Consider the following 64,791-nt stretch of genomic DNA (forward strand, 5'->3'; position numbering starts at 1 on the left):
ACCTTACCGGTATCTTTTCATCCCCTGATGCTTGGATCAAGTATGGGACTTACCTTACCCACGCAAATAAGAAAGTCATTGTTTCAGAGAGGTAGATTTAAATTAGCTGATATCTTGCGAGTAGGCTATAAGCTATAGCGATATCTAGTAACTTTAGTTGAGACATTTTTGCTGAAACTTCATTTGATTAACCACTACTATAGGGCATAGGCTTAATGTTAATTACGAAACGCCATTTAACAACTGTCTTGTTATTTTGCTGAGATTGTAGTTGAAACTTTTTTTGCTGAGATTTTATTTGATTATGATTTATTTTATTTGCACAGTAACCTAATCTCTTAACATCATTCATTGAAAAATTGATTTTGCAAGAATAATTGTATTTTCTGCACACTCAAAAGCCTAAGCTTGTTGAATTAAAATTAAACCAGAAAACCACAGGACATAACTTATGAAGCAAATAGAACAGTTGCAAAACTTGCAATTAACTCTGCCACTGCATTTTGTGCATATCATCTTTTGGGAGCTGGTATACGTACAAGTCCCCCCCCCCTGGTTACTCATGACAAAGACAGGACTCGACCAAACATATAGGGTGAAACTACTTTACCTTTGCTTTACTGTTCACACACTTCAATCCACATGTTTTGGTCAATTCCTCTTTGTCATGAGTTACCAAGGGGGTGACTTGTATACCAGCTCCATCTTTTGTTACTTCTTTACATTTTTTTGTTTATCTACAATTATGTAATGTTGGAGCAAATTGCAATTTTTGGCTGATAATTTGACTTCTGTGGTTTGTGCAATAATTTTAACTGAATGAGAACCAAAAAGCCTCTTAAGACAAAGATTTACCGTAAGTTAACAGATGCTGCGGTCTTTTGCAAAAATACTATAAAACCACAAAACAATAAACAACTTTCCAGTTCCACCAAAGTCTGTCGGTGAAATCTTCTTCAAAGATATTGGCGGAAAGCGTTTGAAAGGCAATTGACCAATCAAACAGCAGCGATCTTACGCTTAAGTGACGTCATTACTACATTTCGACTGCTGGCAATGCCCTGCTTCATTTGCTTTTCTCTTTGCAAATTGTTATTGTCAAACGATTAATCTTCTTTCGATAGCCAAAATTGACTGCTCTGACTGATCAATGACATATGAAACACATTGTCATCCCAATCCTTCATTGAAGGATTATTATGTCGTTATCAAATCTTTGACGAACAGCAATGGCGGATTTAGCGTAGATTTGATTAAGTTGGCACTGCGACATTAAAACCTTTGTTAAATTGTGTCAGTTCGTCACGGTTTGAAAACCACGACAAGATTGACATTCGTTTTGTGTAAGTTTGTTGATGTTCAAATGATGTTGGTGTTTTGAGTATGAGACAATTTTAAAGCGAGGGGCTATTATGGGCTTGTTTTCTTTGCTACTTTGTTCGCTATACTGTAGGATATTAATGGCCTATTTGCAGTAGTTTTTATTTTATTTATTTTTTATTATTTATTTGCATCAGACCAATAAGTCCATATTAATTACCTCCTTCTTTTATTGTCGCACTTGATTCCAAGCATTGACTGCCTCTTTTATGAAAAGTTTCCAAGATTCTCTGTTGTTTACTTTGTGTATTAGGTGTATGTTGGTGTTAGTTTTGTCGGTTTGTTGGTTTAAGTAGGTTAATCTTTGTCTGCCTTGGGCACTCCTCAGTGGCGTAGCTAGGGGGGCGGGGGGGGGAGGGGCGGACCGTTCCGGGCGGCACTTTCAGACTACGATTTTTGATTATAATCTGATAAAAAAACGCATTTCATTTTCACATGCTTTTTCTTGAAGGGGCGGCAAAATCTGAATCCGCCCTGGGCGGCACATTCCCTTGCTACGCCACTGGCACGCCTATCCCTAGGCACGCCTCGCTTCAATTTTTCCTGTGAGAGAGAGATGTTCTAACTTTCCTTTTCGCAGCACCATAGATATCTTCATCAGAAAATATTAGCATGGCTCCTGCGCAAGGATGACACGCAAAATCGTGAAGCGTTCCATGTTTCTAAAAAGAAAAAAAAACGTTTAGCAGTACTAAGCTAAATATTTTCATAATACAATAAGAAAAAGTCTTTAAATTTATATGTAATATTTTGTCAATTTATTATAAATTGAGTTGGCACACCGACCCATTTTGCCAACAAAAACTTGCATAAAGAGAACACTGCTTGTAAAACACAATAACGGTGAAACTTGCACTAGTGTTTATATGACATTTGCAAACTTAAAATAAGCAACCCTATGCTTATTGCTCACAGACAATTTTGAAATTCGAAAACAGACGTTTTAATTAACCACTGGGACAGTGTGGCTGAACATCGCATTGGAATGACTTTAAGCAACCCCCACCTAGAACTATAACTGGTTGGTCGGTCGGTCGGTGGAATCGTATGCAATGCGAAAATATGCTTCCCGGAAAGTATTTTTGCCTTCGTGCTCTGTAACTCCTCAAGAAGGTATTTTTGGTTATACTTGTACGCTGATACCTTCCGCGGGCCGCAGCGATACAGCGTGGATGCGGCCCGCGGGCCGCCATTTGGTGACCCCTGCTGTAGAGTGTAGACTTATGTAGCCTATACACAGTTACACACTTACACAGTGGTGGGCGCTGCTAACGTAAAAGTTAGCTTTCAACAAAGAAATCAGGGGATTTTCAATAAATTTACTTTCGCTAACGAGTCCGCTAAAATTTCTAAATATTAGGGAAAATGCTAATCCGCTAACCAAAGCGTTTTCGCTAATTCGCGAAACTGTGCCCTCTACTAGACCTATGTATAACTTATGAACCCAACATGTTGCGTAAAATAAATACCACATTCCAGTTTCTGCATTGTAAAGGGCCACGGACTTAGCCTATGTTCGGAGAGGGCCACATAGGCTACTGTGCTGCTACGGCCCTGCCTCAGGTTATTAAATTTAGTTCCTCCAACATTTACGCCAGCTTCATCGTCAAGACATTGGATGATGATCTCATCATCTCACTGTATAATGAAAAAAGGCTTGGAGAGAGCACGCATCCCTGTCTAACGCCTCTCTGGATTGATATCCAATCGCTGATGTTGTGATTGATCTTTGTTGCTGCAATTTGATCAAAGTAAATGTATTGAAGAAATACGTAGATCCTTATCGTCAATTCCAATGTTACCTAGGACCTAGCATCTCCAGTAATTTGGTATGTTTTACTTGGTCGAAAGCTTTCTTATAATCAATGAAAGCGATGTACAAATCTTTCTTCATTTCAATTGATCTTTGAGCGATATTTTTTAATACAAATAGGCTACAGCATTTCTTGAGCCGCGGTATGGCATGAATCCGTACTGTTCTTCAGCAATTTCATCGTTGATTTTGTTCTTGATTCGGTTCATGATAATGCGTAGTACAATTTTTGTGATATGTGAAGTCAAGCTGATGGTGCGGTGGTTTTTGATAGAAATTGAGCATTTTGAGAAGTTGACCCTTAACTCGTTTCCATTCCATCACAGTAAATACGTCTTGTTTGCCTGTTTATGTCATTGTTATCTTTTAAAGCAGAGTTGATATGAACACCAAGGTATTAGATATTTTCTTTAAAAGCAACAAGTTGATTTGAAATCATGAGTTTAAGTGGAGATGATAACTTAAAATTGCGAGGAGAGAAAAGCGTTCCAGCAGACTTTGTCGCATTAAACACCATTTTATGCTTGACAGCAAAATCAAAATCACTTCAACCAAGCACATTAATATATTCTAAGTGCCTCACTTTGCACTTCATATAACACTTTCTGGGTTGTAGCGCTCTCCTGCAGCGTATTTCATATTTTTTGCGTTTAGGGAAACCAATTGCTATGATTTCGAAATGACAGATAAAAATATTTCGTTGTTCAAATCAAACGAAATTTTGTGTAAAAGCTTTTCAGCATTAATCCAATAACCAACTCACAAAAATCAAATCTTATTGAAAAGCAAAGTTGGCCTGTTACACTAGTGACTAAAGCAAGTAGTCGCAACATTTAAAGAAAAAGAGTAGGCTAACCTCAACATACTTTGCAAATTGAAGCCTACTAAAAATAAAAGTCTCAGATTTGAGCTAAATTGAAACCGGGGGTAGGAGAGGTCTCTGTAGCAATCTAACATCATGCTAATTATCTTTTCCTTCCTAACAAGTGAATGTAGGCTATTTCTCCACCTAAACTGCTTCAAATAGACAAAAAGGGGGAACAGAAATAAAACGTATTCGCTTTTTGACGATAGAGAAGTTGACGACAGCGACACGAAAGAGAATAAAAATTAGAATGTATGCAATTTGGATTAGCCTGTATTGTTAAAATGTGATAATTCGCAATCTTTTATTATTTCGTTATTCCTTAATATTTAAATTCATTTTTATTATAGACCTACAATATTATATGAACACTTTCTGATAACTAAAAATTACGGTAGCCTATAGTTCGAGCTTCGAGTAGTAATTGTATGGGAATAGTTTAATGGAGTCAGGTAGTCAAATCAGTTAGTAGGCTATATCTGTCAGGCATATGATTTTGGATTGCTACAGTATAAGAAGCAGTATGTCTGCATTTTATTATATTTCTATTTTTATTTACTTTTTTTTAACAATCCGCACGGTCACACCAGAGGTTACACGGTTGAGCCAGTTTCCTATAATTTTTATCAGGCTGAGTCTTTTATGACATCACAACATGGTTTTTGAATTGGAGACTCTCAAGGTTAAAACTTGATGAAACTTGTTACTTTTTAAATTTCTTTTGTAAGCTATATTGTAAAATTTAAAATTCCCTTTTACACTTGCAAGTGTTGATTGTATGCCTATTTTTACAAATTAGGCTACAACCTACGAAGCAAAATTTTTGTTTTTTCTAGATTTGATGGCTGTGCATTTTTAAGATAGTGTTTTCCAAACAAAGTTTTTTATCGTTTATCGAGTAGCTTTTTTATCGATGCATATTTTGAAACCTTTTGGTTTTGTCATAGTTTTCCTTTTGTTGGTGCGAAATTCGTGTATTTAATCGTTTTCTACAGGTACCGTACATATTTGCGCCAGCAATGAAAAAAATTGAATTGAATAAAAGATTAAAAAAGTTCAGATATCAAATACAATCGGTAGGCTATGGTTGACCACCAAACCAACGAGGAAAAAAGATTTTAGTGATGCAGAAACTGATAAAAATACCTTTCTCCACAAAATTAGAAAAGTCTTCACGTCGACAAACAGCAAACTTTTATTCCGCTGATTTTGAAACTAAATTTCGCTGAAAACAAAAAATAAAAAAACAAACAAAACTAATGTGACCGAAAGGCAATAATGCACTACAGGCTTGCCATATGTCCTGGTTTAGCCGGGACAGTCCCGATTTTAACGCCTTGTCCCCATAGGCGTAGCCAGGGGGCGAAAGGGACCATGGCCCCCTAAAAAATTTCAAAGTTTGGATTCCGAAGTTGAGCCCTTTGTTGAAAATATAATAAAATTTTTAGAAATTTATAAAGTTTTCCAAGACAACTGGCTATTAACAACCCCAAGGACTTGTTTTAGACACGCCGAAAGACACCAATAAACTTTGCAAATCGTAAGTTAAGCTACATCGCGCAAAATTTACGCGATTTACGTTTCTTTTATCTAATTTGTGGAAGCAATTTCAGAATGGCTCACCCTGTTGGGTTTTTGTGTAGCTGAGTTTTTGGTGTTCTCTAATTTTAGTCGCAGATTTTGCCCGTTCGTGTGTAAGAGCTACCGTTAATAAGTTAATAGCTGTTTATCTGCTAATAAATTTCATACAAATATTACCCTAAAAGTGCTTCCAGAAAGCGCTATAATCCATTATTTAAGTGTAATTTTGCAAAAATTTTCCGGGGGAACATGCCCACGGACCCTCTTAGAATACGCGTGCCTTCGGCACGCTCTAATCCCCATCAGTTTTATTGCTTCCCTTGCTCAAGCCACCAGGATACGCCACTCACAGGATAGGATAAGCCATCGCACATCAGGTGGTGATAGCTTAAATCAAACACTTTGTCGTTCTCTTCAATTCATCAAATATTTGATCCCTCCAAAATTGTTTCTCTGGCTACGCCACTGCTTGTCTCGTTGACCCTCCCGAATGTCAAACAATGCTAGAATAGAATGTCAAAGAAAGCTCTCCTCACTTGAAAAAGTAATGTTGATTTGACATGTAACTTAGTGAATTTTATGAAAAAATAAAATCAAACACTGTAGGCTACTTTTGTAAAAGGTGCTTAGCACAGAAAAATAATATTATGCCTTCTTCTTCGTCGTATGAGCTGTTCTTCCGGACTATATGTTTGAGCATGATGTCATCAGCCACTCGACAGTCTCGTTATCCAGGGCCTTCAGTCTTAGCGTTCCATGTGGTGGTTGATGAATTGGGCAGTCATGGACAACATGGTCTACTGTCTGGTCTGTGGCGCCACACTCGCATCCCGGTGAGGGAGCCAGACCCCATCTGCACATGTCTGAACGAAAGCGACCGACGCCGGTTCGTAGGCGGTTAAGCCGGACCCACGAAAGTCTTGCGAGGGACATTCCCGGAGGGTGGGCATCGACGTCGGGTAGGAAATCACGGAGTCGGGAGGTGTTGTTTTGCCACTCCATGTGGTGGGTTTTTTCCTGAAAAAACAGGACAAATTCTCTTAAAAGAGGACGTATGGTAGCCCTACCCAACGTGCGCCGACGTTGAATCAACAACGAAAACGACGGTGACTGATTGCATCTATTATGCAATGTAAGAGCAAAGTCTGTGTGAGATATGGAAATAAGGTTTTCAGAACACCTTATCAAAAGGACAGTCCAAAGATCCTCGCATGTAATTAAAGTTTCCAAAGTTCAAAATAATTAGCGATTACGATTTATCAGCAGTTTAGTAAGTAAAAAGCTGCTATGTTGATCGACCTTGTGCGTTATCAAAACTGCTGATGGAGTTGAGGGTGTAAAGATCTAATGCTAATTCTCCATTGTTTTCTACTTATATAATTTTTTAAAAACAATTTCACTTGTTTTTTTTTCTTCGATTTTTTTTTAATTATTAAAATTTTACTAAGGTGTTGCAACTGTGCCATATTTTACAATAATTATTCTGCTTTAGTATCATACACGCTATAACACCCAGGTTTTGCTGTTTCTATCTTTTTCAAGACCTTTGCTATGGTTGGTATATAGGTTATTGTTTTTTGTTGTGATAATCAGAAATAAACACAAACTTAACTGAACTTATGTCCAGAATCGGAGTCGTTGAAAAAAGGCAGACTCCGAGTCTCCGACTTGACACAAAACGATGAACAATAAAATTTTTGTTTGCAATTTTTACAAACTAGAAGTGCTTTTTCAAGTCAGTTTTTGTGAATGTCGTCTTTTCAATGGCGATCGCAACTTAATCCGCCCCGTTTCCCGTTAGCTCTGGGATTACGCGCCCGGCTCAAAATCACGCTGCGCTGGTTCGACTCTCGGGGGTGTGCGCTTAAGCAATGCATTTCAGGACTGCTCTCCATTCAGCCAGTGGCTCTGATTCAGCGGCACCTAGCGAATGGAATAATTCCCCAGCAACAACACTTCAACCAGTGGCGGATTTAGGGCAAAATTTTAGGGGGCGCCAAAGAAGTATGAAACAACCTCACCGCAACTGGCTTGGGAAAATTTTTTCGTTTTTTTCTATAAAATTGCCTATCTAAGTCAGATAGGCTACCAGTCATTCCCACATCACAAATCAACACCACAAGTGACAATCAGTTGTAAAGTTGAGGCAATGCCATAATGCCGCTCGTGGCAATTAAAAGCAATAACAAACGTGAAATGATAATTTAGGTATTTTCCACTAAAACTTTTGGCTATACAACAGTGATTGCTCCAAGTGAATGAAAAGGGGTAACTACTAAAATCCATTTTAATAAATCACCAACCTAGAGTGCCTGAAGCTCACTGGTGCATAGCCCAAAAAAATTCATCATAAAAAACATTCAAACGGTGAGGCCTAGGTGTAGCCTACTTAGTACAAGTGAGCAGGCCCGGATTTAGGAGGGGCAGAAGGGGCAGGTGCCCCGGGCCCCCCGACTTTTGAAGGGCCCCCTTACGTGGAAAAAATGTTGTGTTATGTGTTATTTTTTTTTCCTTTCAGCCTTTGAAGTTTCTGCAAAATGCTGTGCAGTGCTGGATTGATGCTACTTTAGACGCAGAGGCGGTTTTTGCATGGGGGCCCCCCGATCTAAAAGTGCCCCGAGCCCCCCATCAGCTAAATCCGGCCCTGCAAGTGAGTGGTACTCAGTTAAGATATTGCGAATAAAAAAATAATTCAAATATGAACAAAGCGCTTGCAGCAATAAGAGTCTACTACTTCTATTTTGTAGAATGGCCTAAGCGAAATCGGGCCTATATGCACTATCAGCAAACAAAAGAACAATACGATTAAACTGCTCATGCTGATAATGTTGCAAAAACGTCTCAATACGTAATTGTAATTTGTAACAACGTATAAAAATGACATTAGATTTCCTCAAACAAGTAATTCGATCACAAACATGTTTTGAATATAATACAGTAGGCTACGTAATAAATTTAGCAGAGATGTGTTCAAGACCAGATCCAGCTTTACTGTCCAAAAAATTGATGTATGGCATTCCATCCTATCTCTCTGCCTAAACTGCCATAAAATCTGGATTGGTGCCATGCATTATATTATCTAAACTTGAGTTAAAAAAAGTTTCTTTATTAGTTATTAGTATTTTATATAATGTCCATTGTCTCTTGTATCGTTATCAGCGGTTGTTAGCGGTTAGTAGGTCTACTTGCCGAGACTAAACATCACGCATTGTTTTACGTCAGTAAAATGGAAATTTACAAGTTAAAGTAGGCTATAGCATAAAAAGGAAATTTGCATGCAGACATAAAAAAAATAAATTGGAATTTTAGAGGGGCTGCTGCGCCACGGCGCCATAGGTAAATCCGCCCCTGACTTCAACAATTGAAAAACTTCACTCTGCCAATCTCGGTAACCGGCCCTGCATCAAGAGTCTCTACACGTATGCGAAACTACCAAGAATAACTTATCAAGGCTTTGTCAGTCCGAGGATAAAGATTTAAAACCAACTGAATTGAGAACAAATTTTTAAAAAAATCAAAAAGGACATAAACTAAAAAATATCTGGCAACCCAGAAAAATCTGATAACATAGAAGATAGAAGCCGGTGTAACGGTCCAGGAGTTACTGCGGTCTGAAAGTTACCGTAACTTCTGGACCGCGTATACGCGGTCTGAAAGTTACTGCCAGTCCAGAAGTTACTAAAACAGGGTTTTCAGATTTGACGCTTGCAGCAGATTTGTATAAATGATTTCAACATTGGAAACATGTTGAACTTGAAGACTTATCCACCATTGCATCTTAACAACATGATTTAGGCTACAGCAGAAACGTAATTGGGAATGAAGCGAAAATAAGATGAAAGTTAAAAGATGAGTTTTGTACCAGAAATTTTTGCTGTATTGGAATGAAATTTGAATTTGTAACCTAACAATTTACGTAGGCTATCATTTTAACCTGATTTGTTTGTATTATACCATTTGAAGTTGTGTCCGTGCCTTACGTGCGTTGGCAAATAAATTTGCATGGGGAGGTGATTGACTAGATGACCACTTAGCCTATAGTCTTTTGCTGTCATCCTGATTGTGCTATAATGCAACCTACGATTCACAATGTAGTAATATGAGTGTTTTATTGACTCATTGTAGGCTATATGGCTCTGTTGAAACAAATAATTTAATTGATCATCGCTACAAACATTTCAAAGTTTAAATCGTGGCTATAGGCCTACGTGAATCGGTGGCATTTAATAAGCTATACAGGCCTTAATATATCGTGCAAAGTTTGCATTTGAAGGCTGACTTGTTAGCCGCTGGTCTTGAGTCGTAGTAGACGAACATAGTCTTTGACTATATTTTATGTAGGCCTATTTCATGAAAATTAAAACCAAAGTTTTCTAGTGAATGAAGCACTGAGCCTATTTTTGGTCCGGCTTTTCATAACTACCGTTTTGAAGAAATATAAAGTTAACTTAGGCTACATGTAGGCCAACCGGTAGTCAAAACGCCATCAACCTTCAGTGAGTAGGCTATCACAGTGTCACACGCGGGAAGGCTTTAGCTTTTACGAAAGTGTTGAACACTTTGAGATTCCAATGAATTTCCGTTGGACTCCCATCGAAAACACGTGGCACGAAACTTAAAAGTCTAGGATTATGGTTTCGTGGTGAGAATATTTATCCTTGGGATTCATCTTTCGCACACTTGCAGAGGGTTTAATCTACTGACCAAGCGAAGTTTCAGTCCATTTACAAGTTTTCCCAAAAGAATTTCGAAAATGCACACCCACTTACAATAGCAGTAACTTTTGGACTGCTTCTGCGGTGTTGCAGTCTGGAAGTTACTGTCAGTCCAAAAGTTACCAGCGGTGCCAGGCGTTTTCACAATCGATAGAAAAGCGAAAATTGTTTTAACTAAGTGTAATGAATTCATTGCTCTCAAACTAATGCAAACTTTTCAGTTAACATTACAAAATACTTATAATTATTAATCTGATCTTTTGAGAGGTTAAAAATTTAATTATTTTTTAAAACAAAATTAAATAAAATTTAAATGAAATATTTGGCAACTCTTGTAACTTTTGGCATGCAGTAACTCTTGGACTGCTACACCGGAGTTGGATAGAAATTGGAAAAAAGAGAGATTATGATGTGCAGAAATATTGATTGATTGAATCTTTATCCTCGGACTGGGAAAGCTTCTTGCAGAGCTTAATCCTGGCAGTTTCGCATACTTGTAGAGGCTTTGAATCACTGACGCAGACCCGGTCACCAAGACTGACAGAGTTTCCGATTGTTGAAGTCTTTTTGCCAGGGAACAATCCATCCATTAGATGCCGCTGAATGGAGAGCAGTCCTTAATGTGCGTTGCTCAAGCGCACACCCCAAGAGTCGAACCAACGCCGCTTGATCTTGAAGCTTCTTCGTTCCAGAAGTGACGCGCTAACCAATTGAGCTAGTTGTGAATCAAAGGGTGGGAGTCGCATATTTTTTGCCCGACTCACAGTCCTGACATTGAGGACTGATATCCATTTAGCGGCACCTTGTAGATATATAGAATAATTCAATGGCAATCCTGTCCAACACTTTGTTTACTTTGCCAACCTCTGTAAAATAGAATAGCTTACACGCAGAAACTTCACTTTGTCAATCTGATTAGTGGTTCACAGACTCTAGTCTAGTAATGTTAACAAGCATACCGTAGCTGATAATGTATTGTACAGTACTCTAGAAACAGGTTTTGCCGCAGTCTTTCGGTTGAGGTTAGCTGACCTCTCACTATTACAGTCATTGGTAAAGATTACCGTATTTAGAATATAGTCCATGTGCGTATTTGCAACCATTTGTATTTGTTAACTTAAACAGTTATTATTTTTTATATTAGAAAGATATGTTCATACTCTTAAGCGTGTAATAATTTGGTGGTATTACTGGTATGTGTTTTAAAGTTGCAATAGCGCATTGTGTGATTGCTGTTTTAATTCTAAAATGCATTCAAACACCACTGTCATTCTGGTAGAGTAATTCTGCGCTGTTCGCTTAACAAAACAATTCATAAAAATGTGCAGTAAACAACTTAATGACAGCAACAACACGTAGACCCTGATAAAAGCACTTCTTGTTGATATATTTATTTTTATGCCACTTGAAAGTCAGGATGCTATTTTTTATTTTATCAAAAACAAAGTTTTCTGAAAATGTAATTTGAAAACCAAAAGACAAGTCACATAGTTAGCGTAAACGGATAAAACTTTTACAAGTTGTGACAATATTATTGATAAACAATTAAATATATACGTATACTATTAATTTTTTTCCTGTCAAAATATTTTCAATTGCAAAATATTTACAAATTAGTAAGTAGATGCAATTACATCGATGATCATTGGTCGCAATTACGGACATGGACCCTAATAGATTGTTTCAGTCAGTGAAATTTGTTCCTAGTTATCAGCACAAAGGGAAAGCAACTTTTTTGATCAGACTCAAACAAAAAAAATTGTAAATAAATAAAGGTCATTTCCAAAACAGTCATTTATTAGCTTATTTCTTGGAGGATTTCTTCACAGCTTTATTACTAGGTTAAATAATTAATTCAGCTGAGTGGTTTTTCCATTTTATGCAAGGTACCACATTTTGATACTTTCACCCACCTTGTCAGAGAGGGTGAAAGTGCTCAAACTGCTGGAGCAGTGAGCTATGCACAATGCAACAACAAGGTGTCTGATAGAAGAGTGCTCAATTGGCGAACTAAGAGCATTAACATAACTGCAGACAGGATGTCATTGTTTTCCACCTTAAGGTCTCATCAGTGCAGTAAACATACACTGGACTTAAACGCCTTATTTTATTACTATAATTTAAAGTGATTCAGCTTGGTGATTTTGGCATTTGTGGTACGCAAGGAACCACATTTGTGTACTTTCACCCACCTTGCCACAGTGGGTGAAAATGCTTAAATAATAGGTAATCATAGCCTCAGAGGCAATGATTAATATTCATGGTAACTTTTGTAAAATAGAAGGCAAGGCATTTACAAGTTTTAGTGCGGATGGTGGCGAGTGAACTCAGGAGAGCTTTATTTATGGCAGGTAGATATGCATCCAGTTTGGTATCATAGGCTGGGTAGTCAGCATACCACAGTCATCAGCGTGTTGTTTAATCATGTCATATGTATTACGTATTGCATTAAAAATTAGGTTTGTAAATTATTTGGTTAATCAGTGTGTATTTTGTATATTTCTGCAGTCTGTGAATGTATAACATAGTTGTCTTTTCCAAAGGTAATGGAAAAGCAATCCACTGCTCCGACAGCTGAACAAAGGCGCATTTGTTGGCAGGCGAGAGATAATTTTTTAGCTTGTGCTAAATTGCATAAATCTGAAGAAGAACAAAATAAAAGTTGTGCCAAGTCAAAAGCAGCATTTGAGGCTTCTTGCTCTCAGGCTTGGGTACGTTTCATGTACTATATATAATTATATATTAATTATCATATACATGTATAATATTATATCAGTTACTCAAACTTTTAATTGTGCTTTATGCTAAAATGACACAAACCCTTGTTAGGTCAAGCACTTTATGAGAAGACAGGCGTGGGACGAATACAAGAAAGAAGTTTACACCAAAAACACAGACACCTCAGAAAAGTAATTATGTATGAGAAGAGTCATACTTATGTTTTGGACCAAAGTGTTTCAAGTTTATTCAGCAACCTTGATGTTTTAGTAGAAGATGATGAAATGAATGATGGTAAGTGGAGCTGTTTTCATATTTATTTTCTATATATTTGCATGGTATATACTTGTTCAATTTTCAAGTAAATTATGTAGTAGCCATACAGCTACACAAGTGTATTTCATAATTTAAGTATGATAGAAATTATTGCTAATTTATCTTTATCTTCCCCCACCTTTTGTAGGTACAAGTGATAGATACCAAAGGTTTTCATTTTTAACTGTTTCAAAATCACATGTATATATCCAACACCAATACCAGGATGGAAAACATTTGACACTTCAGGTTGGTGTTGGTGTATTTTAGTGTATAAGGATGTACTGCAACTAAAGAATAAGTTCTGGTGCATTACATCCTAGGTTCGTTGTATACACTTGTTGCCTTAAGTGTTACAGGATGCTGCTCTGTTTGCAAGCATGTGTATTTTGTCGGAATGGCCCGTTTCGGTGAGTCCGATTCGGTAAGTCCGATCCCTTAACGGGAGATTTTTTCAATTTTTTTTAAAATTATCGGGTACCGTAGCCTAATTATCATTGCCGTTTTAAGGTTAGAGGTTAGGAACTCACCGAATCGGACTCACCGAATAGTAGCAGACCCGTATTTTGTAGAGCGACCGAATGCAATCGCATAATTTCTATTGAAATTGAGCACTTTTTGTAGTATTACTGTAATATGTATAGTATTTATTGTTTAATTTCTATGTAAATATTTATTATATTATTCAATTCATTTGGTAAAAGTTAAGTTAAAGTATCTTCTTTACTTATAAAGACCCTGTATATAATTCATAAAACGCATTGAAATGATGGGCACATTTCATAAGTAAAGAAGATACTTTAAAATGTAATGTAACTTCATGTATTTAATTTTACGCATAAAATACTCTGGAAGTATTGAAGTGACTGAGGTAACAACATATTCAGTTTCAAAATTATGAAGTTTTATACTAAAATCCCTAAACAATTTATGCATGCATCAACTGTGCATACTACCATTTTGTATTATACCTATTTGAATTCTATAGATCAAAAACGCTTTATGCAGGTGACTAAGGAGAGTAAAGTGAAAAACTACCAAGTTCTGCAAGCAAAGTGGTGTCATTTGTTGAATCAAATTGTTATTGTCATCACTACCTACAAAAGCCTTTTGGTAAGTATGATAAACAACATGATTTGAAGTGAAAAAGTCATAACCCACACACCGAAATCTGTCGTTGTCACATCAGCTTCGTATTCGAGTGTTATAAGCACTTCGCTCAGTAGGATGCCAGTCCAGCCACCAAAGGCATCTGGCTGTATCTTGGCAATCACATACTTCAAGGTGGGCACAAAGATTGGCTTTGTTGTCTTTCTACGCAACTTATTCCAGATTTTAACCTCCAGTCCAGGCGTCAGCTTGGATAAGCTCAATATGCTTACGAACATAAAAAATGATCAGTGGTCTAGCACACCAACAGGGATCATGCTAATTTGTTGTGAATAGATCTTTGACGGGGAAGGAAAGCTCCTTTTGTTCTGGCACAACCCTGAAAATGATGATACTGAAGAAGTATGTTTCTACAGGTAACTTTTTAGTTGGCCTGCTGCTTTTTCTCCAACTAAATTTGAGCGGAGTTATATAAAAATAGCTGTAGGTGAATAAAACATTTTGGGGGTGCAAACAAAGTTTGCCCAAATTTTATCTTTGCAAATAGCCTAAATTTCAAAAACGTAGCAATTTAGGCTACAGTGTATCACAATTTATCCAAATAAGTCGATGTTTTTTCCCAAATTTGTGATGATTTTCGTGTAGCTGATGAGGGACTCCCCCTCCTGAATACCTAATTACCCATCTGCTACGGCTATGTATATATCTGATGGAAAAGTGTATTTATAATATCGCATGTTCAAGTGAAAACTGAAGTACAGTGAAGAAAACATCGTGGTAGGAAAGAATTAACTGTAAAGCACTTTGTTTTCTCACCGCACTGACGTTTTTTTAAACAAGGTAAATATTTTTGTTTCACCTGTGATGTCACAAGTAACCAACCATGATGCACCTTGCATAAGAAAGCCTGATATGTTTCAGGGGCATCGCATGCGTTGGACGGAAGTACATATGCGTGGGTTCCAACAGCGGTGGAGTGCTGGTAATAACCGCTGAAAAGAACTCTTTCATCATAAAAGAAACGCTGCAAGAGCACAGTGCTGCCCTGTGTGCCTTGAGTGGCTTGGAATCCAAGTCGCCAGAAAGTGATGTGAGTTTTTGGTAACTTGCCATTCATTGTGTCACGTAACTCCAAAATCCAGCGCTTAAATTCCTTAAAGTAAGATGAAGTTTCTAAAGTTTTCACTTTGAATTACTCTGAGGGACTAGGAATCCGTAAGCTTGTTAATTCCACAATGTTGGAAACCGCTATGATGAAGATTGGAAGACACAGATGATGACGTCATTAATTTTCTCAGGTTGACTTTGTCAGCGCCGATGACAAAGGGACGCTCTGCACCTTCAAGAGCGGCGGCAAGTTTGAATTGGTATCCCGCTTTGAAGCTCAAGGTGAAAAGTAAGTCGTTGTTCAATTCCATAACATTATGTAACAAAAACGTCTAAACCAGGGGTTCCCAACCTTTTTTGCTGCTCGTACCCCTTTGTCAGGTCAGAGCACTCTTCGTACCCCCAAAAAAGTCTGATTGAATTTTTCAGATATACATTGCTAAATTAAATTGCTTTTATAGCTCAATTAAACGTTAAATCGGTATTTCATGCAAAAATTAAAAAAAAAATTAAAAGTAGTTATTTTGTTTGTCACTTCTCATTGAAATATTTGTGGCTGCTTCATTGATAAAATTCGCTTTAATGATGGTTCGATTTTACTCAAAGCAACACGTAAATCATCTTCCAGTTGCAAACGATATATATCTGTACTTATTCTTGATATACATCATGGTCGAAAAGCCACTTTTACAGCAATAAGTTGTTGAGAAGAGAATTAACACTGTCATGGCTTCCAAAGCAATGGGAAGGCTTTCATAGTAATACACCAAAAAATCTTTTAACTTTGATTTGTCAAATAGCAGTTTCAATTTTTGGCAGCTTTTCATTTCGATGATGTTCTTTTTCAAATTATCATCATCCGACATTTTTGTTAAATCAAAAAGAAGTGGATTTATAATCCAATGCTGGAGATAATTCAATTCAACAGCACAAAAGTAACCATCGAAAGAATCAACCAGCATCTTTAAATGGGAAATAACTTCATTTTTGACATTTTGTACCAAAGAGTAATTTACAATTTGATCAAGAGAAGGAAAATTAGCAAGGTTTACATTTTCAATTCATCGAGACCACAGGGATAGTTTTAGCTTGAAAGCTTGAATTTTTTCACAAGCTGTAACCGCATTTATCTGTTGACCTTGAAGCAACAGGTTTAGCTTGTGTAGGCGATGCATGATATCAGAAATATAAGCCACGCTTTGAACGAATTCATCACTTTCAAGTGAGGCAGCTAGAATAGAATTTCGCCGTTGTAAATACAACTTGATTGTTTCTTGAAGTTTAAAAAATCGTGACATCACTCGACCTCGAGATAGCCACCTCGTGTCCCTGTGACATCTGTTTGAAAAGCTGCCTTGTAGCCCAAGGATCTTCGTACCCCTTGATGTTTAATCTCGTACCCCCAAGGGGTACGAGTACCCCCGGTTGGGAACCCCTGGTCTAAACTGTTATCAGTCTCGAAGAGTTCTTTTCCTCTCTTGATCTCTGAAATAACATCAACTTTGTGGATTAAATTAGCATTTATAACATTATAATTTATTTTGCACGCTATAAGAAATGCTTCTCAAAAACGTTTTTGCTATAGTTCCAGAAAGGTTATAGCCACAGCGATCTATTATACACAGGCCTTGACAGCGTGCGAACTAGAGGCTAATGTAATTATGATTTTTAAAATCTTAGCTAAATTTACTTTATATCTCTTTGAAATGATAGTTTTGAGAATTCAAATTGCCAAAGTGTGATCACTGAATCTCAAAACACTGCAAAACTCATAATATTACGTTAAAAAATGACAAGATCTTACCCGTATTGCCAGACTCTTTTTTGATTTCCAGCACAAGTGACAAAATCTACTACGTTATTTGAATGGCAGCAATAGTACAAAAGTAGCTAAAAATTTACACAAGGACTATATTTATTAACTAATACTCAAAGTATCAACTGATGCTAGCAATTTGGCTACCAACAGATCTGTCTTCACTTCAGGTAAGTTTGAAACTGCACGTTGTTATGGCCTGTTTATAAAGGTCGCCATGGTTATGGTCTACGCCAGGGCTACTCAACTGGCTGACCGCGATCCGAATCTGGACCTTCTGGGTGTTGACTGTTGATGGTGGACCTTGAGCTTTTAGAAGAATAACCTCATTGCCACTTTTCAGGACTTCTTTAAACAGATTTATATTGGGAGGAAGCAATTTTTACTGTGATCATCCAAGTTGCTGGGGGGCTTCGACTTCCAGACTCCCCGACACTTTCTCAAAAATCCGATTCGAGTTACATTTTATTTTAAAAAGTGGTTTGGTTCAGATAGTTCAACTTTTGTGGTAGCGTGTGAAATAATTTATTCACCGGACCGCTAAAAATATTCAATTTGTCAAACCGGACCTTTGTTAACATTGGTTGAGTATTCCTGGTCTACGCCAATGGTTAGATTATTATTATTTAATCTAGTTAGTAACCGGTTCGCTTTGACTAAAATTTGTCACGCCGGGCAACCCTGCGCACGGTGATTTTATTAGATCCACTCGAAAAAAAAGTCGGCCATGAATCGGTTCTGCAAACTTTTTTATTTTTAAGAAGTGGTTCGCGCAAACGGTCCGAATCCCACCACTGGCTCTTACGTCACAGAAGGTCACCTTAGACTGCTTAGAGTTACCGAGCTATTGCTCTTTTTCAGCTTGCCGTGTACCTCTGTACAACTTTTAACTAACGGGCTTGTAGTCGTCGGGTTGTCGAACGGACACATACAAGTATTTGACGTCACCACTTCAACGATGCTTGCCGACGTGTTTGCCCACGTGAGGGCAGTATCGTGCTTGGATATGTCGACCACTACAGAAGACAACTCCTACACCGTAAGTGCAGGCCTCTAAACTCTTATATTTTTATTTGACCAGTAACTTCAAGAAAGTACTATAATGTTACGTCATGAGAACTCATTGTTCTGATCAAGTTTTACTATCTGTAAGCATATTTGTGACGTCATAACAACCCACTACTTGACTAATTGCTCGATCTAGCCGAAGAACCTTCTAGTCTTTCACGTATGCAAATTCTTCAAGAAGTACATCTAAATTATATAATAAGAATTTCACAATCAAAGCCCACTATAGGACAGTAACCGATAATAACATTTCGTCAGAATTATTCAATTGTTCAAGACACATAATGTAGCCTGCCGTGTGGGCTATACCAGTATACCTACTGATTGTGACAGAGGGACTTTGCCTTCTTTGTGAAAAAAAAAGGTTGCGCATGAAAAAAAATAGTTTGAAATACCAACAGAGTGGAGAAATGCTGGTTTATGGAAGCCGGCAACCAAACGTGACGTACCGGCGGGAAAGTTTCGGAGGCCATTTGACGACTTCTCGGCTGCTTAGAGGTCTGAAGTGTGCAGCAGTTGGAATATGATCACTGCGATAAGATTATTTTAAGTTGTTCAATTATTATCCAACATAGCGAGATGAGAAAATATGGTTCTAATTATATCAAGGCTGTAGTGTGTAGTAGTCAGGCGAAAAATATACTACTCCGACTTCAGTGTTGCCTTTTTTTGATCCTTGTCCTTTTTCATCTTTTAATTTAATTTCACTCAAGTTGTGATCGAAATTGAAACGGCATCTTTCACTAAAACTGACAAGGACAAACACTTATTTTCTGGTAAAACTTTAGAGCGCAATACAGAGAAGAAACAATATTTAAAAAAAGAATTTGGAAGAGAGTTTTTGTTGTTCATCGTTTTGTATCAAGTCGGAATCGGCCTTTTTTGACGACTTCGGCAGTCAAAATCTTTCCGACTTCGCACCCCTGAAATATTCTAGGCATTTAACGAAAGTAAGGTGGCCTGGTTCTCTCGATCGACTTTCCTTTAGCAACTACGCCCGCTCAACTTATTTCACCCCGGTAAATGTAAGCGATGTTTTTCAACATCTTCCTGAGCTGGCTGTCGAACCGGGTTTATTGGAACGGAAGTCAACCATCTTACCTGATATACTCACTTGACTATCATGGACGTTCAATACTGAACGAATTTTATAACGTGGCTGTCACTTGGTCGTGAAAAGCGGTGCTTTCATTTCAAATTGGTTGTATTTTTAACATTTTTTTTTAGGTCATCTCTGGCAGCGAAGACAGTTTTGTTCGGGTTTGGAAAATATCCCGCGATGACACAATATCGGTAATATGCATTTGCCTATGACGTAACACTAGTATAAGTTATCTCTTAATGTTGTACCAACAGGGTCAGAGTATCTCACAAACCACTTCACTTTTCTTCTGCACTAAGATGCATGGTTCGTTAAGTGAAGGATCCATAAAAAATTTACCACAATTCTCTTCCATTTAAACCGTAGGAAAAATATGCGTATCCGGATTAAACCGCCTGCCAAACTTGCATGTTTCATCGACCATCCCTGCCATGAAAAGAAAGCAATCCAGAAAATATTTATTTGTCAGAATATATAGTTCTCAATTTTGGCGAAAGTTACGCCACCTCCCTAGAACCAATATTAAGCGCCCACTTCCTTGTGGAGGATTTTACTGTGGGATTTAATTAAATGGCGGTTCGTGATCTATCTTATTGCAGCATGTGGAGTGTGATGTATAACGGTAATTTGCTTTTGTAAATCTCCCAGTGAACACCTCACAATATCCTAAACGATTTTTCTGCTTGTAATATTTTGACATGGTAGAATGTTACATGCCACATTGCCCGCCCCCATAGCTCAGTTGGTTGAGCGCCTGGCTTTATAAGCGACGCTAGTACAACTTTTGGGGTGTGCGTGCATTTCAAGACTGCTCTCCATTCAGCGGCAGCTGATGGATGGAATAATTTACAGACAACTGTCCGAAACTCCGATCTGTCAATCTCGGCGGCCGGGCCCAAGTGAATGGTTCAAAGCCTATACAAGTGTGCGCAACTGCCAGCATTAAGCTTTCTCGGATGTCGAGTCTCTGAATTCAATTATTAAACGTGTTTTGCAGATCAGCCAAGAGTGGTATACGATCATGAAAGACCTCCAAGTATGCGGTGCTCGATTCTGCGACCCCAAAGGACAATCATTTGTTGTGACTGGTTACGATGTTAGGAAAATTACCAAGTTTTCTAAAATCTATTAACGACTTTGTTCAAGTAGTAGGCTGTGATTCGTGTTTTCAATAAAAATTGTTGCACAAAATCTTTGTCTTCCGAGAAGCCAATTGTTCAACCTGTAGCGCTTGGTTACACTTGTTAATTAGGGTGGTAGCTGTGCAAAGGATTTAATATTAATGATCCTTTGTATTCTGAGATTTTTTTTCATTGTAGCCTATCTCAAAAATTCCTTCCATCTGCCATCATGTAAAACTTCAACAATTATTGTTGGTTTAATACGAACCGAAAATCGAATTGTTTTAGAAACGGAATTATACGGAAACTTATCTCTAATTAATTCACAAATGTTGTATGTCTTGATAAAGTGCTGGAAAGTTCATGATGAAATGTATTGTCTTCTATCTCAAAATCTGTCTTTCATACTAGAAAGTGTTGTCTTAAATACTAGAAAGTTCATACTAGAAATATGTGGCAAGAGAGTGATGAGAAATTCAATGCAATGCAAGGAATGTGGAAAGTGGGTACATGCAAGATGTGCTAATGTCAAGAGAGCCGCAACAAGATTGGCGAAGTGTTTTGTTTGTGGGAAATGCAGTAAAGGAAGGAATGAAGTGGAAGGCCATGATGATGAGTTCTGCCATGGCATCGAAACAGTGACAGACTTCTGTTATCTGGGTGATCGGATAAATGGAAGTGGTGGATGTGAAGCAGCGGTGACAACAAGGGCAAGATTGGGCTGGGCAAAGTTCAGGGAATGTGGGGAAATGTTGTATGGCAGAAAATTCTCACTAAGGATGAAAGGGAAAGTATATCGGAGCTGTGTGCGGCCTGCAATGCTATATGGTAGCGAGACGTGGATATTGAGAGAGAGTGAACTGGCAATCCTGAGAAGAACGGAAAGGTCAATGGTGAGAGCAATGTGTGGGGTGAAAACGAGAAGGGAAAAAAGGACTGAAGAATTGTTGGATATGCTAGAGATGAGAGAGACCATAGACCAACTGGCAAGGGCAAATGGAGTAAGATGGTATGGACATGTGATAAGGAGGGAGGAAGGAAGTTTTCTTAGAAAGGCACTAGATCTAAAGGTGGATGGGAAGAGGAAACGCGGTCGTCCAAGAAGAACGTGGAAACAACAAGTGAAGGATGAATTTAAAAAAGTCGGACTGAAGGAGGAAGATGCAAGGGACAGGGTGAAATGGAGAAAAGGGATTAAAACAATTGCTGCGCGGAAACAATCGGCCACCCCCACTAGTGGGGAACAAACCGACGATGGATTATGATGATACTCTGCCTATGAGTCGGGCTGTTTGTCATATTTAGCGAGAGTATGACCCGCAGAACAGCAATCGCTCCAATGGCGCGGTTCGTTGAGCGCTAAGGTCCGTCTAACAAGAAGTGAACAGTGTGGTAGGTTATTGATTAGTTCAGATATTGTGAAAATAGCTTGGCTTTGTGCAGTGAGGATATCTTAGGTCGACTCAAAGAGAATGATAATGTGCATATTGAGAACCTGAAGGGAATATAAAAGTCTACGTACTTTAGTGCATAAATTAGGTCCACAATTGTCTGTTAACTGCGTTATTGTGATTATTAAGAGTTTTTAAATGTATTGTTTTTCATTTTGCGTGTTTAGTTGTGATTATGTCCCTATGACAAATGAAATAATAACAGTGTTTGGGTGGGGCGATGTGAAAATAAAACTTTTGTTGGACATGAGACTGGCACACTCCTTCATCCTGACTGCACTCGTGGCACACATTCTGTAAGCAAAGTAGCATATTTCTAAGGACAAGCGATGTCTACCACAACAAACCCAATACGAACACACTAGGATCGCCCGATAGAGCTTCACAGTATCACAAGAATAGTGAGGCATTTCAAATAAACCTTTAAGTTGTAACAATTTCAAACTGAAATAATTGTATTGTCAAGGTGCTGGAGGTTGTTGCAGTCAGCGAATGATAATTACAGTGCGACAATACAGCATTTGATGTTGCATCATAGGGCTGAAGTTATCTACCAAAAGTTCATACCAGTATGCAGAAGCTTGCATGCAAGAGAAGCTATAACATCTTATAACAAATCCACGAGCAGACATCCTACAAGAGAAACGAATCAATAAATAACGATCTAGAGTCTCATAGAATATAGGCTTGATAAGGTAATCAAACTAATCTCAATGAACATGCACGAACATTTTTGCCAAAAATGAATAGGTGCGGGTTTTGATAGATGCTGTAGATAAATTATGGAAAAGGTACGAATCAAATGAAAGCAATTCAACAAATCGTGTACAAAACATTGACTAGTACAACCTTGCAACGCAGTAACAGAGGGTACACAAACGAGTTTCTGGTCAAATTTTTAAACGCTGCGGAACTATGTACCGAAAGCATGTTAACACTGAATGTGCTGCACAGATCATACAACTATGTACACTGGAGGTGTCAATAAAACCTGAGTTGTGTATGTAGAGCAAGGAATTATAGTGGCGTTATGCACAGTACATACGATGGTTCTTTAATATAAAGACGTTTCCTATCTCAACCAAACCAACAAATTTAGATTCCAGTTGGCAGCTGGATCGTGCACATTGCTTCAGCTAATTCGTCGCTCATTTTGCAATGCTGGTAAAAAGTTAAGCTACTACAAAACACACACTAACCTATTTTGCACGTTGCATGCAGGCAAGATACAAGCATATACTGAAATGTAGAAGCTCCAAGTTTGGGCACTTGGGCAGCCATCAAACTCGTTCAAGAATTATTCAGGTAATTAACAAATTTAAAAAAAAAATATTTGCGCCCTTTAAAGAAGCATGCTGGAGTTGACTACATTAATCTAGCTACAAAAAACAAAAAGGGCCTTTCGAATTTTTCTCTAGTGCGAGGCCTTAACTTTATCCAAATGAAGAAAACTGTTGTTTAAAATTGTCCAATGTCCATCATGGCTGTGTGAGACAGAGTTGTGATTGTGAAGCACAGTTTAACTAGGGCAGGTAAAACGGCAAAAGTGCAAGAAGTATCAAAGGCTGACGTAATATGTGTGGCATCTGTGCCTTGTCCCATCTGTGTGGCAAGGCATAGGCTGAATGTAAGGTGCGCGGGAGATTAAACCGGGAAGTGTATGATTTTACTAATACTAATAATTTTAATGTTTCAAAATGTTTTTATCAACAATTAAATACTCAGGTACGTGGAATGACTATTGGAAAAAAAAGTTCTGCTTTACATGACAAACTTATGCGTTTTAGTCACCACACAACTGACAGTTAGTGTGTAAGTTCATGAAGTTACAGTGTTGGAACCTGCGCCATGGCTTCATAATAAATCAATCAAGCATATCTTGAAAACAAAAATGGAATAAAAGCATAACACGAGCAAGCAATGTAAAGTTGATAATGTGTAGTTACGTTAGAGGCAAGTAAAGCAAGATGATGCCACAGCTTGTCTGTTATGCACAGCGCGGTCTGGTCAGTCGAGGAATCGAACACTCATCTTGTGATCGATCTCAGCCTTGTTCATCACCTAAAAACACGAAGTCGCTCTAGTCTATACTGTCGCCTGGATTTTTCACACGGAATAACAAATAACGCCAGCAGTCCACCGCACCGCAAGTAAGAAACTGTTTAGTTTAACACTTATGATGATTAGAAACCAGCACCCGTGGCTCAGTGGTTATCACCTTCGGCTCTGGTGCTGATAGCCCTGGGTTCGATTCCAGGTCGGGTCATACCAAAGACTTTAAAAAGGGTACCGATTGTGTTCTTTCTTGCATAACACAGTGAGGATAAATCGGGTAATAATCTGGTGACATATCACCCTCTTCCAATCTGCCTTGAGCCAGCATGGAAGCAGTACGGCTCATAAAATCACATGGAACCCTGTCAAGTAACCCATGTTGATGCGCAATCTGCTGCAAGCGGAGATAGCTAATGATTATTATGATCAGAAAGCAAGTAGAAAATCTGCATCCATAAAGTCGCTTTAGATTGTGCACCTGGCGATATATACTTTTTAGAAGATATTTGCTGTTTTTAAATACAAAGTAGGCTAGCTATTTTTACCCACTTGTTGCTTTGATTACAATCAGGTGTTTCCAGAGTTAGGATTAAAGTTAGAAAGGGTTAAGGAAAGGGTTAGAGTTAGAAATAAGGTTAGGGTTTTAATCTATGTCCACGACTAAAAAAATTTCCAAAATACAAGTTTTTGTTTTCAACAGCTTTAAACTTTTGTCAAATTAGGGAAGAATTCCTTATCTGGCAACGCTATTGAGGCTCCAAAGCCTTTTTAATAACGCCGGTAGGTCGCAGTTGCCACAGTGAAGGCCTTATGACCAAGTTGGTTCAAGAAGGTCGCTCTTACATACATAAAACTAATTTTATTCCATTGCAAGGTCGGATTAATGTAGACCTTACACATCATTGCTTTACTGAAATCCTCCCACCCCTAAGGCTATTTACTGGATTCGCCCCTGTCACGACTAGAGTGAAAACTACACGGATACGGTCAGCAAATGATTGCTTGCTTAGCTTCAGATGCTTCGCTCACTCAATGCTCAGCCTAACCTTGGTCGTCATTGAGAAATATGTACGTACTTTGCTGTAGTTGTTTGCAAAGAAGAAAATATCTTGCATTACCATATTTAAACCGGCATGAGACGTAATCAGTCATGCACTTAGACACTTTTACATTACAAAAACTCCACGTTCGACAGTCGAGCGTGTACTGTCGAATAAATGGCTGCTAACAAGCACTCGGTGGCCAGACTGCTTTTTATCGTTTAGTTAAAGATTTCGATTAAGAGGACAGAAAGGCGAGAAATCCACCGTCAAGCAGCACATTGACAAAAACATAGCAGCGTGCTCTTGAGGCTTGAGCGGTGTCGACTGTCGAACTGACATCTTGATGACCTATAAAGGCTCTCACAACATCGGTCACTGCTTATATTACTTGATCGCGTCCTTATGTTTGTAGCTCGAAAACAATTACCTCATTGAAGTCAAGGGCACCAAATGGAAAGCGAGAGGAAGGGGGGAGGGGGCAATTACATTATTGTCTAGAATGGACGTGAACATGAGGCCATTTGCAGCGCGAAAGTGATGGCTTAGGTTGTTTCACTCAACAGTTACCAACCTACCATTTTGAACTCTTCGAAGGTGATATGTCGGTCGTTACTTTTGTCCGACTCCAGCAAAGTCCGCTCCGCTATGTGGGAAAGTTGATCCTGGTTGATGTTGGACCCAACGAGCAGTCGGAGAATCTATCCCAAATAAAACAACAGTGAATTATAAACTTCTCCACCACAGAGCTACAGGGTGCGATCATCAATTTATCGTAAGGTAAACGTCCCAAACTTCGTCACATCAAACTGTTATTTCACTCCAGTTTATTGTTGTTTCTGATGACAAATACTACTTGCCATAACACAGCAGGAGTCCAGAAAATGGAGAAAAGATAAAACGCAAACGTTGGAACAAACTCAAGACCAAAGGATAAAACTATACAGAAAGGTAAAAGAAATATCACTGTCACTCTCTTTTGTGAGGGAGATCCTAAAGTAGGATCTTCTTTTTCAGTAACGGCATCTCCCTTGTTTCAAGGAAAGTTATCTCGCATGGTTGCTGGGTGATGCACAAAGGTTTGCGGTGCTCAGAGCATGCAGACATTCAGAAGAACAGTAACAAAAGTTGTACAGTACAACGATCCTGCACCACCTACCTGAAGAAGTTCGGTCTTTGATATCTTCTGGTTATGGTCATAGTCGTAAATGGAAAACACAACTGCAAGAGAGTTAGGTCAAACTTCAATCTTAAATTTTAAAGAGCATGTTTAATTGTTTATCATGCAGATTATACTTATAACTGCAGTGTAAGAATGTTGAAAGCATCCCAAGTACATGGGTTGATTTAATAAGTCATTTCGTTGAACTAAAAATGAAGATCAACCAGTGTTGAACATAATCGCTGAACATATTTTCAAACTCAGATGATGGACCTCAAAGCGCACAACATAACTTACATTTTAAGTATATAACTCGATTTCCGCCAAACAATTTTAAATAACAAAGAATCAATATTTCGATGAAAGTCATGACCAATTGACAGAGTGAGTGATAGACAAATACCCATATGTCGGTAAGTAGTAGTAGTCCAGTTTTAATCCGGTGATGTCCCCGTTACCGAGGGTGGCCGGATTCACCTCCAAGTGCCGCAATGGTCTTCACACCCTGCCTCCACATCGATCTGTCTAGCGCGTCCTCTCTTGTCAAGCCCACCTTGCTGCTTTCTTCCTCAACTTGCTTTTTCCATGTTTTCTTTGGTCTTCCTTGTTTTCTACGACCCTCCACTCGCAACTCCAGCGCTCTTCTCAAAACATCATCTTCATCCCTTCTCAAAACATGCCCATACCACCTCACTCCATTCGCTTTTGCCAACTTATCAACACTCTCATTCAACCCAAGCAAGCTCATAAGTTCTTCGGTATTCCTTTTGTCCATCAGCTTTACACCACACATTGCTCTCACCATCGCTCTCTCAGTTCTTCTTAAAATCGCCATTTCGTTTTCCCGTAAGCACCATGTCTCACTTCCGTACAGCATTGCAGATCTCACACAACTAGTATAAATTCTTCCTCTCATTTTCAACGGAAATCTTCTACCACATAACAACTCTCGACACTCTCTGAATTTCACCCAACCAAACCTTCCCCTTGCAGTCACTGCCGCTTCACAACCACCACTGGCATTCAATCTATCTCCTAGATAGCAAAAGGCAGTTACTGATTCAACTTCGTCATTCAGCTTTTCAACAGGACCAATCATTCCTTCTTCAATCTTCTTGCATCTTTCACATTCAAAACCATCTCCAGATCTGCATGTCACTCTCTTCATCTTTGCACATCTTCCATGCACCCATTTCTTGCATTTCGTACATGTAACAGAATTTGCCATCACTCTTCTTCCGCAGACGCCACATGGGTCAATTTTGCTCAATTAAGCTGACTGAAATTATCGTGTGATAAAAATTAACTTCTCAAAATTCATATGCAAAAGCATCTGAAGCAAAATGTTAAAAACATGACATTATCTAAACACACAACTACTGTACCCACATTTAAGTTTGTTTTCTCTGCTGTTCAAGGCTTGGGCAGGGGTCTTGGAATTGCATGGGCGAAAATGAGCTAAAGTTCGCATGAACTGAGGAAAATTGACATGATCTTCCCTGAATAAAAAAATGAGAGCAGGTTCACCCCTACACTACAGTCTTACAAAAGATTAAAATTATTGATTAAAAGACTTCATGGCTGACAGATACCGGAAATGGAACATGACTTGATGGAGCAATTAAAACCATGATGCCAAAATTATAAGTTCAATTTTAACAGAAAAATACACTTGCAAATAAAGTCATCATCATCATCAATCAATTTTTATGATATACATAATTATACAGGCCATAAAATAATCCTCATGTTGCGTGCTGGTGCTAAAACTGCCCTTCTTAAGTCACTACACAAATAAAGAGTCAAACTTTGAACTTTGGCATAACATTAACAAACAATTAAAATTGATGGGTTTTTACACATGATATATTAACTTTTATGAAAAAAAATGGGATTTTTCATATAGCAATATAATTCAAATCACGATATATGTAGTTGTTTAAAGGTTTTTAAGTTATATAAATGTATGACCTCACCCTTCAGCTAAGAAAGAATGAACAATTCGATTTGCAAGTGGATTGATGGCGAGTTCAGGAATTCGTAGAAAGTCTTCTGTTCTGCAGGAGGAACAATTTGATGCAGCTCAATATTTCTTTTTGTAAACTTACCGTATATCTGATTAAAATGAGCGCCTTTAAATGTCGCAAACCTTGTACAGTTGAACCGATAGCTATGACGTTTTTTTTCAAGCTAAGACCTAAGGTCTCAAGCATAACCTTAGCTTAAAAAAAGATTATTTGCCCCAATGGGTCTGCTACTATTCGGCGAGTTCCCTACTCGGCGATTTTTTGAAAATCCAACGATTGAATATTATTCAATATTCAGACATTGAATCAATGTATACTAATATACTTGTTCACAGAACCTTATAACTCTCTGTTACTTTGTTGTGTAGATTTATTTGGCAAGAGTACTTCAACAATGAAGCTGTAGGCCTATCACTCTCCAGAAGTTTGGTTGGAAATTCATTTCAAGAAACTCCATCCCGCTCCGATACCGAAGTCACCCGCATGCCATCTAGACCATTTTCATAATTATCATCTTCACTACATTTTTCATCATTCATGATCATCAGTGTAATATCATGCTCAAATAATAAGTTAATTAATCTAAATTCCTGTACCCATCAGTTATCAATTCCTATTCAATATCACACCACTGTCGTTGCTGCGAACACTCCATTTTACTTAAAACGATGTACTGTACATAGTATTTTGTATATGTAATATGTCTAATATGTAAATAATATGTAATATGTTTAATATGTAATAATATGCCGTATGTTCATTGTTTATTCTTGAATGCTCGTGTTGTTGATTTTTCTTTTTTATATTGGTTGTAAGGTTCAGTCGTCCCCGCATGGTTTCACCAACTGGCACACCTCCAGTTGCTTTAGGTATGTGGAGCCAACTGGTTCTTCCAACTAATTCATCTACTTTAAACTGTTAGGTTTGGTGGCCGTGCTTAATTTACTTTCGTGTACGTAACCTTTAAATTTGCATCGCATGCACGTTTTAAACTTTTGTAGTTTTGCCACCTTTTCCTTTTGTTGGTTTTGTTCCCGTTCACTATTTGTAACTTTATCATTGCTGTTGTTTTCCGACAAAGAAAAATAAATTGAATTGAATTGAATGTAAATACGAACTGTTAGGCTAATTGGGTTCTTCGAATCCTACGTCACTGTCTGTATGCAAACTTAGAATATATTAGTTATTTTTGTCATCAAATTACCTCGCCTAACTATATTTTTACAAGTAGTGCTGCCAGACCTTTTTATTTTTGTACTAAAATTCGTATCATCAAAACTACTTTATTTCTGTAGCTTTAATGTTTTATACAAATTGTTGCAACTATAATCTTTCTCCTTAATTTGCTTTTGACTGCATTTTTTTTGCATTTTTATCACTACCCTTTTTGGTGAAAATACAGTATAATTGCATTTAAATCGCCATAAAATTATTTCACTTGTAACTTTTGAAAAGTGAAATTGATGGAACAAAGTTTATTTGAACAGAAGTAGTATGTCTGTATTTTATTACATTTAGTTATATCTCTATTGTTATTTACTTTTTTTTGAATCCGCATGGTCACACTGAGCTGGTTTCCTGCAATGTTTATTTTTCTGAGTCTTTTATGACATCACAACCAAGTTTTTGAATGCGAGACTCTCAAAGTAAAAACTTCGGGAAACTTGTCACTTTTTGAATTTCTTTTGTGTTAAATCGCCCTTGTTGCTCTTGCAAGTGTTAATTGTAGGTCTATTTTACAATCGACGAAATAAAAGTTTTATTTTTTCGCTTTCTTTTCTAGGTTTGGTGGCTGTGCATTTTCTACACGATTTCAACGTTTAGCGACGTTAAAACGATGTAAAAACGGTAATTTCTGCTGGTCGGGATAACTAGGCTACGATACCTGATAATTTCCTTTCAATCCAAGCTGTAGGCCACACATTTGGTTAGCTTTTTCATTCTGTTACTACAATGTAAAAATGAACTGTTAGGCTAACTGGGTTCTTGGAACAAATTTTTGCTGGTCGGGATAACTAGGCTACGGTACCCGATAATTTCCTTTCAATCACATTGGCCACACATTTGTTGATCTATTCTAAACTAATCATTTTAACTATTGAAAAGTACTAACTTATGGACATAAACATGACAAATTTTAATGTAATAGTTCAAACATTCTATTTTTATTTTTTTCTGCACAATTTCAACGTTTAGCGACGTTAAAACGATGTAAAAACGGCAATGATAATTAGGCTACGGTACCCGATAATTTCCTTTCAAAAAACCGCCGAATAGGAAACTCGCCGAAACGGGCCATTCCGTGTTCCAATAGGAGCCTTGTATAATCATAACTGCAGGCTAGTTTATCTATTCTATGCAGGCTGAGAAACACCCAGTTAAAATAGCAAAATTGTTGAAAAATACAGGACCAATATTTTACATAAAAAACTGTAATTATTTATGCAAGTACAAGGTAAAACTATAGCAGTAGAGTATTGAAAATAAGGAAACAAAAAACACTCTATTTAAGCACTGGACCAAGAATTATTCAACTATGCACTTTAAGATCTATATCATACATTTATATACAATATAAACTTACGTTAAAAATCCATTTTGTTCTTTATCTAAACTTGTAAAACGACAAAACAATCGCATAATCTGATTTGGTTGAACTAAAAAAGAAAACATAATAATATAGCTAAAAATTTTCATATTCCATAAGACATATTTTTTTTATTTTAAACCAACTGTAATTTTTCTTCCAATTTCAAATCATAATAAAAAAACATGTAGTAACTCATTAATATTTTACTACAAAGGCATTTGTGTTTTGTAGGCTGTTTAATTATTCAAAACTCAAACATAACCAACATACTGAAAAAGTAAATCCAAAAAGACATTTAGCAACAAAATCTATTGCAGCATCTAATAGACCAAGCTTGCGACATGAAATTACATAACTTTAGTCTAAGATCACATTTTTAAAAAACAAACTTGATTGTAGGCTACTTACACCCTGTTTCCTGTTGAATGGCTTCAATTTCGTCTTCACGCAAGAGCAATGATGATCGAGAACCCATTACCATGCAATCACTGAAAATTTTATGGGTTCTTAGCTAAACAAAGTAACGTATGGTATATATAAGTTGTAACTCTCAAAATTTGCTTTTTTGGCTATTTATTACTAACCAATAATAAAATCTACAATATATCAGAGGCAGATCCAGCAAGTTAAGTCAGGTATATAAATTTATTGTGTCTCAACAGCATCACATATAAACAAAGAAGTATCATATAGTTAACAAAAAGTAAAAACAATGCAGTGTAAATAAGTTATACAATACATACAGCTGTTGGTTAGATTATGGCAGTAATCAGGATGGTAGCAAAAGATCATAATCGTTCATCTAAACAGCCACCAACCAAAACTGGCCCAATCTCTTCAAGATAAAAATAAAAAATGAATATTTGCTGATTTATGCAAATTTAGAAATAAAAATAACAGCTCACTTGAACTGACCATTCCTTTGCCAAAACTCTTTCTTTTTTCAAAACCAAGACTATTCTAAGATTGTTTATTTCTAGTTTTTACTATTCTAAGCCCAGTTAAATCAGTGGTTACGTGCCTGACTCAAAATCAAGCGACACTGGTTTGGCTCTCGGAGTGTGCGCTTGAACACCGCATTTGAGGATTGCTCTCCATTCAGCAACACCAAATGGATGGAATAATTTCCCGACAACACACTTCAACAACTATCGGAAACTTCACTATCAATCTTGGTAGCCATTATAACATAACAACTTATGTAAGAGCCAGTAAAGCGTTGAAACAATCAACCAATCAAAAGTGCAGGTAGAATAATGTTTCAACCAAGCGGACGTTATAAGTAGAACAGAGAGAAAAAATGCAAACAGTTCTGATAGAAAATAAATTAAGTAAACGTTTTGATGTAGCCAGCGTGGCCTAGAGATTTAAGATAACATTTTGATGGCGTATGTTCGATTTCCAACCGTCATAACTCTTTGTTTTGTATAATATTATATATATAATAATTACCAAACAAATTTCAAAGCATGGATCAACTCTCTGGCTATTGGTTGACCTTATTATTGGGTCTTACGGAGAATTGACTTGTTAAAGTGGCTAGCCTACTGTCAAGCTTTCCCAGTCCGAGCATAAAAATCAAATCAATCAATCAAACTAGGTATACTACCAGTACTCGAAGAAATGCAAAATTAAACTACGGGAAAGATTTTAAATTTGTAAAGCTTCTTCTGCACACCTTTAGCTTAAAAAGTTTTTAAAAACATTATTCGCCCTAACAAAACTCATAAATATGAGCCACAATTTCACTTGCTCTTTGTAAAATCTGGTGGAGACTTAAACTGTAAAAGTGATTGAGTATTGTAAGTAAGGTGGAATTTTTGTCGTCATGCGCATGATTACGAGCAGGAGCAATGCCAAAAAAATTTATCATATATATATACAGAAAGCTTTGCACGAAATTAGCTTTACCGATAACACCGTGAAATGTAAACTGACGACTTTCAATGAAAGAATAACCAAAGCTTAGATGACAAACTAAGTCATTAGTGTAGTGATTCCCCTAAACACCAATTTTTTGTAAAATAACCCGAAACACGAATTTCAAATAAAACAGGCTAATGTTTGTTTAACCTCAAAAACTGAAATGGCACAGGTAAGAAGATTGCTATCTCTATTTTTGCACTAAAAATTAGACCAAAACCGCTTTTCAGATTTCAGCAAATATTTCACTTAGGCCCAAAACCCTGTCCCTAATAAAATTGAAAACTTTCTGACCATGTGCACTAACTTTGCTGTTAAATCTCCTCTGGTGAACCTAGAATTGCCATTGAAACATCAATAAAATCGGAAAATAATACTCTAGCGCCATGTGGCAAATAAAAGTTCAAAACAGCAACCACTAGATGGCTATAGTAAATATCGCGTATTCGAGCAATTTTACCATTGCGCAAGAGCGGCCATGATTTTATTATATCCGTTTTGATCTGGTCATGAACAAGGTAAGGAAGTGTAATGAAGAGTTAGCCTTTGCCCAGGATGCAGATATAATTCAGATATATATACGCATTAGAGAATGTAGAAACTTATTTAAACATGTATCATACTGTTTTAGTACCATAAGTCACTATGACCAAAGCCAATCACCAAGGATGCAACCTAATTCGTACCATGAACCATTCATACCATCAGTTCGTATCTTGAAAAGATCGAGAAAAAAAATAAAAAAAGCTGAAGTCGTTGATCGCAGTTTCCGCAAACATTTTAAAATTTCCGCAAACAAACAAAAATTCTTAGGATCATTACCAGAAATTTTAAAATGTTTGCGGAAACTGCGAAAAAACGGAAACTGCGATCAGCAATGTTCTATTTTTTTCTCTCGATCTTTTTAGTTTGTTTGCGGAAACACCCTAACCCTTTTAAAATGTTTGCGAAAACTCCGATCAACCCTAACCCTTTTAAAATGTTTGCGGAAACTGCAATCAGCAACTTTGGCAAACTCTTAGAATCATTACCGAAAATTTTAAAATGTTTGCAGGAAAACGGAAACAACGATGTTCTATTTTTTCTCGCGATCTTTTCAGTTTGTTTGCGGATACCGATGCCTAACGGATACCCTAACCCTATTAAAATGTTTGCGGAAACTGCGATTAGCGACTTCGGCTTTTTTTAATTTTTTCTCTTGATCTTTTCAAGGTACGAACTGACGGTACGAATTGTTCATGGTACGAATTAGGTTGCACCCAATCACCAACACCATTCTGTGATTATGTGCTAAGATACACTGTTTCCAAAAATTTTACTAACAATATAACAAGTGAAATACGTAAAAGCCAATTAAAGTAATCTGGAAAATAATTATATTCCAGATAGCATGATTTCGTACTGCTGTAGATGACAAAGATTAGGAAAAACGATACAATAATTCTGGCAGTTTTGCATAAGGCTTTCAACCACTGATACATGCCTGGTCACCAAGATTGAGAAAGTGGAGTTCCCAATAATTGTTGTTGAAGTGTTGCTGCCGGGGAATTATTCTATCCACTAGTTGCCCCTGAATGGAAATAGTTGTCGCCGTCGTCGTCGTGTGAGCCTCTGGGGCTGAGGGTCTATCCATTTACCACCCCAGGTTCACGATGTTCCCGGACTACACTGGAAGGCTACTAAAGAGCAGCCAGTCTTTGGTTTCATCATCCATGACACGCAGACCTTCCACTCCGTTAGGTGACTTGAAGATGGAACAGTCATTGATGATGTGGTCTGCGGTCTGTTCCTTGGCACCACATTCACAGGAGGAGGAAGAAGCCATTCCCCATTGGTGCATGGTTGAGCGGATAAGCCCGACGCCTGTTCGAAGACGGTTAAGGCGCACCCATGCCTGTCTAGGTAGTGTTAGGCCGATGGGGCATGTGTCGGCGTCGGGGATGAACGAATGGAGTCTGGTGGCGCTTGACTTCCATTCAGAACTCCATTTATGGTCCGCCCAAGTAGCCGCAGAGATGTCTTGTACATCAGCTTCGTTGAGATGTGTTGCTCAAGCGAACACCCTGAGAGCCGAACCAGCGCCGATTTACCTTGAGTTTGGCGCATGGCCGTAGGATAATAAAATATTTTGTGGGTGCGAACAAAGGTTGCCCCTAGGCCTATTGTATTCACTTTGCAAATATATTTTCAAAAACGCGACAATTTACGCATTTTTTTTAAATTTTTCTATAAATTGGATACTTTTGCTCAAATTTTTTGTAGTAAAAAAACAGTTGCCTCTCCTGCACCTCCATCTACTATCCTTTGGTAAGTGATACATTAAAATTTGGGAGCTGGTATACAAGTCTCCCCCCCCCCCCTTGGCAACTCATAAATGACAAAGAGGAATTTACCAAAACATGTGGATTGAAGTGTGTGAACAGTAAAGCAAAGGTAAAGTAGTTTCACCCTATGTTTGGTTGAGTCCTGCCTTTGTCATGAGTTACCAAGGGGGGGAGGGGGACTTGTATACCACCTCCAAAATTTGTTTATTGCTATCGTAACCAAATCTGTATCCAGTAACACACTTTCTGCCCATTATCAGTATATCACTTATCACATTAGAGCTAGCGGTGTCTCTAAACTACGAAACGTTACTTCCAAAGGCACACAATTTGGACTAATTAGCTTGGATTCAATTTTAACTCCTGTACCGGTACCGTACGTACTAAACATACGGTATCTAACACACTACTCACTAGCCTGCTGGCTGATGGCCTATGCAGCTTTACTGCCAGGCTAATCTAGTTTCACACATAAAAACTTCAAATTCTCTGAAAAAACTGCAGTGCCTAGTTTAAATTGATTGTTATTAAACATATTTAGCTCCCTGAATAACAATGCACTCGCAAAAATCAAAAGCACTTTGTGTGATAGCTAAAAACCTCGCTTGAACCATAGATATCTTACATATATAAGATATATATAATATATAAGATATCTATGCTTGAACCGTCCGCCTCGGCGCCTCCAGTGGTGTCCATTGTCCAGGCCTGTTATAGAGATCGTCTTGAATTGATCACAATCTATGACGTTTACCGTCTCTCATTGTTGCAGCGTTGCCAGATGGAAAAATAGGATACCAAATTAAAAAATTCTGGTGAAATTTAGAGATCTTTGGTGGCAAGTTTTTGACCTTGGAACCAGACAACTTTTTAGTGAAATCTGGTGAAATTTTCCCCACTCAATTTTTATCAAAAAAGTTTTTTTAATTTTTTAAAACTTTTTAGCGAAAAATCCCGCTTGTATAAAAAACGTTTTGCAAGAGGTTTGTGCATGCGTGATGGTAGTGTCTTTTGTGTTAAAAAATATTTGTATTTTTTTGCGAAATTGCTTTATTTAGGGTGTTTTAAATATCTGGTAAAATTATAACACTCAACAAGGCTTGCCAGATTGGCCCTTTTGGGGCCAAATTTGTGAAATTTAGCCCTTTTTAGAGGTAGTTGGCCCCCAAAAAAATTGTTTGTCCCCTTGGCCCTTTGTTTTCAATATTTGGCTCTTTTTGGAAGCAGTTGGCACATACTATCAAATTAGCTATTTAAATAAATGTCTTTCGGAAATTGAGACTGAAAAGTGTTATTACGATTTTTTAGACAGTGTTTAGCTGACAATGTTTATGCCAATGCCAAAGATTCGAGTGGAAACACTGTAGAAGATGAAGATTTGGGGTAGCCACTGGCACTTTAACAAGTCTTTTTTTTTCTTTTTTTTGTCGTATCCAGGCTTACACCTGGTGGTTGAAGATTTAGTTTAAGTGGACGGGAAGGCAAGGAAGCCAATCTTCGTGTCCACCTTCAGGCATGCCTTTAAGTGTCCTACCAAAGACACAGCCGTATGCTCTTGACCGGTGTCGAATCGGCGCCCTTTCGCTTGCCGTGCCAGCGCTCTCACCACTCGGCTATGCAGCCGACAAGTCGAAATTCTGCCACTGAAATTGACTACAATGCAACCGCCAACCAATCAGAACGTGTTATAAGAGGCTACCGTCCAATTGTAACCCGTCTAGCACTCATCCAGAGAGTTAATGCTTGTTTTGAACTTTATTTGGTAATTACAGAAGAAAAAGAGCAATAGCAGTGGTGAGAATCGAACACGCGTCAATGAAATGACTACTATCTAGCCCTAACCCCTAAGCCAACCAGCTGACAAAAAATCCATCACTTAATTTGCTTTCTATGATCTTCTTTTCGCTATTTTTTACGTCACTTAAACCGTAGTTTATGATTGGTTGGCGCTTTCATTCTAATCAATTTCAGTGGCAGAATTTCGACTTGTTAAAGTGGCTACCAAGATTTGGAATTGTTCTTGTAGAATGTAGACTGTGTTGTTGTAATGTTGTAACGTTATTGACGTTGTTAACGTTATTATGTTTTATTAGCAACGTTATTAACATTATTGAACAATTTGGCTCTTTTTTACCTAGTTTGGCCTTTTTTTCGACATTGTTTGGCTCTTTTTCTCAAAAGCTGTCTGACAACCCTGACACTCAAGCTGTGAGTGAAACAGCAAGAACGTGCTTGACACTGAAGTAGCATGGCCTAGTCAATTGAACCATTTGCAACTGCCGCTTTTTTTTACTTTACCCTTATTAAAATCAGCCTACTTTCTTTAGCTTAAATTTTGTCTCGTTTGTATTTGATCCATCGTAAATTAATTTGTTCAGTTGTATATATTTTCTAGTTGAAAATTAAGGTAGTGAAAATGTTTCAAATATTATCCAGTGTGTTGAGAAATACTGCATGCAATGTCTTAAAGAAATCAACTCTTCCTTACCAAAGCATCAGAAATGTAACACAAACACCAACTGGTGCATTTCTACCAAGACCTGAAAAAGTCACATTAGGAAAAATAAAGCTCTTTGTTACTATTGTGCCATTTGTCTACCTTGGTGGAATGGTATCAATGCATGGAGCAAGTTTATTGGAGGATTATGACATTTTTGTACCAGAAGATGAAGATGATTAAACTACGAATCTTTTTTCTGCATGTTTATCTTGCACATGTCATATTTAATAATGTTGTAATTAGATTAGCTGTTATTAGAGATGTTGTTATAGATCACAATCTTTTGTTTGTTTTTAGCATTATTATGCACTGTATGTCAGAAAGCATTGTCATTCAGTTTATGAAATGATAATCTGATAGTGTCAAATTTGTTGCTCACCAAAACTTAAGCATCATCTTAACTCACAACAGTCTTGACATGCTTTAAGTTGTTTTTTAAGTTGTAATAAAAGTATAATACAAAACAATAATTGTCCTACTTTCCCTAATATTGTAATTTTTATTTTGCATTTTCATTACTGTAGTACTTATTGCATGGTATTATCATTAATGTATTATTATATCATTATCTGATAGCTTCTAGTCTATTCAGATGATGAAACACAGTTGGTCCCTGATTAAATTGTATGCAAAAGCTGTAGTATATATGTATTTGTTTCATCCATTGATTAGGTCCACTACGGTACCATAAATGTTAGGATGACTAGTTTTGGGATGTGAGTTAGCTTAGTGGTTAGTGTGTCCGCCTCTGAATCGGTAGACATGGGTTCAACACCCTGTCGGGTCATACCAAAGACTTTTGAAAATGGTATCATATTATAATAATGAATTTAATTCCTGCTTGGCACTGTAATTGCCTGCGTGTGTGAATGGATTCAGGTAATAATGTACTCAGTTGCACCTCTTGTACGACTGCATTGTAAAATTACTGATTTGTAAAGTACTGAGGAGCAATGCTATATAAAAACAAGCATTATTATTGTAATAACAATTGTTGCATTTGTATAAAATATTTACAATATTTTCAATTGTAAAATAATAAATTTTTGTGCTATTGTACCAGATATTGACTGTATTTTAGTCAAATTTTGTGAATAATTAAAAGAAGATGTCGATCGTTTTAAGCTTTCCACCATATTGCAGTAGGAGGAAAGAGACTGCATTTCAGATTATGACAGTTTGAAGTCAACGAGACCTATATTATTTGTTGTGTCGCTAATAAATTTTTTAAATGTTAATTAAAGATACAGATGTACTTTTGTTGTAGAATGTCAGTACAACAACAAAATCAGTTATGTGTAGTTAACTGGTTATATAGAAACATACCAATGTAACAATGTAGAATTTACCAGGGTTGCCAAATAAATTTATCTCAACATATATCATATCATAGATATTTCAAATGGGAACAACATGAGTTTCCTAAACTTTAGCTGAAAAGTGTCATGTTTAACGCCTTACATTTTTTCTACGATCATAATTGTTAAATGAGTAGAAAGATTAATCTCAGTGAAAAATAGCACCTTCTTTGGAAATTAATAAATAAACCAATTGAAAGCTCTCAGTATTTTCTAGACTACCGGTATTGCATCGGATTTCGTGTTACCTTTGTACTTGGTTGTCAGATAGTTTGAATTTGTTCAAAATCTATATGACGATATGTGGTAATAATGTGAACTGACAAGCATCAATGAATAAATTTGCTCATATTGACGTTTATGAAGTGTTTAGATGTTTCTTATTCTGTTTGATGTTTAGTCACTTTTTGAATGTTTGAATGTGAAAATAGAGAAAGCTAACAACATGAAATATGGTCTATTCTGACATTAGAAAATATTTTTGTCCTAAAATTTGTTTGCCAATGTTTCACATATTCAAACATTTGTAAACAAATTTTACGCAAGCATTGAATAAGTATGGCATTGCAAATTATTGATTTTGTTGTTATTTTAAGGGCATATTTAAGTTTTTTTTGGATGTACTGTATATATTTTTATAGCAGAGTAAAAGCAAAGTAGATATTTAACTACAATGGCTTCAACAGAAAATAGTCAAGAACAAGGAGAAAATGACAATTCAGTTGATGCATTTGCTGCACACCAATTCATTCTTCCTCAACTTGAAGTGAAAGTGGTAACAGATATGGAAAAGTGGAAAAAATCGCAAGGGTATAATGATTATCTGGGATTCATTACAACATTGAGTAGTGCAGTCAAGGGAAAAACTTTGTCTAGTGATTCTCATGTATCACCCATCATTACAAAACTTTTAGAATTATTAAGAAAAATCTCTCTTCTTGTTGATGAAATCCCACCTGTAGACCAGCCACAAAGGTTTGGAAATAAAGCTTTTCGTACATTTCATGAGCGTCTTTCTTTACAAGCCGTAGATTTAACAAAAGATGTTTTACCTGAAAATCTTCATCGTGCAGCAGAGGAGTTGTCGGACTACCTGGTTCGATGTTTTGGGAACGAAACAAGAATTGATTATGGAACTGGGCATGAATGTGCATTTGCATGCTTTCTATGCTGTTTGTATAAACTTCGAGTACTGACTCCACAAGATCAAGTGGCTATAGTCAACCAGGTATTCAACCAGTACCTCAAAGTTGCAAGAAAACTGCAACAAACATATCGAATGGAGCCTGCAGGCAGCCAGGGAGTTTGGGGTCTGGATGATTTTCAATTTCTTCCTTTCATTTTTGGTTCATCGCAGCTGACATACAATCCTTCAATTCAACCTAGTCAGTTTGCTGATAGAACAGTAGTGGAGAGCAATTACAAAGATTACATGTTCCTTGAGTGTATAAAATATATTTATGAAATGAAAACAGGACCGTTTGCAGAACACTCAGCTATTTTGTGGAGCATTACATCTGTTCCTCATTGGGGCAAAGTGAACTCAGGACTGATAAAAATGTATAAAGCAGAGATGCTTCATAAGTTTCCTGTTATTCAACATGTTAGATTTGGTTCTATTTTAAAAATTGATCCTAATTAACACCGCACATTTGTCCTTGGTTAAATACTGAGCTAAGCTTATTGCCGACGAAGTACTTTGTAATTTTATTTGCTGATATAATTTTTCACAAAAATCTTCACTTCCAGCAAGCAAGTGTATCCTAAAAATACTTTTAAAATTCAGTGAATTCTGATTTGGCATTCTTGGTTTCAACAACAAAATGTTTTTAATGCTAAATAAACGATATGCAACTCAAAGTAAACATGCTTCGTACTTTTCTCATTGCTGCATTAATCGTTCAGTGGTACCAATACATAAATATATATACAGCTACCGCAAAATGACTTCGGACCTTTCTAAATTTTCAAGAAAAACAAGCATTTTGTATACAATGAAATTTTTTAATAAAAACTATCGACCTTTCTTAATAATTTGTCATATTGCATTATTATAACCTCCTTCACATTTTTCACAATCTTCGCATTGTTAGTCACAATGCTTATTGTTAGTGGTATGATCTGATGTAAAACGCACAGCTACAAACCTGGCGTAAATTTTGATAAAAAGGTCCGAAGTCATTTTGCGGTAGCTGTATATGCCAAAGAAACAACTTACAAAGGTTACATTTGCTGGTGAAAGTTGTGCAGAAATTATATTTCACATTTTGCCTGATGCTTATTTACGACAATATTAAAACTAACACTCGTTCAGTTGAAGTTACAATCTTTGAACACTTGCACCAGTTTACATATACATTGGTTTTAAGCAAAGTGATGAATAATCATGTCTTTTGGTTGGATTGCTCCTAACCTATCTCAACAGGAACAAAGTCTAGTTGTATGTGTTCTTCTTGTTGTAAATAAGAAAAAAATATGTGTAATAAAGTCAGTACTGTACATGACATTATGACGTGATCAGAATGCTGCAACACTTGGTTTTGTTGAGGTTGCATTGTGCAGAGCTATTGCTTTGCTGTGCTATTATAGCCTAGTAAAGGTTATAAATGACACAAGTCATTTCACTGGTCGGTGCCATGATATTGTTGATCTTTGCGTTTTGCCGCACACATCTTATTTTAAACCCCTTCTATGTTATGGCAAGAATTATTTTTGCTTCGAAAGTCAGAAATAAACTGAAATGAAACTAGTTCTGTTTGTAGTTGTCGCAAGAGTGTATCTGACACATATTATATGTTGTTCATGAAGTAGCGGGGTACGAGATGAGCTACTGGAAGCTACATTCATAACATGCCAGACTTTTTTAATTATTGCTGGTATATATATATTAAGATTTAATTCAGACATGTGATCATAAAGATAAAAAGTGAATGGTGGCACCTACAACTATGCTTTAATAAGAATTAAAGGTTTAGTTTTTTAGTACTATACTTGCAATGTACATACATATGCGCCTATGCCTTATCTTTAAACAATGCAACCTCACAAGAAATAACCAATGTTGTGTCATTCAGCTCTCACATCATTCACGTCTCGTGGCATATGGATCACGTCATTTGGGTTTGTGTCATTAAAACTTGCTCCGTTATAACAAAATGCTTAAGGTTTTAGTTTGTGGATATATTCAACAGATTCCTTGTCATGTTCTACATAATCTTGTTCAAGGCATTTATGAAAAACTGTTGAATTGTGCATGAAAATTTACAACATTGTCTTCAAATGAGGTTGTGTTATTTTAACACCTTTTGTGAAAATGACATTATAACATTATTTTACATCCAGATACGTTGTTGTATTGTTTAATGTAAAAAATGACATCTGAAGTAGGAAAAAGCAAAGTGTCTGGAAATTTAGAGAACAAACACACACAAGAGTCTGATGCAAACAACATTGAAGAATTAGACCCTGAAGAATGGGAGTTAGTAGACGAAGACTGCATCACTATTGACTTGGTTGGACTTATCAATGAGGAAAAGTTAAGAACTTGTGACCAAAATCGTGTAAAGTTGGTTGGTTTGTTTGAGCAACAACCTGTTTTGCAACTGGGCAAGTCATGGTTTGTTGGAAGCAGGGAGGAAGTGGCTGGGACCAATCTTTTGTTCAAAATACAGAAAGATACAGCTGACAGTACGTATAGTTCTGATGACAATGATGAGGACAAACTTATGATTAAAGACCGCAAACCCAAAGTAAAACTCCAACTGGATTGTCAAACTAGAAAAAAAATTGTCATGCAACAAGCGTTTTTAAGTAAAAAAACCGAACCTTCTAGTTAACGTTTGGCAGACATTAGTGTGGCAGAAACACCTTTGGCTCCGAACAGGAAAAAATGTTTCCTTTCAGAAACATCCCTCTGATACTCATTGCTTTTTCCCTTATCTTGAAATTGCATCATTTCTCTAACCCCAAAGTGAAATTTCATACAAAAGTGAAATTAAAACCGTGCCACGTCAATAGCTCAATTCGTGGTAGATGTCTTACCGCTGCAAGGAATGTGCAGTGAAAAGATTTGTGGGAGATCGTATGGTGATGAGCTTTATGTGATAGTGGATATCTTTCAAAAATTATACATACAGTGTGTATACAATTGTGTGGTTCTGTTATTTTTACTCATCGGATGAACGCAGTAACCACTGTTTAAAAAAGTACTCCAATTATCCAACATTTATATATGTTGTGGGATTTGTGGACTTGATCATGACTTTTGTCGATTTGAGTAAAAGAATCTAGTTGCTAAAATCATGTTTCTATTCAATAAACTGTCACACTTGTGCAGCGTTTTTAACTTTGTGAAAGCATTTTGTTGCTCGTCTTTATGTCATGGTGATGAAGCAATGCAATGGTAGCTTTGTATATGGGCATTTTTTTTGTTTCTGATCTATTGGTATGGTGCTCTGGAACATTAGGTTTGGTAAGCCTCACGTTGAGGAAGAACTCAGGGTTTTATCAATCATCAATGTTACGGAATGTTGGAACATCTGCATAGCAGGATAATGATAAACAGATCATTCACACCTGGACTGCCTGCTGGCGGTTTGTATGATGCATACTTCTTTTCTGTATAGCTAGAATTTGTTTTTGTTTGTGTTAATGACTTTCAGTGAGATGTGTTACAAGTATATATAATATATTACTCGTAATAACAAAATTACATTGCTTTCAATTATATATATACATTATTATATATTCTGCAAATGAAGATTTGAACAAAACCAACCATTACAAATAATAAGCTTTGTATCAAAACAGAAAAACAAAACATTTTTTTTTGAAACTGCTGATTTTGCATCAAACTATCATTTTTGTACTGGAGCCTTGGCTTGTAGGCTAGAAGTAGCCTACCAAGCAAATGTGGTTTGTTATTGTGCAACTTAAGTTACGAAAGTTTATACCAGTATGCTGGTCTGCAGTGCCTTTAGCCGAGAAAGATATATTTTCAATAGAATTTTTGATCGACAATACATAACAGTAAGCAATAAATAGAATCTGGCAAAAATCTGGTAAAATTTCAGCTACCGTGTATAGCATTGCATTTTGTTTTCAACCCATTTTTAATTTGCTCAAATCTTACCTGCTTTATTGCGTATAGCGATTGCTATTGTAGTGGTTGAGTATCATATCATCGATCATCGTAGGCCGATTTTTAGGATTTGGTTTTATCAGTTACTCATGTAACCTGCTTTGTTTCTTCATGCAATACATTATATATCTCACTGATGGGCAGTTGGCAGCATTATGCAACGTCAACAATCCTGTCGGCTTAGACTGCAAGTCTTTCCACTTTAGTATTCCAGGCCAACGTTGTGTAGTGAACAAGGTGTTCAATGAGCAATGATACTTTCACATGACTTTTCAACTAGTATCACTTCATCGTCGATTAGATTTGGTCGATGATTGTTGCAACCTTCTTAACACAGAATGGAAAAGAAGTTTTGGAGTAAGGTTAGTTATAGTACATAGCACTAGCAGTATTGCACAAGTAAACTAACAGTATGATAATTGTGTTTTGATGCCCTTTGTCCACTGCGTAGCCGAGTGGTGAGAACGTCTGCGCGACGTTCGAAAGGACGTGGGTTCGACACCGCTTCAGAGCACGCGGCTGTGTCTCGGCAAAAGACACTTAATGGCAAGCCGAACTAACGGGAGCAGCTGACTCGAAGACTATATGTCACTGCGCTGCTTCCTGCCGTCTGTTGTATCGCATCTGTGACGCAGTGTACTGTATGTCATCGCAATGGGCGCAAATTAAAACACGATTATTATTATTATTTGCATCACATGTTCAATTTGTTCATTCAAGATGTCTTTTGGTATAGCGTGTAAACAATTTTGATTAGGCTACCCAGTTTTTAGTAGTTGCGGTAAGATTTGTCATTAGCAGTTACTACACCACAAGCACGATTATATTTCCTTCAGATATTATTTCTAACGAAATACAAAGCTGTGCCATAAGCTCGATTTATTTCTTAGCAGGAGTTGTTTTGAAGCATTGCAATAGGCAAATATCACAAGTAGGTTACGCAACAAAGTGAAAAAACATAAGTTTAACTACTGCCAATGCATAACTAGGCTATTTTTATTTCTCATTAGTCTGAAAATAATCTGAAGAAATAATTAGAACAATCAAACATCTCTAAGACGTTGAATGTATGTCTGCAATTCCGCGATTAATCCCTTACCCTGCCACCTACAATGAACCACCCAGGGAGAGTAGTTAAGTGCTCTTGCCACAAATAAAATCAGAGAAGTAGTTTTCCCTATAAATTTCAACAAAAATGAGGCATATGTTTGAAAGATTAAATTTTGTTATGCTCGCACTGTAAGCGACACCGTTTAACAGTGCAACAGCCCCAAGAAGTAAGCAAGTCTTGTATCATTCGGTTTATTGTTATTACGGTCTTGCGCTCGAGACATTGGAACCGCGTCATAAAATGTTTGAACCTGGTCGCTAAGTGTTTTAGGATTGGATTCATCAACAGCAGATTTTTAAACTAATGAAGCAAATCGTTTGATTAAACAATCGAGAATTCTTTTGCGCAAAGTAGAGTCGTAGTCGGCAACTATAATATTATCGACCGATTGCGGTTGACGCATACGAAAAAAGTTAGTCCGCAAAATAAGTTGGTTAGTCAGCAGATTAGCTTCATCAGTAATCCAGTAAATAATCCACAGTTGCTGTCTCTTGCCCTAGGTAAGTTTTCTTTTTCTGTTTTCGTCTTTCAGGAGGTTTAGCCTACAACATATTGCCCTGAAGCTAAACTGTATGTATAGTTTGCGACTTGTCAATACAAGCTTGGGTGAAATCGAAAATGACATGTGTTCATTTGACAGATTGTTAATTTTCAGGTCCAGATTTTTGCTGCAATCATGCGATAATCTTCCGACCAACCTTGTTTTGTTGCGTGATGATGAGGTCATAGGTCACATTCGCTTGTCCGGGGTGGTGGGAGAACAAAACACACTGTTTGTGACGTCTGGTAAGGTTTGTACAATATTTGTGACGTCTAAACTAATGATGAATAACGACGTGACTTATAACCTTTCTATCCAATCTTGTAAATTACCTATTTTTACACTGATTTAAAGCTTTGAAACAAACTGCGACTTTCTGTCACATGCTTCTGTGACCCATTAGCATACCACGCATTCTGTGCTGAGCAAAAGGAAATGTTGAGGGTATCAAGCAACTTGGTTGCCTTCAACAGGTGACTGTCAAAATTTTCATTCTTACGCTTTTTAACTCAGGAATGTTTTCTAACGGACCAAAGTGTCGCGTTGATCCTGTAAGATTGTATCGTCACTTGGTATGTAGCCTACGCCTTTTTTGCTTTTGACCGATTACGGAATGTCAAGGTTCTTATTCTGTAGTAGTTTTTGGTGGTTTATAGGCCACCAAGTAGTCTAATACACTATCATTTAAAAACTGTACATCGCAGAGTATATATATAAAAGCTTTGAACATGAATTCTAGAATGAATTAATATAAACCATTGGCGTGTAGTGGAAGTCTATAAGTTATTTGGCTAACCCTGGCCCCACGTAGCATTTACATATTTTTGAGTAAGATGTTTTCTTTTTTACAAATAAACAAACTTCCGTGGCATAGTTAAATAGTTTTCGTTCGATCAGTTGTCGCACTGCATTGCAGTCATCATATCACCAAGTTGCAGAGGAAGTGGTCTGGGACGGAAATTGATATATTTGACGGAAGAATATGCTTTGAGGAAAGGTTACAATTCCATGTGCTTGACGTCAGATGAAAAAGAAAGATTTTATGAAAAATGTGGGTTTGCTCGTTGTGATCCCGTGCAACAGTGCCAAAACAAAAAGTTGCAAGACAAACTGTTATCGGTAAGCCCTTATTACAGTTTGATCATCCATTGCAGTGTATTGTTGGTAAATGGTTGCACTGGCGGATCCAGCAGAGGCCCCCCCCCCCCTAAAAAAACACAGAAAAGTAACTTTGTTCACGGTGTATTTGCAAGGTCCGCCCCGATAGCTCAATTGGTTAGCGCGTCACTTCTGGAACGAAGAAGCTTCAAGATTAATAGCGGCGCTGGTTCGACTCTCGGGGTGTGCGCTTGAGCAACGCACGTTAAGGACTGCTCTCCATTCAGCGGTATCTAATGGATGGAATAGTTCCCCGGCAACAAGACTTCAACAATCGGAAACTTCACTCTGTCAATCTCGGTGACCGGGCCTGCGTCAGTGATTCAAAGCCCCTACAAGTATGCGAAACTGCCAGGATTAAGCTCTGCAAGAAGCTTTCCCAGTCCGAGGATAAAGATTCAATCAATCAATCAATCAAGGTCGAATTAATGTGACCTACACACAGTGGCTACACACACCACACACAGTAGCGTTGGCAGTGGTGTCTAGGGAGTTCTTTTGGACCCAGGTCAGGGAAGATTTTAGAGGTCTTGGAACTTGAAGAAACCACAACTTAGTCTTTGGATTTGTGTTGTGCTTATTTCTTTGCGTCACTGCAAATAAAAGCTTGTTTGGCATTTTGAAACATTTTTAAACCAATGCAAATGAAAGCTGGGCTGTTTCGCATTTTGATAAAAATAAAGTTCACAATGCGTTACTTCGGTTTTATATTTTTGATCGTGTCTAGAAACTGAAAATTAAATGTTGTTTTATCTCGGCTGATTTGAATTGACAGGGCTGAGTTGACTGACGAAATAACTGTGAAAAACCGGGTACCGTAGTGAATTGTATTCAAACTCCCACTACTTTGTAGACTGCTTTTAAAGATTAATGGAGAGGCCAAGTGCTTGATTTGTATCCAAACTCAGTTTCGGATTTGTGTGTTACGAGTAATTTCAAGTAAACAATTGTTGGTAAAAACTATTTTCTTTACAAGCAACAACTTTCTTTATATTGTGTTAGCTGGGAGCCTGAACGTTTTATCAACATATTATTATCAACTAGATTTCTCTGTTTGAGGTGACCGATTCTTTTCTTGCAGTGATTGAGGGTAGGAGCAAAGACACTCGCTGCAAGGAAAGAATTGCTCACCCCACTAGAGGGGACCAAACTGAGTTTGGATGATCATCTTCTCTAAGTACATAATAATATCATCCATTTAAGAAAAATGAGCAGAGTAATTTTTTTTAGCTAAAAATGGAAAAAGATGTTGACAAATCATCCAGAGATCAACAAACTATGACGTCGACCTTGATCTCATCAGAATCTCCCGCAGAGGTTGCACCAACCTCCATCATCCCTCCTCCTCCCTCTGTGCCATTGCAAAAGAGGACGAAGGAGGTTGCAAATGAGCCATCATATCTGGTGAAAATATGGATGAGAAAGAATTTAACCTGACTCTCAGCTTGAGCCTAGTCATCGACACAATTCCCCCAATTTTTGTCATTCTATAAAGTGTTTTACTTAACACTTAACTGTTATAATGGTGTTGAGGTATCAGTTGATGATTGATATTATTAATTAAGTTTAACTTATTCGTGAAACTAGTTGTTTTAATTAAAGCGTATTACTAGCCTGCGTGACTAAAGCTTAATCAAGGTAGTTTCGTATAGGCCTACGTAGTCTACTTGTAGAAACTTTGAACAACTGTCACAAGTCTGGTCCCCGAAATTGACAGGGCAAAGTTTTCGCATTTTTTTTTTTAATTACGTATTCTCACTAGCTGCCGCTATTCGGCAAATTTAGGAATCCAGAATATCAGCTCAGTGGGCCCCCGACTCAAGGCCACGCGGCGATGGTTCGGTTGTGCACTTGAGCAACGCATTTCAGGACTGCTCTCCATTCAGTGGCACATAGTGCATGGAAATATTCTCTGTAACAACAATCGGAAAACTTTATTCTGCCAATCTCGGTAGCCTAACCAGCTCTACGTCAAAAGCTTCTACGTCTACAAGTAGGTATGTGAAACTACCACTACCAGACAGCCTACAACCTATCAAAGGCTAGTTAGAGGATAAGGATTTAAAACCAAGTAAATTTGAACAACTGTTGTCAGTAGGCTACCATAAACGTAGCCTACATCTACAACCACAAGTGTATCATATGTTCAACCCCATAACGATACGCACGACTGACGACAATAATTCTGCGGCTGCCAATCTTTCCTTAATTTAAGCTGGGTTCGTTGCTGTTGTAGGCCTATTGTGTTTTCGTTTTAACGGCAAGTCAAGTGGTTGAGATGAAAGAATCATGTGGGCTAGGCCTGTTGCTTGTGCTTCCGTTTTAACGGCCTAACTGTTGTGGAGTTAGAGCATGTGGATCGGAAGAGAGCGATGTTTTCTAATATTGTAAGTTATTTTATTACGAACTACCAGCCAACAGAAGTTCAGTTTTAACATCGGACTTCAAACTACAAGGTTGTTAATTCTGGAAAGGTGCCCACGTTTCAGCATGGTGAGGTACTTGGCGTGTGCGGAACTAACACCACCGAAAAACTTTAATCTGTGGAAACTTGCAAACACCTAGCTTGTAAGTGTTACGGCCAATCTCTGTACAAATCAAACGTCATATAAAACCGTTCAAGTCTACTGAATATTACGTCATGGAAGTTGCTAGAAAATGTGCCAAAATTGCACCATCGTTCATAGACTTGTGTCAAACTTGTTTGGACTTGTTTGGGCCTGTTTAAACAGGAAATATTACATCAGCTTTAAACACCTGTTGGAATGACTTCATAATTGTCTTTCATTTATTGCGTCACAGTTACTTTCTACGTGAATTTGAGATATTGATATCTATTCTGGTCATTCGTAAAATGATTGTTTGAAAGTTGGCCGCACATTTAACTGTTGGCTTAGTGCTTGCTAGCTGGACAAAAGTTCCGTCTTTTATCCAAGTAATCTGTTGTGTAGTGACAGTTTAAGTGGTGTAGGCGTTGCACCCCCTCGTTTTCGGTAGCCTCGGGCTAATTTTACAGGAATACACTGTTTGAAAAGAAGTTCAAGTGTGTGTTTCTTCGGTCATTATATACAGACGAACGGATTAGGGAACTTTATGTTAAAATTTTCCCAAGAAGAGATTATGGTTTACCGCTGTGACCAGTAAGTTAAATTTCCATCGATTGCCACTGCACATTGCACAATTAACTGCGGACTTCCCCTTCACTGTAGGATACAAATGGAATTTGGCTTCTTCAGCAGATAGAAAGTGCTAAGAAACAGACTGCTGAAAACCGTGTTTGGTTTTGAATTTTTATCCTCGGTAGGTTATTCCTGGTAGTTTCGCATATAGCCTAACTTACTTGAGGCTTTTGACGTATTAGGGCCGGTTACTGAGATTGACAGAGTGAAGTTTCCGATTGTTGCCGGGGAAGTATTCCCTCCCATTAGGTGCCGCTGAGTCGAGAGCTGTCCGTGAAAAGCGTTACTCAAGCGCACATCGCGAGAGCGGAACTAGCGCCGCATAATCTAAGTCGGGCGAGTAACCATTGAGCTGAAGTCGGGGCGGTGAAGGCCTATAGCGTACCGTACTTGTAGCAAGAATTAACAGCGATAGATACCGTGCTTCGCCCATGTACTGATAGCCACGAAGAGCGCTCCATTCTTCACATTGGCATATGTTGTTACTTATTTTGGTTTCAAACATGATAGGGCTATGCTATAACGTTAGCGTTTTGTCGCTTCTACCTTTTTCTACACTATTGCTATGTTGACGTGTATTGTTTTCGCTGTGATGGTTAGAAATAAAAAGAAATGAACTGTTTTTCGTTGTGATGGTCAAAAATAAAAACAAACTGAACTTTAACGAGGGTGGGCTTTTTCTTCAAGCCGACCTTTTTTCAGAAACTACGCCACTAAATTTGTTACACCCTGAGACAGTATGGTTAGAAAGCGCTGGCCGTAATAATCCTTATCTGCTGATTGTGAAAAGTGAAAAACTCATATAAAAACGCGTCTTCGATTATGCGGAATCATGCGTCCGAAAAGTGACATATAGATATTATAATGCACAATCAACAACAGGTTAGCCTATCCTTGCAACCTTCAGGTACAGCGAAGTTCAAATGTTCGGAACACTGCGTTATGACAGACCTTATGTGTTAAAATTAACATTCCGACATGTCTCAATTTCGATTTTTTTCCGTTTAAAATATATTGAGTTATTGTTAGAATACAGTGACATAGCTAAGTGAATAAGGCAACTAACTTTTAATCATGCAATACTGGCTCGACACCCGGCTGAAAGAGATGTTAAAAGTCGCTGATTTAGTCAAGAGTAAGAAAGCGACCATAGATTTGCCCTTGTTAGTGCAGGGTGTCTCGTAGCCTATTTATTCTGGAATAATATATTGTGCCTTCTAACACTTAGCTTTATAACATTGTCAGATTCTTTTATTTGTAAAGACTTTGTCTTGCTTTTGACTTACGTAGTCATACGCACGGTGCAATAATTTGATGTGAAACAGCATCACGCACAGCAAACATGTATAGTTACAGTCTACATTGGAAATAGCCTACACCACTTACTACTAATGTTACAAATCAAAATGAACTTTACCATAGACATCGAGCTCTTCACAGTAAGGTTCATAAATTTTTCTATGTAAATAATAAATAGCCTATTATATCACATTTTAAAAAGATTGGACACAGTGGCGTACGCAGAGGATGGGGCATTAGGCTTTGTCTCCCGTTAAATACTTTCAGTGATTCAACAAAGTCGAGCACGACTTCCAATATGTTTTGAATAGCAAATAAGATTATTTAAAAATAAGCAAATAATAAATCCACTGATCAGTGTCCCCTGCGTACGTCACGGATTGCACATATAATGCTGTCATCGTTTTCTAAAATCTAATTGCAATAAGAGATGAACTTTTTTTTAAATCAGAAAAATATGTTTCAAATAAATATCATTCAGGGATATCTAAAGAAGGGGATACGAAGGCTTTTATTACGTCTGACAATAGAAGGGCTTTTGTTTATCGTAAATAATCTGTGTTTATCGTAAAATGACAATTGGCACCGATAGTAGTTTAATAAATCTTGTTATGATAACTTGCATTGCGCTATTAACATCAGGCCGGGATATTCACAGCATGCTCATGGTTGCTTGTTAATTCAACTACCCATATACTTGCTTTACATCTGTCCTACTGCAAAGGCTTTGTTAAAAAAAAACAGCTTACTGGTAACTTTTCATCTGTCTTTGTAAACAAGTATTCTTTAGATATGATCTACGTAACATTTTCTAACTGTCTTCTGTAGCTCATGGTACCAGCTGCACTACAAAACTTTGTACGATTTAAAAAAAAAAACATGTTTAAAACACTACAAACTACCGCGCTGGTAGTGTCATGAGAATAAGGCAATTGCTGCAAGCCTTCATCTTCATATCCCCTTCTCTAGATATCCCTGATATCATTTCATGACAATGGATGCAACACGAACGCCGAACATAACAATGTTTTGGAATGAACTAATTTTAATCTGAAATTGTTCAAATCATGTAGACCTTTTCTGCTGTTTAACTAATCTCTCTATTTCAAATAAATGTTTGTCACGGTCTTCTGGTATGTGTTTTCTTACATATTCTGCAAGATTAAACAAATACTCCGAGTTCTGTCCACTTGGTCCAATCGACTCATTGATCACTCCAGCAATTTCAGCTTCTTCGGCAGGCCTGTAATTTGGGTTATCTTCTGTTCCAATATATAACATTATGGGGAAGGGGGATAGATTATTCTCTCGCGGGTGAAATGTGACGTTGGTTGGACTATAGCCACCTTTTTCTCGAAAGTCAAGATGTGTTCTTACTCCCTCTGCCTTATCTAATGGTATTTTGAAAGCGACACCCCACACTACTTCATTTTCATCCGGCACCAAAGTCACCACCCTGCCAGGCTAAACAAAAATTATTTCATTAAAATGTAAACATCACAAACTGGACGAGATTTATATTAATTAAAACAACTGATCTTACAGTATGTATGCAAAACAATTGTAACTAGTATATATAATAAAAACATCATCTAGCTAGAGTACCTTACAGCAGTAATTACAGTGAATTCTAATAATTTGAAAGTGTTTTCATTAGAAATTAAACCATGACAAGGTCAGTGATCTAATCATTTACACAAGAACATTTGAATTGGGAGGCAAAATATGTAGCATTGGCAACAAACTATTTGTAGTAATCTAGTCAGCATTCAAATACAAAATAATGCAGCCAAAATAACACCACATCAAAGAAGATCCCATTGTAGCTTGAAGAATGCGTCACCAGGTTAAAACTAAAGTAGTACAGGATTTCAGGCAAACTTTTCTACTTCAGTTTTTGGTTCAAAGTTTACAATATTATACCGTATTAGAAAATATCAATTTTTTTTGACAAAAACATATGACCTACTTTCCCAGGAACTCCTCTGTGGTCTGTACTCAACTGCCAAAACCGTCTTTTATAGCCTCGGATATTTCCAATTAATCTTTCAGAATAAGGAAAATCGATTTTCCACATTAGAGAACCATATCCAAATACCCACATTTTTTAAACTTGTTTTTTTATACGCGTAATGGGATGAAACATTTTTATTTACCAATAAACTATAGAATAACTACCATACTTATAATAAGGCATATTTAAGCTGTATATAATTAAAATAATCAAATTGGCTATTAGCAACACTAGTTCAGTAAACCTAGCTGTCCTAAATTAATTGCAGTAAATTTCATATCAATTGAATGCTATCTTGACAGTCTTAAATCAAATTGCAATAGCATTAATGGTGCAAAAGTTTTTAGCATGGACCTATGATTGCATAAATTTTTGTAAACAAATCAATAGAAAATCCAAAGTGGAACATTTCTCAGAAAATATGACAAAATGTTCAGCTTTAGTAGTGCTGGCTGCGTGGCCGAGTGGTGAGAATGTCTGTGAGATATTTGAAAGGACCTAGGTTCGACACTGCTCAAGAGTGCGTGGCTATGTCTTGGCAAAGACACTTAAAGGCATGCCAAAACAACAAGCAACTGACTCAAAGACTAATATGTCACTTTGCTGCTGCCTGATGTCATTGTATCACATCTGTGATCACAGTGTACTGTATATTGTTGCAATGGGCACAAAATAAAAATACAATTATTACTAATAACCTACTGTATTTTACACACTTAATGACTGACAATAATTTGCTTAGATTATACTTTGAAGAGAAACTTCAAATGCTTCACAACTAACGTCCGCCCCGATAGCTCAATTGGTTAACGCGTCACTTCTGGAACAAAGAAGCTTCAAGATCAAGCGGCGCTGGTTCGACTCTCGGGGTGTGCGCTTGAGCAACGCACGTTAAGGACTGCTCTCCATTCAGCGGCATCTAATGGATGGAATAGTTCCCCGGCAACAGGACTTCAACAATCGGAAACTTCACTCTGTCAATCTCGATGACCGGGCCTGCGTCAGTGATTCAAAGCCTCTACAAGTATGCGAAACTGCCAGGATTAAGCTCTGCAAGAAGCTTTCCCAGTCCGAGGATAAAAATTCAATCAATCAATCAATCAAAAAGTATTAAAATAACTTAGCTTGTTTTCCTGAATTGACTGCAATTGAAAAAAACTAATAGTGAGAATATGTTGCTAGTTCAGTGCAATCAGTCAAATAGGTTATCACTAATTTAATTTTTCTTCACCGAGTAGGATATATGTTGAAGCAAGTCAGGCAAACTGACTTATTTTACTACTTTTTTGTTTTATTTAGTTATGCGTTTATGACAGCATCATGCATATATTTCAACAAAAATTAAATTAAAAAGAACTAGCCTGATACCTTCATTGTCCAAGATATCCATAAAAGTTACATCTATCTCTTCTTTCTCTTGGGCATTAGGGTACCGGAGCCATACGTCCAACGGTGATTCAAAGCCTCTACAAGTATGCGAAACTGCCAGGATTAAGCTCTGCGAGAAGCTTTCCCAGTCCGAGGATAAAGATTCAATCAATCAATCAATCAAACTCCGTACCAACCTTTAAAGTTTAAATACCCATTACATATACAGTGCTCTCATAAATGAAAACATGAAAATCCCCAAAGCTACGTCTAAAAATCCCTAGATTACATCAAAATTCCCTAAATCATTATTACATTAAGTTTCACGTTCTGAAACAAAAAAAAAGAGTTACCGTAAGCAACTAAGCGGTTTAAACAACAACACTAACAAAAACTGCAGTATTCTAGATATAATATGACTTTGTTGTTAGTGGGCTAAGTCTCAAAGCAAAAAGCAGTATTTTAAATTTACAGTGATGCTTAACATTGCAGGGATACAGTGAAGAAGATTTACCAATGCTTATCACATGCTGAAAATGACATAAACTATGCACGATTAATGACTTATTCATCAAAGCTAATTCAACTAGCAAGTACCGGTAGTTCATGTGTTTCAGCATCTGTAGCTGAACTCTTCACAGCCCTTGCCAACTTCAACAATTTAGCTCGATCACTTAAACCCAGTTTGTCAGCTGATAAGCCAGCTGACTTCATACCTTGGGTGTGTAGCAAACCAACTAAACTTCCTCTCTGTTCCTGTAGTCAGTTTTAATGTCCTTCAAGCTACCCGTATACTAAAAAGTTGTTCAACTGGGGTATTTGAACATGGCAGGGACATTAGGCAAGTGACTAGTTGATGCAGGTGCTTGTACTTCAATTCAGCTCTAATTGTTTTCTGAGATAACAGCTCTTTCCCAAATTCCATATGTAGGCTATGATACCGCATCATTGCGACCATCCTTGAGGCTCTTCAATCCCTTGTTTCCTCTATGTCTACCAAATCTACTATAGTGGTGCTACATTTTCCAAAAACTTACAAGATGTATATACTTTTGTCACTGTTGGTGGAAAGAGTTTCAATGCATTGGACGGAATTAAAAACTCTAAAGATTTAAAAGTGTCATTCTTGGAATCATTAAACCTTTTCCTAGGTTGACCTACTAGCTCCAACGTAAAACTGAGGCAAGATGATCTCACATGTCGAACTCCAGCTGGATCTTTTTCAAAACATTGAGAAAGAGTAGCTGTCGAGGCTACACCCAGATAGACATGATCAAGTGGGACTGTGGGACTCTCTCAATTTCGTGCTTCCTCTGTGCTAAATATGAAGTCAAATATGGAAGAAAACTTCTCAAATAAACTTCCATTCATTTTGTAAGCGAACAATACAAAACTGCTAAAATCCCCAAAAAATCCCTAAATCATCAAAATCCCTAAACTTGTCCCTAAAAGTGGTCAAAAGTCCCAATTTAGGGACAAATTCCCGTAAAATGAGAGCACTGTACATATATTGATTTCCATTAAGAATGATTAAATACCCATTGTCACTCAGGGTTGCCAACCTGTCTTCACCAAAAAAAGCCAGACCAAGTCACAAAAAAAGCCTAAAAAAAGCCAGAAGAAAATACCTGAAAAAGCCAATTAGTATTCATTAAACATACACATATCAAAAGTGCACAACCAAATAGTGTCTCACCAAACTTTGACTTCAGCGACAACGGAGAAAAATAGTTCAGTTCAGTTGTTTTTATTTCTGACCATCATATCAAAAACAATACACTTCAACATAGCAGTTAATGAAAAGACAAGCAACTAGAAAAGTTTCTAGTTTCGGCTTCAAAACGACATTCGGTCGGACACTACAACCAAACATAAGGTAGAAATTACTGCTGCGATTGACGCTGACTGAATTTTTTTTCTAAAAGAAATCGGAAAAGAAAAAATTAAGCCAAAATTATGTTGGCTTTTTATTAATTTGACAAAAATTGATGAAACATGAAAAAAAGCCAGAAAAAGCCTAATTTTTCTGGCTTTTTTTTATTAAAAAAAAATAAGCCTAAGGAGTTGAAAAACAGCCAGATTCTCAAAATCTGCCTTCAAAAAAGCCAAATTGGCAACTTTGTTGTCACTTGTCAGGGCTCAGGATTGTCGGCATGTTCAGTGTTGCCAGATGTTTTTAACTAAAAATAGTATTTATTCTATTGAAGCAAATTGGAATTCAATCATCAATCATTTTGCGCGTCAGGGATGAAAAAGATACTACTAACTCCCAGAGGTGGGCAGTAGCGCGCTACTTTTGTAGCGGCGCTACTTTTTAGTTGGAGTAGCGGCTGCAGTAGCGGCGCTATTTTTTTTCAAAGTAGCGGTAGCAGGAGAGGCGCTACTTTTTTTCAGTCGCACTTCCGCTACCCGCTACTTTTTAATTTAATTTGAAAAAAATGCTTGTTTTGTATGCAATACTGGCGTGGTCAAGCAGCTATATAATCGGCCTGGTTGCAAAGTTTCGGTCTTTTCTAGCTGACGTCAACTTCTTCGGCGAATATCTCCGTGTGATGAAGCCTATCTGCCAGGCTTTAGACATTCTCCAGGGCGAGTCCAAGGCATATTACGGAGTCTTGCTTCCAACCATCACAATTTTAGGGAAGAAATTGACCGAGATCAGTGATCTTGTGACATGTGAGGAGTTGAAAGTGAAAGTCCTTGAAGGGGTGAAGAAACGATTCAACAAGTGCTTCAACAACATGAAATGCGTTATGGCATCATGTCTTCATCCCTCCTTCAAGACGTCGTGGCTACAATTTCTGCACTACGTTTCCACGGATGATGCCAACGCACTGCGAGAAAAAGGCAAGACAGATGTAATTCGACTGTTGCGAGAGACATCAAGCTAGGTTGATACCGAGAAGAGTGACACCAACACCAGTCATGACTCCGAGGATGTATTTTTTGGAGTGTTTGCGCCATCTCGTGGAACGTCGGTGCAGAAGGAAACTGCAATTGTGGACGCCTTTTTTTCGGACAAGGGCAAGTCCTTGAGCTTTTCGAATACCGAGTTAAAACATCTGTTCATTAAATACAACACCCCCATTCCTTCCAGTGCTGCGGTGGAGAGACTTTTCTCTGTTGGAAAAGATGTAGCCTACTTAAGCGAAAGCGGGCAGGACTTAGTGACTCTCATTTTGAAATGCTCGTGTTTTTGAAAGATGCGTAACAATAAATTTCCTTTAGAATGTGTTTTCTATAACGACGTTAAAATGACAGCGTGTAGTGATCCATTATTTCATCATATAAATTCCCTTTCTTTAACTAAAATGAACCATTTCAAACCATGCGTAATTTCCTAAAGAATTGTAATTTTCTATTTAATCTGCTCCCGAAGTCAATAAGAAAAAGGGAACTGATGATTATAAAATGGTTTGTTCGTCCTTTGACGAGAGCTCTAGCTCTATTAAATCGGATCAGCTTGATCACATCAAACCAGCCCAGTTAGACCAGTTCAGCTCTCAGAAAACATTAAATTGTTTGTTTACTTAAAATGTAATAATTCGTGATAATGTTTTACTGTTCTGCAATTTCACTATTCTGTAATGTTTAAATTCAATTTGTGTTATAGACCTACAATATTATACGAACACCTTCTGATAACTTAAAATTATAATTCGAATAACAATAATTGTGTGGAAATTATTTCATGGAGTCAGATAGCCAAATTAGATAATGGAGTCAGATAGATAAATTAGATAGATAGAAATTTCATCAGGTACTTAGACAGCCTTCATCTTAATTCAACTTATAAACAAACCATTCTCATACTTAAACTCATACTTAAATAACCTAAATAAAAGATAACCACATTTTTATAAGTTACCTAAAATAAATATAACCACAAGCGTAAACGAATGATAACATTCGTTTTCAAGGTCATTTTTGCGTCACTAGGGACTTGAGTGTTTCCTAGCGTCATTTTAGACAAAAGTAGCGGAAGAAGTAGCGGTAGCGCGCGCTACTTTGGCCCGAGTAGCGGTAGCGGGTAGCGCGCTACTTTTTTAAATTGGTAGCGGGTAGCGATAGCGCGCGCTACTTTGGCCCAAGTAGCGGTAGCGGGTAGCGCGCTACTTTAAATGTAGCGGGTGCCCACCTCTGCTAACTCCAATAGTCGATATAGACCTATCAGCACGTTAATAAACGGGAAAAGGTGGCAAAACCTTGAAAAGTTTAAAACGTGCTTGAATAGAAAATCATGTTGTAGGCTATATATCTGTAGTTAGCATAGTTAGCACTGCCACAAAACCCAAGGAAATCAAAGGATTCAACAATACAACACTCCATTACAGATAAAAAAATTCTGCTACTGGGAAGCAAAAGTAACCCAGGTTTTGTAGGCAAACTTGCGGATCTGGCAACTTTTAAACATTGTCGGCCTTGTCGAGAAATGCCAGGTAGCCTATTGTCGGTACGGTATTGTATTTTCAGGGATTCGCAGATATTTTAAAGGGTTGTCAGACCATAATTTTAATCTTGACCCCCAAATATAATCCTAGCTGTAATTCAAAAACTAGTCCCATTGGAATTGACAACCCTGACAATGGGGTAGGCCTAATTAGAGGCAGTGGCCAGGGATATCTAGAACAACGGGATTGCTGACTCTGTTTTGAAGTGGACAATAGGAGGGTTACTGCATCAGATTATGTTGCAGTGCATTTAAGGAAGAATAAATGTTCCTCAACATACATTTAGTGACTGGCTGGTTTAACGCTTGCTTTTCAAGATCATGATTGAATGGCACTGATTCAAGTCTCACACCAGATAAAACAAAATTAATAAAGCAGTATACAACATTAAATTCAGCAATTTAAACATCAGAGAAATGAATGTTAATGCAAACGTGCATAAATATAAAAGAATATTAATTTAAACAGCAAATAGATAAACAGCGTTGAATTGAAACACAAAATGGGGTAATTTTCATTTAGTTTATTTAGCACTTTTGAAGTTCAGTTTGCGAATAGTACGAGACATTTTTGCTGGTGGTTCAATTTCCACACGATTCAACCGTGTCAGTTCATTTTTCGCAAAGCAATTAAATGAGACTCTTAAAATTAAATCGAAATTGTTATGGCCTGAAGTACATGTTTGCGAAAATAAAACATTGTAAGACTCTGAGTCTTTCGCAAATTTGGCAGCAGCTGCAACAAATGAACCTCGCTGATTGCTGGTAGCAAGCAGCTTTTTCCGAATGAGCTCATCTGCTATTGCTGCGGCATACAGCTGGTTCGCAAAGCTACAGAGAGTAAAACAGTATTCTGTTGGTACCGATAATCCGCCACGATTTGCCATCGCAAGTAGTTCATTTGGATTACTTTTTAAGCATTCGTCGGTTATGGATGGATCAGTGTTTTCTTGAACTAACATATCTTTGCACGGGGTGCATTTCCTTGTCCGTGATACACTTCTGGCAATGTATCCACTCACGTAGTATGTGATGGAAGAATCTGTTTCGGAAATTTCGTCTATGGTTGCAGTTTTAAAAAATTTCAAAAGCCAATTGTCTTCCGTAATTTCAACATAGTCCTCATGTAACGGTGTATTTTCACTTTGAAGAGCAAGGTTAGATTTCTTGAAAATGGACTCTTTTTCGATTAGGCTTAAGCAACGGATTTTTTTCTCAGCTTGAAAAAGTTGATTTATGGACATGAAAAAATTGCCACCATTAACTTGGCGGTAGCCTACCACCCAAATCTTCCCTCAATCGGATCGGAGCAAAACTTTCCAGGGAGAACGTAGAGAAAGTCGTGGTGGAATATTAAATGCTCAGCCAGAGACACCATTGCTTGAATACTTTGAATGCATGCTAAGAAAGTTTCTTTAGTTAGTCCTGCTTTGCCTGATTGCTTCCAAGATATCAAAATATTGGCAGCCGTGTTCAGAAAAATGAACCTGCTGTCCGACTCGCTTTGCGTCAGTTGAAGAGGCTCGCAGCGGCATCCCTTTTTCTGTAGCCTGCATACAAAAAACAGCAACATAATATTGTTTACACAATATATAAATATAAAAATCTTGAAACTCAACTTATAATAAGTATTGACAAAAATCAACCACTCCTGATATTTTCCACGTAAACAGACAAGTCAAAAGAGGACAAAGAGACAAATGATTGAGGCTTTGAGTTTGCAATAAATTAATACTTTACAGTTAAACTTTATCATTTTGAAATTATTCTTCAAAATTAAGCTAAATTTAGTGGAAGCAGTAGTGCTTAACATTGTGCAGGCCATTACATGAAACAATAACTGCAGAGGTCAAACAAACAGACACACAACATAATGTAAAATCATAACACAGATACGTTTTCTGTCATGCCAGAGCTTTTAGTCTGAGAATTGAACTTTGGGCATTCCATACATGAGGTGAACGTTTTAACTACGGTAATCAACCATTTCTACTGCTAGCAGATTGAACTTTGCAAGCGTAAGATATACTGTATGTACTAGCAAAAACTAAAACCGTACTGTCACTTTCAACTCACATTTGCTCGGCGTTTTCAAGGACATTATTTTCCAAATCTCTAGTACAAATTTTAAAAATCGAGCAGTCCCCAAAAAGTCTGGATTGTCTTTCGCATAATACTCCAAGGCAGTGATTGTTGGCTCACTGAATACACCTGAAAAGTAATAATTTTTAAATTAAAACAAGACTAAACATAAAATTTACAGTCAGTAAAAGTTGCACAAATTCTAGTTCTGCGATCAGCAGCAGGTGTCATCGTATACAAACGCATACAGGTACTTCTTACATGTTACTTGTAGTTGTAACCAATAAGAGTTAGGCTAATCAATAGAAAATTAGCATATGTTTTACTGTTTCATGAAACACATGCACCATCTTATCTACGGAAAACAAATAGTTAAACGGAATTGAATGCTGTACGTTAGGTATTCTATTGCAAATTAAAACTGTTTTAAAAGCGACTTACACAAAGCATGTTGCGGAGATGTTCGTGACACATTGCTGGGATTTAGCGAAACTTTCTTCAAGGTGTGGGCAACTTTTAAACATTTGTGTTCTTCAATTGCGTAAAGAGGTTTAATGTGGTTGAAGTTGGCATGGCACGACTCTCCAAGTACACTTTCAAAACCTGCATTTGGTATCGTCATGTAGCATTTAGACATAAAATTATTGAAAATGTTCTTGAAGTTGTGCGTAAAATCAAACAGAAGAAAAAGTTTTTCGCCAGATCTTGTAGGATAATCGATAAATGGTTTGAGTTTCCCTCCACACAAATCAACCATCATCTTTCTATAACAACAAAGAAAATACATAAGAATAAGTACTTCCAAAAGATCCTGCTTGGCTCTTTCCCCACAATAACTACATTATTAGTTGTTAAAACTCTCGTATTTGTGCACGGTAATGTTGTAGGCTATTTAACTTCGTGCAAACTACTAAAAATAAAAACCAAGATACTAGAAATAAACCTTTATACACAGAGTGGAACTTGCTGTAGGTGAAGTAGAACAACCTAACATAAAACAAGATTTGAGTCTTACAAGATGTAGACCGAAAGAGCAAGAACACAACTGTGATAACAAATTTTCATACAGAGCGCCAGATCTGAAATTCAGATCTGATAAAAATTGCTAACAATTTATCAACGCTACGACATTGCACTATACGTGCAAGCAGCGGCGCTTGTAAAACCCGAGGAAAAGGACTGTAAACAAGTATTATTACAAACGTTATTTTGTTTAAAACAAACCACATGCGAATGCCAAAATACAGCCTATTGCTACTAAGCAATTTTAGCTTACAATAACTCACGAATGCTGAAAATGATGAAACACAGTCTTGCAACCAGTAACTTAATAGAAAAAACATAGCCTACCTGTCGCAAACATGATTGTCTGTAGAAACTGCAACCACAAATACTAAATCATTAAGGGCCGCCATCACTTTTGTTAAACCAAAAGTGCAGTAGTTTTGTGTCCAGTTTGTTTACAGGAATCAGAGATACAACATCACGAAATTTTGAGCATGAAGATTGAATCATAAATGTAAGAACCGTTTTAGCAGGAGCTCCATCTTCAGTGATTCCTACAAAAGCTCCATTGCTGTATTCGACTCTGCGTGCTGTGTAGACTTCATCAATTAAGAGAGTGACAAACTTTTCGTGCTCTGTCAAATCAGAAATCCGTTGCTTCAAGTATGGAAGGTCTAGTTGGCCAGACTCAACGGTACGTCCACTGAAATATGAGCGAAGCGTGCTCAAGGATGGCAAAAGAAAAACAGTTTTCAATTTTTTTTATAGCGATGTACTGGTCAATTGCCACAAGAAGGCCATTGTTATTATTGTAGCAGAATATCGCCGACCTTCTTTTGGTTTAAACAGCAGTTGCAACTGTTCAATTATGAAATACAATAATGCAGCATTTGCTACATTTTCACCTCTTTCAGCCACGACGCTGATGTAGTCTTGTAATGCGCAAACAGCTACATCAATAAAAGCAGCACTAGTGGAAGTGCTCTTATCAGCCACAGCTTTGCAGTGCGCTAATAGATTGCTCAAACCAGAAAAGCTTTTGATGTTTTTGCCTTGCAACAAGTGTTGATAAGTACTTTGAGGCAAGCGGGAAGATGACGAAAAGGCCGAAACAGTCAGGTTGTCAAATACAAGCACTGAAGCAAGCAATTTGGGGCTTCTTTCAACTTAGCATTGTCAATCAGGTGAAAAGAAATTTGGTTTTCTTCAGTTTTGAAAACATATCCAAAAGGCAGTGTTACTTTTTGAAGTTCATTTTTAAGTGCAAAAAAGTCTTTGATTTCATCGACTGCTAAAAACTCCATATTTTCTTTTCTATTTTTGCGTTTTGTTTCTCGGCTCTTCCGGCTGCAGTGGACGCAGACGATCGTTTGATAGTTTGAGCTGATGATAATATTTAGGAAGTCCTGGAAACACTTTTGGAATTGCAGTAGGTTTTAGCCGTTTTCGAACTAATTCGGTGGTTTCTCATTTTACTTTTCGTCTTTTCTTTTTATCAAAGGAAACTGTTTGAAAGTCATTAGCATGAAAATGCTTATCGCAAACTCTATGATTTTTACTTAAAGACCAGTTTTTGCGTGGAATAGCTGCAACCCATTTTCTTCGAATATCAGGATCTGCAGGGAATTTAAATAAAGCGGGCTTGTCTTCTTCTTTGCTCGACTTGTAGCCACTGCTATATCCCGGTACACAGCACGTGTTCACCATCGCGACAAGATTTTAAAAATGAGCGAAAAACGGAATAAATTTGCAGATAACTTAATTAACTTAAAATCAACTTACACTGTGACAGATTATAGAAACTTTTAGCATTCCTAAATTATAAAATCCGACAATATTTACAGACTAGTAGGTACGACGTACGAGAACCTATAGCCTAATAGTCCCATGCAGTTGTTGTAGCTATTTTAGATTTAAGCGTTAAAATCTTACACCTCTTTTAACAACGCTTTTTACAGTTTAAAATGTTGCCTCCAAGCTTGCCTCTTGTTTATTCAATTCAAACTGTGACCTACCAGAACCGATGCCGTACTAAAATGTATCAACATACTGTCAGTAGTCCAGCAATCGTGTAAAGTACAAAATGTACATTTTAAGTAACGCCAACTACCGATATTCTTCGAAGTCTGTAACAATACTAAACTTAACTGACCATGTTCTATATAACTAGCCAATTGAATCTTAACTGCCAGTGTACTGGTACTAAAACGCTGAAACTATCACACTATCCTACATCGTTAGATTCTCTACTATACACAGCTGCAAAGCAACGACTGGATTTCTTTTTCTGTCATACAGTCACG

General features: G+C 37.3%; 6 protein-coding genes and 1 pseudogene across 7 annotated transcripts; 5 read left to right on the forward strand and 2 right to left on the reverse strand.

Annotated features, from left to right (window-relative positions):
* Positions 1 to 1,947: 1,947 nt before the first annotated feature.
* On the forward strand, positions 1,948 to 2,044 carry LOC145784956 (U6 spliceosomal RNA; annotated as a pseudogene).
* Positions 2,045 to 12,927: 10,883 nt separating this feature from the next.
* On the forward strand, positions 12,928 to 20,836 carry LOC145772831 (WD repeat-containing protein 54-like). Its single transcript, XM_082584717.1, has 10 exons — positions 12,928 to 13,065; positions 13,184 to 13,366; positions 13,536 to 13,636; positions 14,396 to 14,500; positions 14,834 to 14,913; positions 15,419 to 15,587; positions 15,796 to 15,893; positions 18,282 to 18,459; positions 19,716 to 19,781; positions 20,588 to 20,836. The coding sequence occupies exons 2-10, from the start codon at positions 13,270 to 13,272 to the stop codon at positions 20,720 to 20,722; spliced, it is 1,029 nt and encodes a 342-aa protein (XP_082440843.1). The 5' UTR covers positions 12,928 to 13,065; positions 13,184 to 13,269; the 3' UTR covers positions 20,723 to 20,836.
* Positions 20,837 to 22,441: 1,605 nt separating this feature from the next.
* Positions 22,442 to 31,873, reverse strand: LOC145784146 (calcineurin B homologous protein 1-like). 2 transcript variants are annotated; one of them, XM_082595915.1, is made up of 8 exons: positions 31,780 to 31,873; positions 31,445 to 31,524; positions 31,031 to 31,103; positions 28,396 to 28,476; positions 27,809 to 27,918; positions 26,417 to 26,478; positions 25,836 to 25,958; positions 22,442 to 24,223 (listed from the first exon to the last, which is right to left on the reverse strand). In XM_082595915.1, exons 2-8 carry the CDS (start codon positions 31,515 to 31,517, stop codon positions 24,170 to 24,172), a joined length of 576 nt encoding a protein of 191 aa, XP_082452041.1. In that variant the 5' UTR covers positions 31,518 to 31,524; positions 31,780 to 31,873; the 3' UTR covers positions 22,442 to 24,169. The 2 variants fall into 2 exon arrangements, with proteins under 2 accessions (XP_082452041.1, XP_082452033.1); XM_082595907.1 differs by lacking the exon at positions 31,780 to 31,873 and having other exon boundaries at positions 31,445 to 31,543.
* Positions 31,874 to 37,958: 6,085 nt separating this feature from the next.
* LOC145784159 (serine/threonine-protein phosphatase 2A activator-like) lies at positions 37,959 to 42,484 on the forward strand. The gene is made up of 2 exons (XM_082595926.1): positions 37,959 to 39,951; positions 40,018 to 42,484. Exons 1-2 carry the CDS (start codon positions 39,815 to 39,817, stop codon positions 40,781 to 40,783), a joined length of 903 nt encoding a protein of 300 aa, XP_082452052.1. The 5' UTR covers positions 37,959 to 39,814; the 3' UTR covers positions 40,784 to 42,484.
* A 9-nt stretch (positions 42,485 to 42,493) lies between these two features.
* On the forward strand, positions 42,494 to 42,977 carry LOC145784180 (general transcription factor 3C polypeptide 6-like). The gene has a single exon (XM_082595948.1). The coding sequence runs from the start codon at positions 42,513 to 42,515 to the stop codon at positions 42,975 to 42,977; it is 465 nt and encodes a 154-aa protein (XP_082452074.1). The 5' UTR covers positions 42,494 to 42,512.
* Positions 42,978 to 43,012: 35 nt separating this feature from the next.
* Positions 43,013 to 48,706, forward strand: LOC145784169 (N-alpha-acetyltransferase 80-like). The gene is made up of 4 exons (XM_082595938.1): positions 43,013 to 44,643; positions 46,048 to 46,178; positions 46,850 to 47,052; positions 48,322 to 48,706. Exons 1-4 carry the CDS (start codon positions 44,546 to 44,548, stop codon positions 48,526 to 48,528), a joined length of 639 nt encoding a protein of 212 aa, XP_082452064.1. The 5' UTR covers positions 43,013 to 44,545; the 3' UTR covers positions 48,529 to 48,706.
* A 2,388-nt stretch (positions 48,707 to 51,094) lies between these two features.
* LOC145772851 (putative glutathione-specific gamma-glutamylcyclotransferase 2) lies at positions 51,095 to 53,769 on the reverse strand. The gene is made up of 2 exons (XM_082584734.1): positions 53,539 to 53,769; positions 51,095 to 53,033 (listed from the first exon to the last, which is right to left on the reverse strand). Exons 1-2 carry the CDS (start codon positions 53,671 to 53,673, stop codon positions 52,635 to 52,637), a joined length of 534 nt encoding a protein of 177 aa, XP_082440860.1. The 5' UTR covers positions 53,674 to 53,769; the 3' UTR covers positions 51,095 to 52,634.
* Between the last annotated feature and the right edge of the window lie 11,022 nt (positions 53,770 to 64,791).

This window comes from Aplidium turbinatum, chromosome 1 (assembly GCF_918807975.1).
Source record: "Aplidium turbinatum chromosome 1, kaAplTurb1.1, whole genome shotgun sequence".
Lineage (NCBI taxonomy): Eukaryota > Metazoa > Chordata > Ascidiacea > Aplousobranchia > Polyclinidae > Aplidium > Aplidium turbinatum.

Bases quoted from the DNA above. Each gene is read 5' to 3' on its own strand.
- LOC145772831 (XM_082584717.1), top strand. From the start codon at position 13,270: ATGTATGAGAAGAGTCATACTTATGTTTTGGACCAAAGTGTTTCAAGT. The intron at 13,637-14,395 runs GTTGGTGTTGGT...CGCTTTATGCAG, and splicing joins GAAAACATTTGACACTTCAG to GTGACTAAGGAGAGTAAAGT. The intron at 15,894-18,281 runs GTAAGTCGTTGT...GCTCTTTTTCAG, and splicing joins TTTGAAGCTCAAGGTGAAAA to CTTGCCGTGTACCTCTGTAC.
- LOC145784146 (XM_082595915.1), bottom strand. From the start codon at position 31,517: ATGGTAATGGGTTCTCGATCATCATTGCTCTTGCGTGAAGACGAAATT. The intron at 28,477-31,030 runs GTAAGTTTATAT...TTCCTCCTGCAG, and splicing joins GAACAAAATGGATTTTTAAC to AACAGAAGACTTTCTACGAA. The intron at 26,479-27,808 runs GTGGGTACAGTA...ACTCTCTTGCAG, and splicing joins CAGAGAAAACAAACTTAAAT to TTGTGTTTTCCATTTACGAC.
- LOC145784159 (XM_082595926.1), top strand. From the start codon at position 39,815: ATGGCTTCAACAGAAAATAGTCAAGAACAAGGAGAAAATGACAATTCA. The intron at 39,952-40,017 runs GTATAATGATTA...AACTTTGTCTAG, and splicing joins AAGTGGAAAAAATCGCAAGG to TGATTCTCATGTATCACCCA.
- LOC145784180 (XM_082595948.1), top strand. From the start codon at position 42,513: ATGACATCTGAAGTAGGAAAAAGCAAAGTGTCTGGAAATTTAGAGAAC.
- LOC145784169 (XM_082595938.1), top strand. From the start codon at position 44,546: ATGACTTTTCAACTAGTATCACTTCATCGTCGATTAGATTTGGTCGAT. The intron at 44,644-46,047 runs GTTAGTTATAGT...GTTAATTTTCAG, and splicing joins AAAAGAAGTTTTGGAGTAAG to GTCCAGATTTTTGCTGCAAT. The intron at 46,179-46,849 runs GTAAGGTTTGTA...ACTGCATTGCAG, and splicing joins CACACTGTTTGTGACGTCTG to TCATCATATCACCAAGTTGC.
- LOC145772851 (XM_082584734.1), bottom strand. From the start codon at position 53,673: ATGTGGGTATTTGGATATGGTTCTCTAATGTGGAAAATCGATTTTCCT. The intron at 53,034-53,538 runs GTAGGTCATATG...ATTTTTGTTTAG, and splicing joins ACAGAGGAGTTCCTGGGAAA to CCTGGCAGGGTGGTGACTTT.